At 34.7% G+C, this 72,089-nt stretch overlaps 2 protein-coding genes and 1 pseudogene across 6 annotated transcripts; 1 reads left to right on the top strand and 2 right to left on the bottom strand.

Moving 5' to 3' along the window:
- Positions 1-13,139: 13,139 nt before the first annotated feature.
- GLIP5 (GDSL-motif lipase 5) lies at positions 13,140-31,602 on the top strand. 4 transcript variants are annotated; one of them, XM_028208464.2, is made up of 5 exons: positions 13,140-13,501; positions 13,940-14,106; positions 22,692-22,913; positions 23,686-23,941; positions 31,188-31,602. In XM_028208464.2, exons 1-5 carry the CDS (start codon positions 13,201-13,203, stop codon positions 31,427-31,429), a joined length of 1,188 nt encoding a protein of 395 aa, XP_028064265.1. In that variant the 5' UTR covers positions 13,140-13,200; the 3' UTR covers positions 31,430-31,602. The 4 variants fall into 4 exon arrangements, with proteins under 4 accessions (XP_028064265.1, XP_082765458.1, XP_028064264.1 ...); XM_082909332.1 differs by having other exon boundaries at positions 13,148-13,501; positions 13,982-14,106; XM_028208463.2 differs by having other exon boundaries at positions 13,150-13,501; positions 22,692-22,922.
- An 890-nt stretch (positions 31,603-32,492) lies between these two features.
- On the bottom strand, positions 32,493-34,768 carry LOC114267435 (GDSL esterase/lipase 1-like; annotated as a pseudogene). The gene is made up of 5 exons (XR_014356313.1): positions 34,712-34,768; positions 34,306-34,405; positions 33,812-34,095; positions 33,018-33,243; positions 32,493-32,929 (listed from the first exon to the last, which is right to left on the bottom strand). The product of XR_014356313.1 is annotated as a GDSL esterase/lipase 1-like (transcript).
- Positions 34,769-37,899: 3,131 nt separating this feature from the next.
- LOC114267434 (GDSL esterase/lipase 1) lies at positions 37,900-41,079 on the bottom strand. Its single transcript, XM_028208466.2, has 5 exons — positions 40,719-41,079; positions 39,637-39,761; positions 38,844-39,068; positions 38,338-38,593; positions 37,900-38,239 (listed from the first exon to the last, which is right to left on the bottom strand). The coding sequence occupies exons 1-5, from the start codon at positions 40,969-40,971 to the stop codon at positions 38,004-38,006; spliced, it is 1,095 nt and encodes a 364-aa protein (XP_028064267.1). The 5' UTR covers positions 40,972-41,079; the 3' UTR covers positions 37,900-38,003.
- Positions 41,080-72,089: the final 31,010 nt, after the last annotated feature.

Raw genomic sequence — 72,089 nt, forward strand, 5'->3', positions numbered from 1 at the left:
GGGAGGGTGTAAAAGGATAAGCATTACCCTTAGGAGTATGAATCCTAGGAGGACTCTACATGGAGGAATAACAGTCCTACTAGGATTGTGCCACAGGAAACTTATAAAAGCTCACAAACATCACCTTGGAGGAGGTAACAGAACACAACACAATTTTGCTTTCTGAGAACATAGAGCTTTGTTTATTTGTCAAGCTTACTGACTTAGGCATCGGAGAGGTTTCTGGCACACACCCGCCGGCTAGCTCACGTTTGTGTTTTCAGGTGATAAAGCGACGTCGTACGGAGGAGCGTGGACTCGGTCAACAGGATTATACGAGGAGAATTATTTCTTCCCCGTACAATTGGCGCCGTCTGTGGGAAGAACAGACAAGAACAAAAAACCTCTTGACTAAGCTTCTCATTTTCTCAATCAATGGCACACATTGAAGAACTACCGCAGTCCGCCGTCGACGGGCTAACTCCAGATGGGGGCGCAAGGCGAGAAGGATTACCCTCTGTCCCTCCTATGGCAGATCTGGAGCCCTAACAACATAACTCCAGGAGGGGTAGCAGGGGAAGGCGGAATAACAGTCCTCGTCACTCTCAGAGTCCCGACCGGCAAAGACGGAGGATTGACCCTCAAACTCTGGAAGACCGCATAAAAGAGCAAGATGAATTAATAAGAAAGATGGCGGCGGACATGGAGACCTTGAAACGCCAGATGAAGAAAAAAGAAGTGGCGACAGGAGAGGGGCGCAAAAACAAGACGCCCTCTCGCCACTCAGAAAATCGTAGTAGGAACACTACACCCTCACAAGGAGAGAGCAGAAGCCTCAGGACAGGCGACACTCAATCCTTGTCTTCCAAAACTCGTCACTCTAGGTCTGAGAGGACGAGATCTGAGAGATCATACACTGAAGGAAGCACGTATTGGCCTTCACATTCACACCAAACCAGATCTAGACAGACAGAGCTGCCCAGGTCATCCGACTTACGAACCGTGCTTGAAGAAAAAGCACAATGCAAGGAGAATGCCAAGGCAAGGGATCCACACCGAGTTTCTGCCTTACAGCGGTTGGTTCCTCGGACGCATGGAAGCGTCAAGGTTGGAATGCCAATACCGCGCCCTGCCTACGAACCAACGGACAAAGCCTTAGCAAGACTACAGACTTCGCCGTTTGTTCCAGCAATCGAGAACGTACCCCTACCATCAGGCTTCCTTCAGCCGAAATTCACCACATATGAAGGGAAGACGGACCCGTACTCACACTTGAGCCACTTCCGCCAAGTCATGGCTGTATACAGACGAAACGAGGCCTTAATGTGCATACTCTTCCCATCAAGTCTTGGCGACCTAGGCTTGACTTGGTTTGAAAAGCTCCCAGAGGGCAGCATAGCCTCCTGGGCTCAACTGGCAGAAGCATTTGTAACAAGGTTTTGAACAAACACTAAAACGCCGGTGGAGATAGACCAGTTACTCTCCATCGACATGGGGGATAAAGAGACCCTGAGATCCTACAACAGTCGCTACTGGGAAACATTCAATCAGATTGGGGACTGCCCCACCAATCTTGCCATTGCGCAGTATAAAAGAGGCCTTCCAGTAGGGAACAGACTAAGGGATTCGATCACCATGACGCCACCCCTCACTATGGAGGCCCTGATGGAAAGAGTGCATCAGCACATCAGGGTAGAAGAGGATGGCGCACGTGCCAAAGCAAAATCTAGTGCAACCGCGGTACCAGAAAAGAAGACCCCAGCAAAGGTCAATGCAGTAGATCGGCAGAATAAAAACGGGCGTGGCAGACGAGATAACGGAGAAGACCCAGAGAAAAGATGGTTGAGAATCCGCACTGCCATAACAACGGTGTTCAAAAAACCAATATATCGGATTCTGAGCGAAATAAGAGATGAGCCTTTTGTCAAGTGGCCAGCCAAGCTAGGGGAAGCTCAGAAAGACTACGACGACAGATCACGGTGCACCTTCCACAAAGAAAAGGGGCACCGAACTGAGAATTGCACACCGTTAAGACAACACTTGGAAGAGTTGGTGGCAACAGGCCACTTGGACAAATATATTGAAAGAGGGATGCAACCGGCCCCCCAAGATCATAATAACCATCCCAACAGAATGCCAATCGACGCACCACCTCAAGGTATTATCAATGTCATACATGGAGTTTTTGAACCTGAGCGTGTATGCGAGCTCAGAGGATCAATTAAAAAGGCTGAGCACTTTAGAGAAGTGCTAGGTGCCCAACTAGCCACCAAGAAAGGGAAGACAGAGGCAACAAACGTCATGTCTTTTTCGGATAAAGACCTGGATCGAATTTATTGTCCGCACAATGATGCTCTGGTTGTCACTCTCCGAATCAAAGATTTTGACGTCAAGCGGATTCTGATTGACCAGAGTAGTTCATGTGAGATCATGTACTACGAAACATTCAAACAGTTGAAGCTACAAGACAAAGACTTGGCGCCTGCAGTTTCTTCCCTAATTGGATTTAACTCCATGCCAGAGTGGCCCGTCGGCAAAATAATTCTTCCGGTCAGAGCAGGAAGCGTAACAAAACAAGTGGAGTTCTGGGTATTGAAGGTCCCCTCCACTTACAACATCATCTTGGGCAGAACATGGCTGCATGCCATGCGTTCAGTAGCGTCATCATACCATCAGGTAATGCGGTTCCCCAACGACACCGGTATAATTGAAGAAGTCTATGGAGATCAGATCATGTCAAAACAATGTTTCGCCACGGTGAATGGCAGTCGCGCTGCCAAAGGATATGTTCATTCGGTGGAAGAACCAGAAAGTAATGAACTATTCGCGGACGTCGGTAAAGAGGCTGATCAGAAAGCAGTGGAGGACTTGGTGGAGGTAAAAATAGATGAGAAGAACCCGGATAAGTTCTTCTTGCTTGGCTCATCGTTGTCCAGCGCTGAGAGATTAGAGGTCTTGGAATTCTTGACCTCTAACATCGAAGTGTTTGCCTGGACGCCCTACGACATGCCAGGCATTGATCCAAACTTCATCAGTCACCAACTCAATGTCCACCCATCCGCCAGACCATTCATACAACGCACACGCAGATCGGCACTCCACTACGCCGAAATAGTGGCAGAAGAAGTAGGCAACCTACTAGAGGCAGGAGCAATTAGAGAAGTGCACTACCCAAGATGGATCTCCAACACAGTCGTAGTGCCAAAAAAGAATGGTAAATGGCGTGTCTGCGTCGACTACAAAACGGTCAACAAGGCCTGCCCAAAAGATAGCTTTCCTCTACCAAGGATAGATCAACTGGTGGACCTAACGGCAGGGCACAACCGACTTAGCTTTCTGGATGCATATAGAGGCTACCACCAGATCGCCATGCATGAACCAGACCAGGAGGTCACATCCTTCACAACACCAAGGGGATTATATTGCTACAAGGTCATGCCCTTTGGCCTAAAGAACGCAGGGGCGACATTCCAACGGATGGTCACCAAAATGTTCGAACCATTGCTAGGCAGAACAATGGAGGCTTACATCGACGACATGGTGGCCAAAAGCAAGGATGAGAATGACCATCTTAAAGACCTAGGCGAGATGTTCCAGATCTTGAAGAAACACAAGTTGCGCCTCAATGCATCCAAATGCGCATTCGGAGTTGGATCTGGCAAATTCTTGGGCTTCCTTGTGACCAACAGGGGTATAGAAGCAGACCCTTCTCAGATTAAAGCAATCCAGGAGTTGGAGAGACCAAACTCAGTCAAAGAAGTGCAGCATCTCACTGGTATGGCGGCTGCGCTCAACCGGTTCATAAGCAGGTCATCAGACAGACTACGACCATTCTTCCAAGCTTTAAAAGCCAAGTTTGAGTGGGATGAAGAATGCGACCAAGCTCTGGAAAGCTTGAAGGAGTATTTGTCTTCCCCACCACTACTTGTTACTCCAGTACCTGGTGAAGAACTCTTTTTGTACCTGGCCGTCTCTCAGCACGCAGTTAGCGCAGTGTTGGTTCGTGCAGAAGGAATACAACACTTGCCCATCTTTTATGTCAGCAAGACATTGTTGGGAGCCGAAACAAGGTACTTGCCCTTAGAGAAACTAGCATTAGCATTAATGATGGCATCCAGAAAATTGGCACACTACTTTCATGCCCACACCATAGTCGTCCTCACAGCTTTTCCACTAAAAGCTTTGTTTGAAAGGGCAAACTTTTCTGGGCGAATCTTAAAGTGGGCAGTAGAGTTGGGACAATTCGACATCAAGTTCTAACCCAAGACCGCAATAAAAGCCCAATCTTTGGCAGACTTCGTCGCAGAGTTTACTCCTGGAAGTCATCATATCTGCCCAGTCGACCTAACTGACACAACCGAACTAGGGACGGAAGTTGACGCCGGAATAGCGCAACCCCTAGTAAAGGGTAGTCAATCAAGCACCAAGGCAGACCATACTAAGGACAACAAGGAAGAGACAAACAAAGGCTCACCAACAGTTCAATCAGAGGACGAAGGGCAGACAGCAAACATGGACCTTGAAGAAAACACCATCCTTGACCCCACGACATCATCTGACCCCTCCACTTGCTGGAAGTTATTCGTTGGAGAGATGTGGAAGCTCTTTGTGGATGGAGCATCCAACCGGCATGGTGCAGGACTTGGCATAGTCCTCATCTCCCCAGACGGCCTGGTTATAGAGCAAGCAATCAACCTTGGCTTCCCAGCATCCAACAATGAAGCGGAGTATGAGGCGCTTCTCGCAGGACTCAAGTCAGCACACTATATGAAGGCCACCGAACTAATGGTTTACAGCGACTCACAACTGGTGGTAAACCAAATTTCTGGCGATTACGAAGCAAAGGATGGCAGAATGGCCAACTACCAAGAGCTGGTCAGAACAGAGATCAAAAAGTTCGATGTAGTAAGGATAAAACAAATTGGCAGGGAGGAAAACAGCAGAGCAGACGAACTAGCAGGCTTTGCCTCGATGGCAGATGCATCTACCCCTCATCCATTGCTCATCGACTACTTACCAAGACCAAGCATAGAAGACCCCGAAGCAGGAGAGGTATGTTGCGCAGAACTAGGCCCCTCTTAGATGGATCCCATCATCCTGTTCCTAAAAGACGGCATCCTACCAGAAGAGAAAAAAGAGGCCAACAGAATAAGGGCAAAGTCGCAGCGATTTTGGCTATCTCCATCTTTGGCATTATACAAGAAGTCATTCTCAGGGCCTTACCTAAAGTGCGTTCATCCCAGCAAAGTAGAAGCATTCTTGTTTGAAATACACGAAAGAGTATGCGGAAGCCATCAAGGGGGAAGGTCGCTAGCTTACAGGGCCATTTCGCAAGGTTATTGGTGGCCATACATGCAGGCAGATTCAGAGAAATATGTAAAAAAGTGTGAAAAATGCCAGAAATTCGCACATCAAATACATCAACCAGCCAGAGAACTCCTACCATTGACTAGCCCATGGCCTTTTGCAATGTGGGGTTTGGACATCGTAGGACCACTCCCAACAGCACCCGGCGGCAGGAAGTTCTTTCTCGCGGCAACAGACTACTTCACAAAGTGGGTTGAAGCAGAAGCATTGGCATCAATCAAGGAAAAAGATGTAAAGAAGTTCGTCTGGCAAAACATCATCACTTGATTTGGCATACCAAAGGCCCTAATCTCAGACAATGGCACTAAATTCGACGGCAGAATCTTCAGAAGCTTTTGTGAAGAGTACAAGATAGAGTTCTACAATTCTACACCAGCATATCCTCAAGCAAATGGCCAAGCAGAAGCATCAAATAAAGTCGTCTTGGATGGACTAAAGAAAAGACTAGAGAAGGCAAAAGGCAAGTGGGCAGGCGAACTTCCTCATGTTTTATGGGCATACCGCACCACACCTCGGCGATCGACAGGAGAAACACCATTCTCCTTAGCTTACGGAATGGAAGCAGTAATCCCACTAGAAGTTGGCCTCCCCACAATTCGAAGCGAAAATTTTGATCCAGACTTAAATGGAGAAGCCATAGCTTTAGAACTCGACCTCGCAGAAGAAAGAAGAGAAAGAGCACTGGTTCACATCGCCGCATACCAACGAGAGTTAATCAGAAAATACAACAAAAGGGTGCATCCAAGACAATTCAAGATCGGCGATTGGGTACTGCGCAAAGTAATGGGAAACACTTTGATCCCAGGAGATGGAAAGTTATGGCCAAACTGGGAAGGTCCTTACAAGGTGGTTGGGTTAACAGGCAAAGGGGCATACCACCTAGAAGACAAGGATGGCAAGGCAATCCCTAGGCCATGGAATACGGCCAATCTCAAGTTATTTTACTTTTAGCTTTTCTTTTTCAAACATATGTAATTTTTTCTTCTTCCTTTAATAAAACAAGCAATTCTTTTCAGCACAAGTTGTTCTTTGTAAAAGTTAGCCTTAGTAAAGATTAGGTATATTGCAAGCATTCTATTCTAAGTTAGCTGGAAAAACTAACTTAGAGGTTGGCTGAATTAAACCAACACCCTCCTAAACCCAGGATAAAGATCCAGGTTGCAGGACGTTTGGTCGGAATAACCAAACATTGTTCTAAGTTAGCTGGAAAAAACTAACTTAGAGGTTGGCTGGATTAAACCAACACCCTTCCTAAGCCCAGGATAAGGATCCAGGCTGCAGGACGTTTGGTCGGAATAACCAAACATTGTTCTAAGTTAGCTGGAAAAAACTAACTTAGAGGTTGGCTGGATTAAACCAACACCCTTCCTAAGCCCAGGATAAGGATCCAGGCTGCAGGACGTTTTGGTCGGAATAACCAAACATTGTTCTAAGTTAGCTGGAAAAGCTAACTTAGAGGTTGGCTGGAATAAACCAACTCTTGTTACTCTTCAGCCGAAGTAAGGGAATGGCTGAAGAGTGGTTGGCTGAATAAACCAACACTTGTTGCTCTTCAGCCGAAGTAAGGGCATGGCTGAAGAATGGTTGGCCGGAATAAACCAACACTTGTTACTCTTCAGCCGAAGTAAGGGTATGGCTGAAGAGTGGTTGGCTGGAATAAACCAACACTTGTTTCTTTTCAGCCGAAGTAAGGGTATGGCTGAAGAATGGTTGGCTGGAATAAACCAACTCCTGTTGCTCTTCAGCCGATGTAAGGGTATGGCTGAAGAGTGGTTGGCTGGAATAAACCAACTCTTGTTACTCTCCAACCAAAGTAAGGGTATGGCTGAAATTGGATCGGCTGGATTAAACAAACTGAAAACTCCTCAGCCGAAGTAAATATATCGGCTAAGGAGTGGTTGGCTACTGTAAGTATAGTTTAACCAGCTAAAACCGAAATAACAATTAGAGTAATAGAAGACATTACAAGTGCAAGCATATGAATCAGAAACCGGAATAAGAGTCCAACAAAATTTTCATTCATTGAAAAGCAAGTACAAGAGGAACATAGCCCGGTTACAAAGAAAAGGTAACAAAAAAGGAGAAAAAATCAGGAAAAAAGTTCTTCAATTTCGGCGTCAAAAGCCGCATCACCATCAACTTGAAGACCGGTTTCAAGAGGAAGTTCGCTCTCGGTTGCCAGGATGGTTTCGGTTGGAACCACGGTGTCACTTGGCTGTTCAATAGGTAGGTCCTCTACCATGGGCTCCAACCGAAGTGATGGGTCTGCACTAACAACCGGAATGTCTTCAGAAGCAGAGGAGTCATCAGAATCTGAGTCTTCCAGAAACTCTTGTTGCAAGGCATCCGCATACTCCGCAAGGGACTTCGGTATAAAGTAAGCTGGAGGGTTGAAGACCTCGGTCTGTTGATCATGACCGAGCTTCTCAACAGCCGCCCTCCAGCCGCACTTGAAGAACAGCTCCTTGGCAGCGTCGCACTGTTTGACATAGGCATCTTCTGCTTTCTTGTAACCCTGCTTGTAACCCTGCTTTTCGGCTCCCTCCGCGCTCTTTTTTAGTTGAGTTATTTCGGTGTCTTTTCTCTTCTCAAGCTTCACCAACTCCCGCAGATACTTGTCTTTCATAGCGATGGCGGCTTTCTGCTTCTCCGCTTCAGCCGAATTAACCAGATCGGCAAGTCGGCCGGTCTCTGCTTGCATCTCGGCCATTTTCTTTTCAGCTTCTTCTAGCTCGGCCACCTTTGCCTCGGCTTCCGCCATTGCCTGCCTTGTGGTTTTTCTAAGCTCTTGGACCTTCTTGTACGTAATGTTATTTTTTTGTAAGGCCTGACAGAACGAAGACTTTCCTTAAGCCGAAGTAAAAGTTTAAAAATTTAGACAGAAGAAACCGACAGAGCTACTTACCAAAATCATGGACTTCGATGTAAACCGGATTGACTTCATTTCGGTGTTTAATTGCTTTAGGTGGTGCTCCATGTCCTTGGGGAGGCACACACTTTTGGCCAGGTTAAAGGCCAATTGATGATCTTTTTCAGCCACAACCGAATTAGAATCTTTGATATCTCGGTCGTTGAAGGTTAGCTTCGGAGCCCAATTGGAAGATTCAGCTCGGTCGGTTTGCTCCGGTTGGAGGATAGGTTGAGGACTTTGGGGGATGGATTCAACCTCATCGACAAGTTGCTGTTCGGTCGATGTAGATCGGGCGCGTTTGGAAGGGCGAGATGAAGAAGGCCGTTGAGAAGGGAGGGCCACAACGGCGGGCTGCGTTTCAATAGTTGGTGGTACTTCGGCCCTGGTTGTGGCGGTTAGAAGGGCCCTAACTCTGCTTTTCTTTGCCATCTCTTCTTCAGCGGTTAATGGGACAAGTCGTATTTCAGGCAAGGTTGGGTCCGGTTCAGGTGCTTCTTCAAGAAGGAAATCGGTCACTCGGGCTTTTCGACGACCGCTATATCTGTAGGTCGGCTCAAAGTTTAGAAGTTTAGTCCAACTTCTTTCCTTAATCCGTAGTGCGGCTCGAAGTATGTTCAGATTTGGGTAGCTATAATGGGATGCAAGATGAGCTGAGTCTGTAAAAAAATATACAACTGTTAGATCGGTCATGACGCCTGAAACCGAAGTAAAAGAAAAACATGCATAAAACCGAAGTAACTTTACCAGGTTCTCCTTTCTTCCAGTTAATACTTCGGCCTGGGATTTGGGCTTGGTGATCCTCAAAATTGCCCGATACCCAGAAGAAGTCATCGTCATTAACATCCTTATCCGGTGTATCTTTTATTATCTTTTCTCTACGTCGGCGTATCCTAAGGTAATAAACCCAACCATCATCTTTGGAACCTATGGAGTACTGGTGGAAGATTTCGGCTAAACCGAGGTTCAGGCCTGCTTGGCGGTTTAGCTCGGCAATACCCATTATTATCCGGTATGTATTGGTAGATAGCTGGGTTGGGCATAGTCTGGTTTGCCTAAGAAATTCACAAATTAAAGGCTGGACCGGGAACCTTAGTCCGGTTTCTATAATGGATAAAACAGTAAAGGGAACAAAGCCTTGGTTATTCCACGGAATGGTTTCCTTCTTGGCTAGGGTAAGGTGTACATCGTCTGGAATGCCATAATCCCTTCGGAATTCGGCCATACCACCAGGGGTCTCTACCAAGTACCTATACTTACCCATTTGTATAATTTACAAATAAGTTATATCGGTGCAAAAATTGTGTCCAGTAGCTCGGTTGAGCGCACGTAGGAGTGCCTGGGTAACCTAAGTCTGCAAAGTAGAAAACAAAGGGGTTAAGCACAGATCATTGGACTGTGCTACAAATTAAAAGCAAGGTAAATGAGCCCTATTTCGGCTTTGTGGGCTGGTTCTGTTTCGGTTCTGCACAATACTCGATAGTTCGGTTTGAACCTATTGTGCGCAAGATCGGTTTTCCTTTAAGGATTTGTTATCTCGGTTTGAACAGTGGGTTTTTTGCTTCGGTTAAGCCACTAGGGGCAGCTTTCTGTGTTCGGTTTAGAAAATAAGAAAGCTGGCTTAGCCCCGGAGGCTTAGCTCGGTTGAAGACTAAGGTTCTTAGTTTAAAATATTCAGGCTTCGTTCGGTGATCTTATTTCGGCTAAAGTGAATCAGAAGGTTATTTTTTGAAACTATTGACATCTCTACAAGTTCTAGTTCGGCTATTGACTGAAGTGATCTGCCTATATAGACAAACAGTACCCTAGATCAGTCGCTACATTATTTTGGATCTAAGACTAGTTTTTTACAGAAATTCATACGTGCATGAGTTCTGCCAGTGTTTTTTCATGAAAATACAGAGGCAAAGCAGAAAGGGAAGAACATGTTTTGCAAAAATACAGTAAACCAAATGTATAGAAGCAGATACGAAAGCAAAAACAGGGAAGGAAAGTAGATTCGCTTACCAGATTAAAGAAGAAGGGACTGAAGAAGAAAACTGTTGCAGCAATGGAGGGCACGAACACAGCTAGCTCAAACTCAGGGCTCAGGAACAAGAGAAAGAAAAAGAAGGGAGTAAAGTAAATGATTGGAAAAGTGAAATGGTGGTTTTGTGAAAAAGGAGAGAGGGGAAAGAAGCGGGAACTGTTCAAAAATTGCGAAACACGAAGACGGCGTTGACAGCTGCCTTCTACGAATGGGAGCGTGCCACGTGTATACGGAAAGGGAAGCGTTACAGTCGTGATTGAAGAGACGTTTTAACAGGACAAAGTAAAGCCCGAAGTAAAATTAGCCCAGCTTAAGGGCCCAAGGGTTTTTGGCTCGGCTGGAGAGGTTAAAGGGTTTTTAGCTCGGCTGGAAAGGCTTAATAAACTCTAGCTCGGCCAGTAGACTGGTAATCCCAATCATGTTGCGCAGATGGAATAAAGGGGCAATTGAGAGGGTAATTTTTGGAAAAAATTGGGCCGAACTGCGAGTTGGGCTTTGTGGCCCAAAGTGCGAAGGACTAAGTAAAAAGGCCGTAATGATTACTCTGGCCCAATAAAAATGCAAAAGGTTATTCCGGCCCAGGAGAGGCAAGGTTACTCCGGCCTAGGAGAAACAAAGTTACTCCGGCCCAGGGAGGTAAAATTACTTCGGCTCAGGAATTATAAAGATACTTCGGTCTGGGAACGATTTAGAGTTATGCCGGTCTTGGAGTTATACCGCCCGAGAGTCATTAGTTCGGTCTAAGACCGTACCATTGGTTGAACATGGGAAAACCGAGATAAGGATAGAGTTAAAAGTGGAACCGAACTAAGAATAGTTCGGTTTACTCAGTGGCTCTACATAGCCAAGCTTATTTCGGTCATATAGTAGTTCGGCCAAAGTAAAAACCATCCCACTTGGTTTAAGCAGTGGGGGAGGGTGTAAAAGGATAAGCATTACCCTTAGGAGTATGAATCCTAGGAGGACTCTTCATGGAGGAATAACAGTCCTACTAGGATTGTGCCACAGGAAACTTATAAAAGCTCACAAACATCACCTTGGAGGAGGTAACAGAACACAACACAATTTTGCTTTCTGAGAACATAGAGCTTTGTCTATTTGTCAAGCTTACTGACTTAGGCATCGGAGAGGTTTCCGGTACACACCCGCCGGCTAGCTCACGTTTGTGTTTTCAGGTGATAAAGCGACGTCGTACGGAGGAGCGTGGACTCGGTCAACAGGATTATACGAGGAGAATTATTTCTTCCCCGTACAAATACCATTTGCAATTCGTCCGTATTATGAGATTTTAGGAAAGATTTGATGTATGCAATTTTACTTCGCATACAAAAAATTATTTTTTGTATTTTGGATTCATAATGCTTAACTTGTAATGAATCTAACTTGATCACGATGAATATTCTTGGTTTTCATTTTTCTATATTAATTAATGTAGCATTTATCATGTTATTAATTTAGCACGCCATGTTTGAAATTCTAAAATTTTATCACTATATATACATTTGTGCGGGAAAAAAATATAGAACATATTAATTTATAAAATATTTTTTTAATTGATAAAGATGGGGACAAAAAATGTAGTAACGTGGCGTCTATGTTTCAAATTCTAAAATTTTATCACTATATATACATTTGTGAGGAAAAAAAATATAGAACTTATTAATTTATATAATATTTTTTTTAATCGATAAAGATGGGGACGAAGAATGCAGTAACGTGGCATCTATATTAAATTGACGGGCAATAAGATAAAAACAGATTAATGCCATGAATTCTGTGGCATTCACACGTTCAAACTTTAAAGAAACTAGCATGAGATTAGCCAAACATGTAGTATTAAAAAGTTTATATATGAACAAGGTTAGCATCCCCCTATGCAAGGATTCGCTTCTTCTTCTTCTTTTTTTTTTTTTCCCCCTGAAAAATACAAAGTTCCAATTCTATTCTCTCAATTCTTTATACATAACTACCAAAGGAAGCATAATGTAAAATAAGAGATATGTGAGCTTATAAAAGAGTCAATTTGATGGTGTAAAGCCCCACTTCATTATGGGTAAGTGGCAAAAAATACAGTAAAAAATTATGCGTCTTTAATCTTATTTATGTCATTATTGATTTTTTTCTTTTAAAAAATCTGTAAATCAATTTAAATCTCGTTTGGGATCAATTTAAAAACCTACTTTTATGTTCATACTTTTTTCAAAATTTCAAATTTCAATTTTTAAAATTTTTTGAGGACTTCTAGAGGGAGGGAGTGCACCGTGATGAGAGAGAGAATAAGATGATGGTGGTAGAGATCTAGTCAATAGTTATGGAGAGAGAGAGAGAGAGAGAGAGAGAGAGAGAGAGAGAGAGAGAGAGAGAGAGGGAGAGATATGTTGCAAGGAAGTAGATCTTCCAATGCCAAAGTCAAATAGTGTATACAATTACTTGAAGCATCAAATGGTTGTACGAGAATTCTTCACAATATTAGCAACAAACATCAAGTTAGGGATTTTACATTTAAAAAAAAATTGCAGTTTCTATTAGTCTTTTTTGCAATTGTGTACTTCTTTCTCAAATAAAATATATATTTAGTTAAAAATAAACCCAACATTTTTTATTAATAGCATCCAACTTGGAAGTTTGGTGTACCCAATTCTTGTAATTTATTCCCATAAAAAATAAAAATAAAACACAAACAATCAAAACAAAACAAAACAAAACAAAATAAAAAATATCTTGTAATTCATGCTTTATGCTAATAAAAATAATAATTAAACAATTTCCCAATCTCAGATGAAAGTAAAATTTTATCACTATCTCCAAACCTTCAAAAAAATCTAAAATACACCAAATTTAAAAATTGTCCCACGTGTGAGGATGATTTGGTCCTTTCACAAGAGACTTCATTAGCTCATATATTACACTATTGAAAATGCATAAAACTATGGTGAGAAACTTAGCCATGGCAAGGCTAAGCTCCTCCTCCTCCTTCTCCTTCCTCTTCTTCACTTTCTGCATACTTTTCATCCCATCTTGCAGCCTTGGCGAATGCCAGCGGGTCGGAAAACACGTTGCGTTGTACGTTTTCGGGGACTCTTTCTTAGATTCCGGCAACAACAACTACATCAACACCACCACTCTTGACCAAGCTAATTTCCGGCCATATGGAGAGACCTTTTTCAAGTTTCCGACCGGCCGGTTCTCCGATGGCCGTTTGGTGTCCGACTTCATTGGTAACCCTTGCTCAACTTCAATTGCTTTCATGCTCCTGTTGGTTGCAATTTTTATTTTATTTATTTATTTATTTTATATCAACGGGATAGTAAGTTAGATTAGTATTAATGAATGTTTCATACTTTTCGATAACTCCAACCTCCTCTTTGAAAATGAAGGGTACAATAGTTTGGTGCAAATTTTATTTATAATTTATGATGTAAAAAAAAAAAAAAACAAATAATAAATTAATAATGTGAAATCTGAGGGAGGGGTGATTGAGTAATGATATAAAAAATAAAATTTATGTGCAGAATAATATGACTGCAATGTGATTTATCATTTTAAAATAGATTATTCATTAAAATAACATTTAATTATAAAAATGTTATTATTATTATTTTTTTTAAAATTAATATTTTAAAATGTTTTTAAATTCTGCTTTCTAATATATATAGGCGTTGACTTTGTGACTCTTGTGTTGTTGGGGGGTGGGGTAGCTGAATATGCGAAACTGCCGTTGATAAGTCCATTTCTAGAGCCAGGCGTGAAGAAGAAATATGATGATGGTGTTAACTTTGCTTCTGCCGGAGCTGGGTCTCTCTCTCAGACTTTTCAAGGCCAGGTTCGTCATTTCACTCTCTCTCTTTTTTTTTTTTTTCTTTTTTTAAGGAGAAGTATGTGTATAAAAACAAAAATTACACTATCCCAGATTTTTGAACCGAAAATTTTTTGATGAGCCGAAAATTTTTTGAGTAACGGATATGTGTGGTAGAAATTGAATTAATGCAATGTGAGTTTAATTGTGAAATAAATCTAACACTATATTTTGTAATGTAGCAAAGTAAAGAAATGAAATGGAATGATTATGTAAGTTATGAGAAAAAATCAAAATATATTATGATTTATTTTCCTTCTATTTTGCATACATAAAAGAGAAAAGAAAGAAATGATATTAATTTTTCTCTTATCTTATTTGGTTAAGCTATATAAAAGAAATGAAATGAAAAGAAATTATATAACATTATATTACCAAATTACTTTTTTATAAATGTAAGTCCTTTTATTTGTTCTATATCTAAAATGGTAATTTTGATATTATAACAAAATGATATTTAGTTAGTTTCATTTCTCTCATAATCACTTCATTTTTTGAGATATCATTTATCTCATATTTAGTAATCTAAACATTTCTAAGTAAAATTCAGAATAACTGTTTTTCTTATAGTAATACTGGTATAAAAAAGATTATTGAAAACTTTTCTTTCTTGAAAGCCAAAAACATTGATTATTTAGCAAAAAGTCGATTTTATGTTGACTGATTGATGGTTTTGATTACAATTAAAATGGTCTGGGTTATGTCTCAAATTATTATTGATTACAATTTATATGACTATGATCAAAATTTATAATTTATTTTTGTAAATTTAATAATAAAAAATAAAAATACATATGATATGAACAATCCTTTTAGGTGTATAATGTGGTAGCCCCTATATATAATAGTGTAAAAATGGTCCGCGTCCTGGGGTGAGCCCGACCTGATTAGGTCTGGGCCCGAACCTAGCTGGGGATCCTAGGCTTAGGCTATCATTTTGAAGCTCAGCTCAGCCCACCTGAGTTCCAGTGTCATTTTTAGTGGAAAAAAAAAATTTAATAGAAAAAATTTTAAAAAATGTTCAGGCTCGCCTAGATCCGGTCCAAGCCCGAGCCTAGACTCAGGCTCGCCAGCCTGCTCAAGGCTCGAATACTTCTTGGGCTTGGGCTTGGGCTTATGCCTAATTTTCTGGCCTATGGGCGGCCCAATCCGAATTTTGGAAGAAGCTCACACAACCTAACATGGGTCCCCCGAGCCCTGGCCAGGGTGGGATTGGCAGGGTTGGACCAAATTTACACCCTTGCCCCTATAATAGAAAAGTTCCAAGTTAACGTAGTTGTCCTAAAAGAGTTATCTAAAAATTTGTTTTTAACTAGTTTTTATTTTTGTTTTATTATTATTTTCAACACTACTACATCAACATAATTTGTTTAGCCTGAAATTACCCAAATAAATTTCTTTTCGGGTAGAGTCTCCCATGCACGAGTCTCGTCCCGAAAAGAAACTCATTTAGACGAATTTGAGTTAAACAAATTCGATGGATGAATCATTAATCTATTATTTTTTAATTATTATTATTATTTTGTGGAGTTTTTGCTATAAGCCTTTTTTAATTTATTACAAAAGATAGTATGAAAAGTTATCGATAAATCCTATATGTTGGAGTATGGAAAGTTATCGATAAATCCTATATGTTTCAGTTACTCCCATAATTTTTTTTGTAATCCATTTAGCCATTTTAGATATATAATGACTCATTTGTCATTATAATCTCCTTAATTGTTACTGTTTGTCGGAGTATTACGTTTGTGAAAAATACATTAAAAAATTTTTTTGTGTTATATTGGAGTGTCACATTTTTTGAGTGTTACGTATGGAAAAAGTACACTAAGGAGTTTTTGTATGTTACATTGTTAAATCATGTTTCCGTCACTCCAATGTAATACTCAATTGTAACACTCCAAAAAAATTATTTACTGTACTTTTTCCAAATAGTGTCTCCCAATGAGGAAGGCTAGAAACGTTCACCAAATCATACTAAAATTCGAAATAGGATTTGATAGTAAGGTTATCAAAACAAACAAGACTTATCAGTATATTATAAAATTTATGAGACTAATTGGAGTAACTAATTCCTATATGGTACTTTCTGTAATTTTTCCAAGATATTATATCATCTTATGTGATACAATCACAATAACTAAATATTAATCAGTGTTTGGTTTCAATTTTTTAAAAATTGAGTTTTTTTATTTTTTATGATTTTTTTTTTAAATTTTTAGTGAATATTTTTTAAATTTTAAGTAATTTTTTTTTTTTACTTTTTTATAAGTACCTTACTTCGATGTATCTAAAAAGTAAATTATTTGTAAAAAAATATTTTTAAAAAATTATAAATACACAAAAATACAAAAATATACTAAATTTTCATTTTTTTTGTTGTTGTTATTTTGGTATTTAGTGAATTTATTAAAGATTCTTTTCACAAATATTATACTTTTTAAGTGTATTTATGCTAGGTGTATCTAAAAATTAAAAAAATTACTTAAAATTTTAAAAATAGTTACTAAAAATAAATAAAAAACAAGTTCAGTAAAACTCAATTTTCAGAAATTGAATTCAAAAAATTGAAACCAAACAAGCTGAATGCAACTTGTGTAAGATTATTTGGCATAAACTAAATAAGTGCAATTATTTGGATCACATCGATTCTGTACTTTCTTACATATCTTTTCGTAAAAAGTCAAAAAATATACTTATTTAAATCATTTCAAATGATTATATCACATAAAATAATATATTAACTGTGATATTAAAAAATAATAAGTGTAATATCACATTTTTCTCAATAATTTATGTTGGTTTGAAAAATTATTCACAAATCAATAATAATAGGCAAATTAAGAGTGTCATTAGAAATGTGATGAAAAGTATTTTAGTCTAGTGTAAGAAGATTCAAATGTTCTTTAAAATTTATAAAAAGTGTTTTTCATTTATTAGGTCATCTCTAATGTTGTATCAAATGATTCATCAAATTTGAATTTGATAAAAAAAAAAAAAGTCCTCTTTCAACTCCAACGATTTCACCAAACTAATATCAAAACGAGAATATCAAAACTGTTTAACAAAATAGAGGATTTTTGGGAATCTTCACCATTTCACTGTTTGGTGCCATTGGTTTGGCAGCACCAGACGACCGGTCAGATGTCTGGTCGGTTGTACCCCTCGATCATCAGCTTAGTGCTAGAAAAACCATTGTCAAGCATACTTAAAGTGGGGAAAGATTACTCTTGCCGGTCGATCGGCCAGACTTTCTCTCGGTCGTCTTTCCGGTCGACCAGTGTATTGATGATAGTAAAAAATATTCCGTCAGATGGCTAAATATCATATAAAATTTTTACTCAAATTTTATGAAATAAATGATACATTATTAGAGATGTTTTTTACTGATATCTCAAAAAAAAAAAAATTTGTGTGTGTGTGTGTCATTTCTTTGTGTCTTGAGACGTTTGTTAACAAAATTCATAATAAAATGTCACAATATTGTCTTTTCAATCACCAGCAGAAACTGTCATCTCCTATAAACTCACTAATCACAATATTTTGGTGGCACCAAAGGATAAAGTATAAGGGTCTGGCTTTGGTCCGGTATATACCTTTTACACTTCTAATTTTACTGGAAAATGAATTTTTATAGTAATTACTACATAACATCAAAAAAAAAAAATTATTTTGTTATTCTATATTTTGTAAAAATTAGTGCGGAGAATATTCTAAAAATTTGAAATATACTTATGAAATTTTAAAATATTTCAGTAGGTAGAATATTTCTTATTAAATTAGATACTTTATAGTGATATATTTTTTAACCTAGAATCTTGAAAATGGAATTGGAATTAAATAGTTTGATTCAATTCTATATCACATATTCACCATTTGATTTGATTCTTAAATTTAAGAAACTGTATGGACTTATTAATTTTTAATTTTCTCTAAAGCTGTATTTATATCATGAATTTAGATAGAGATTTGAAAAAAATATATATATAAATAAAATATGATTATATTTTATTCATATTTTACTTATATATATATATATATTGATAATTTCAACTTAAATTCATATTCCCAACATAATATAAAGTGAATCAAACTTCTTGATGAGATCAACCAAATAAACAAGACAAGAAATCAATTAGTGTGTTGGGTTTCACTTTTCTAAATTCAGTTTTTTAGAAATTGATTTTTTTGTTTTTCGTATTTTTTTATTTTTTGTGAATATTTTTAAAATTTTAAGCAATTTTTTACTTTTTTAGATACATTTTACTTAGATATATTTAAATAGTAAAATATTTATGAAAAAATATTTTTAAAAATTAATAAATACACAAAATGTGAAAAATATATTGAATTTTCATATATATATATATATATATATTATGTTTTTGGTATTTAATAAATTTTTAAAAAAATTACAAATATTATACTTTTTAAGTGAATGTATGTGAGGTGTGTTTAAAAAAAAATTTTAAAAAAAAATTGTTTAAAATATTAAAAAAAATTAAGTAAAAATAAAAATATATAAAAAACAAAAAAGTAAAATTTTTTAAAAAGTAAATTTTAAAAACTTAGACCAAAGAGTGAATTTGATTTGACAGTAATGGAAAGTTAGGCTCAATTCCAATACACAATTTTTTTTTATATGGGTTGGATCAAACCAAGTATCGTTTTGGGCCCCACTTACAGAACATAATTTACGGACCTGATGCCCCGAAAAGAGAGTAAGGATTCTCTCTATTTGGTATTTTTACTAGTTTCCCTATCAAAATTCATTTTAAGGGAATTTAATAATCTAAATTATTTTGTTAAAAAGAATTAAAAATTATTTTTTACTTTTTAATTATTTTTAATAAAGTAATCTAAGTTATTAAATTTTCTTAAAATGAATTTTAACTGTTGTAAGGATAGGATCAAACAAAAAAAAGTGAAATGGGATCATTGCTGTGCCTAGCACAGAAGTGATTGTTGTGTCTCGATTTGAGATGTATTATGGACTTATTTTTATGATCTGAACCGTACATTTTGTAGAGATTGTTGAGTATTTCATGTCTAACAAAAATCATATTAATCGGATATCAATAACTATATGATTGATAACCAAAAAAAATAATAAGGCCAAGTTTGGCTAAACAAAATAAGTGCACTTATTTCATCTTTTTATCTTTTTGGGTCACATCAATCAACATCTCCTCTCTACTTTTTCTACACATAATATAATAAAAGTTAAAAAGTACACTTATTTAGTCTTTCCAAACTTGACCTAAATAAGTTTTTCTTTTGAGAAATAACATAAAAAATATGCAATTCGATCATAGAGTTATTTATGCCCAATTAATATGATTTTTTGCTAGGTATGAATACTCAACAAATCCTACAAAATAAACGATTCGGATCATAAAAATAAATTCATAATATATCTTAAATTGAGGCACATTAGTACCTTATTCCCCAAAAAAAACCAAGGAGAAATCCTTGCTCCCGAAAAGCACCAAGGATCCTCTAGAGTTTTTTTTTTCTAAAGTTTCCTAAAGTGGTGTGTTGTATGGGTGAGATTTAATGCTAAAAAATTGATATGACTTGTCATTAAATCACAACCATACAACACACCACTCTAGGAAACTTTAAGAAAAAAAAACTCTAGAGGATCCTTACTCCCCGAAAAGAACGCCTTCCCATCCTTTGGACGAGTTCGCATTGCATTTTGTGTACGTACGTGGGCCCATTAAAGTTTAAAAAAAAAAAAAAAAAAAATCACTTCCCTCTCTCATAAAAAAAATTATAAAAAATTAAAAAATAATTTTTAATTATCTTCCTAAAACACCTCATAATTAGGTCTATGCAATACAATTTGATCATTTGAGCTTAATAGAGAAATTGTGTGACGGATGTCGTATTAACAAATAATCAAATTACAGTTTAAACGGTTTGGGACTGTTTTAATTTAGTAGTTGATTGAAAAATATTTTTCAATAATTATTAAGTATTTATATAATATATAATACAAACTAATTTTACATAATATTTTTTATGTATATAATTATTAATTTATAACAAATTTTATATCTTAAATCTTTTTCACACTTATTTTTACTTTGATATTTAATTAAAGGTAGAAAAAAAATATATCTATTAACTATAGTGAAACGAAATGGTTTCGAAAGTGGATTATAAAATTTTAAATTTAATTTGCATTCAGCGGATAAAGTGGTACGAATTGGTGTGGCTTGGTATGATTTTAACAGATTAGATGGTACTTTGTACAACTCTACATACAATGGTCAGTGATGCACGAGATTGTTTGAGCTGTCCTAAATAAGTGCACTTTTTGTCTTTTTTAACTAAAAAGTTGAGAGAAAAAAAAATTGATGTTTGAATTAACTTTTTGTCTTTTTACAAAAAAATATGTAATAAAAAATTGTATAAATAAAATGTAGTTGAGTGGTTGTACGGCTGCCCTGCTGCCCCAGCATGTCTTACACAGAAAATAATTGCCTCCTTCGAGGCAAAGTGTTTGGACAGTGATGGTCGATCCGTGGGGGCTACCATGGGTCCCATTTTAATAATCTGAACCGTTCAATATGTACAACTCGTCGAGTATTATATATTTATAAAAAATTACGTTGATCGGATATCGATAGCTATATGATCGGATTAGTTTTTTTAAACAGTTAACTATTACACCATCCGTTTTGTTTATACAAAACTGATTTGATCATATAGTTAACGACATCCGATCAACGTGATTTTTTATAAACAAATATTACTCGACGAGTTCTACATATTGAACGGTTCGGATTATCAAAAATGAATCCTTAGTGGGCCCTAAAGGGCCCAACATTACCATCAAACTTTATGTCTTTACATATGTATTTTTTTTTTTGCCTCAAAAAGTTTATAATGGTCTGGTCTCTATCACAAGTACGACTGTCGCGTTGCTCAGTCAATTTGTATTATAAAAATATATAAAATATTTTTTTAATATTTTTTATTTGTGAATAGCAATGCCTCTTTTACTTTTTGTGTAACTTTTTGACTTTTTGGATTATTTTAGACTTGCCAAACCAGCCCTAAATTTTGAAAAAAAATATTTCATCCACTTGAGGGTTTTAATTTGGCAAATTACACTTTATCTCCTCAACTATCAGTATTTTTAGTGGTTGTTTGGCATTGACTAATATAGCCAACTTTTTTAGCCTCGTTTGGTTTTTTTTTTTGGGACTTTTTTGAATTTTGTAAGAGAAAAAGTGTAATGATTATGGGTAAAAAGTGATATTTTATCTTATTAACTTATATAGCTTATTTTATCTTTATGTGCTTTTTTAGTCCCAAAATCTTAGCCAAACGAGCATTTAATTTTATCCTCTCAAACTAAAAATTGATACAATGTATCCCTTTCATCTTTTGATACAAATGTCTTCATTTTGTTAATAAATATGACATTACACATTATATGCACATTTTTCGTCCGTTTCGTTAACAAAATTGAGACATACGGGTTTGATTGAAAATTTTCAAAAGATGAAAGGGATATATTGTGGGGTTTGGGAAGTTATTATTTTAGTAGCTTAAAATTTTTGTATTTGAGAAGATCGTTAGATTTTTTTATAGTTAGATGTGATATTTGTGAAAGAAAAAAAATGATTATGAATTTAATATGACATTTTATTTTATTGACTATTTTAACCTATTTTATTTTTTTGTGAATTTTAGCCAAAAAAAAAACCAAAAAATATCATTTGCCAAAAAATAGCCTTTATGAATTTTTAGTTTGAAAGAATAAAATAAAAATAGTGATAATTGAGTGTGATAAAGTGTAATTTGTCCGTTTTAATTTGTTTAATTTGTTTAGAATTTCTCTATTTCATTTGAGAATATTTTTCATATTAATTTTAGGTTGTCATTAATTTTTGTTATGATTAATTAAAAAAAATTGAAAGAGTTGGAGTATTGAGAATTGATTGCTTGTAATTTTTATACACAAATTGAGAGTTACACTTAAATATTCAGTTATACAACAAAATTCAACAAAACAAAAAAAAAAAGGTTATACAACAAAATTCAACAAAAAAAGAGAAAAGAAAAAAAAGGTTATACAACAAAATTCAATAAGAATTGTGATGGGGAGGGATACAACAAATCACATAATTACGATAACCACGTCATTCATCACTAGAGAAGTCGAAATCAAAACTTTCGCTGACAACTTTTCGACACAAAAGTTGTAGTTAGAAAATTGAAAGTTTGGCAATCAAATTTAAAATAAATAAATAAAAAAAGATATGTTTGAATGGCTAACTAAAAAGTAAACTTTCAAATTTTTTTTGGTCTAACTTTTAAGTCGATACCAGACAAATTAAATTTTTTTTTCTTATTATGTACTATAAAAGTCAAAAAAGTAAGATCTTTATCAAAAAGGTAGGAATAAATCTTCATTTCATCAATAAATCCTTTTTTAAAATTTTAAGGATGTGAAGTTGTTTAAACCTCACTATTAACACGACTAGAATATCTAATCACTTCTATGATTTATTTTTATTTTTTTTATTTTGCAGGTAATCAATCTGTGCACACAATTAAGGTACTACAATAAGGTAGTTGGATTGTTAAGACAAAAATTAGGGAATGAGGAGGCCAAGAAGACATTGTCAAGTGCTGTCTACTTGTTTGGGGTTGGAACCAATGATTACATCAGCCTTTTCTTAACCAATTCCACCTTTCTCAACTCCTTTTCTAATTCCCAATATGTTGGAATGGTCATTGGCAACTTAACTATGGTAATCAAAGTAAGTTTTTATTTATTTTTTATTTTTTTACCCCTATGCTTCACCACTGTTATTTCGTTTGGATTTACGTGGGTAATGTATTTCATTTTGATAGAGATGATTACATGTTACTTGGGTGGTATAATTTTTTATTTGATTAGTCCGAATTAAATTTAAACAAGAATTAGTGATGCAAAAAATAACATAAATTTACATAATCAATATACAGAAAAATGCACATAATAGAGATAAGGGATAGATAGATCCACCTAAATCTACAATTTAAGCGAGTTTAGGCAGTTTGAGGATCTGTTTAGACTCAATTTAGGATGAAAAAGGATTTGTCCAAGTCCTAGCACCACCAGTCTGAATTTTGCTGAAACTTGCTTGCCCAAATTCTAAATCTTTTATTGTCCTGATGTAATATGTTTTCCTTTTCAAAAATAAATAAATATATATATATATATATATAATCTAAAAAATATAAACATAAAATATAATAAGAAAATTAGTTTGAGTTGTGTACCAAGTCGTAGAAATATTACATAACAATATTATCTAATCCAAATTATAAATATATATATGTTTAATTTGAGTTACCAAACTTAGCCCAAATCCTTGATCAAATTTAAAATTCTACCGCCAAAAGTTTTGGGGCACATTCGAACAACTTGGGTTGGGCCCTCCCAAGTTAGGCTCCCAGTGCCACCCATTGTCTATATTCTGTGCACATAGAAAGACTATTGATGTGTAATTATGCTTCAAATATCGTTTAATTTGGCAGGAGGTCTATAAAAAAGGAGGGAGAAAATTCGGATTTTTGAATTTGGGTCCATTGGGTTGTCTTCCAGGCATAAGGATAATCAAACCAGAAGACAATGGTGGCTGCTTAGAAGAAGCTTCACAACTTGCTAATTTACATAATGAAGCACTCTCAAAACTTCTCTCACAACTAGTGAACCAATTAAAGGGTTTCAAATATGCTCTTTATGACTTCAACAGCAATCTCAGGCTCAAAATGAATCATCCTTCCAAATATGGTACATACTTTTCCTTCAAATCTCTTTTCATCCGTATTGTTTTAGACTTAGCAAACGGGCATGTTGTTAGAGCATCTCCAACGGTAGTAGGCATTTTACCTATCTGAATATTACTATAAAGTATATATTTTATTTTGCCTATCAACTGTTTTATGTTTTTACTCCAACCATGCTCTTTATTTTAGCTATTTATCCAAATACTATTAATTTTATATAATGCCACGTCAACAACAAAGATGGAGAGAAATGATCCTAATGAATGAATACATTTTGCCTAGCGTTGAAGGCTAGCTACATGTAGCTAGTGAATATGAGTTGAGGCAAAATGCCTAATCATATGCCTAGTGCATTGGAATTGAAAAAAGTGAATTACACTAGGCATTTTAACTAACAAGTATTATATGCCTAGTGCATTGGAGAAACACACCCAGGAAAATATCTCACACACACAGAGAACACAATATTTACGTGGTTCGGCCCAATGCCTACATCCACGGACAGAAATGAGAATTATCACTAAAATGGAGCAAAAATACAAATACAGAGGAGGAGATGAAACTCACTCAACTCACAGCTCTTACTCTCTAATTTCTGATGATACAAACCCCTCCTCACTCATCTCAATTTATAACCAAGAGAGGAGGAGTAGGTGAAGTGCTAGCCATAATTGGCCAAGGTGGTGCCACCCCCACTATCTTCCATTAGTGAGTTAGTGTTGCCCTCCACCACCTTCTTTTACCACCTAGTGCCACCCACACTATGTGGATGGTGGGCTCTTTACCATGTGGGTAGTGGATGGAGCCAACAATTCTCCCCCTCCACGCCCACATGGACAACTGACTTCTCACTTGAAGTCCATCCCGATCAGATGCTTGCAAACTTCCAGTTTGTCTCTGGTGACACCCTTGGTCATCATGTCAGAAGGATTCTTATCTGTGTGGATCTTGATCAGTTCCAATAACTGTTTGTCCATCACTTCGCGTATCCAATGATACCGAACATCAATGTGCTTTGTGCGAGAATGGTACATCGAATTCTTGCTCAGGTCTATGGCACTCTGACTATCACAATGTACCGTGAACTTTTCTTACTTTAATCCCAACTCTTGGAGAAACCGCTTCAACCACAACATCTCTTTCCCAGCTTCCGCTGCGGCAATATACTCTGCCTCTGTTGTGGATAAAGCAACACATTTCTGCAGCTTGGACTGCCAAGACACAGCTCCCCCTGCGAAAGTGAACAGAAATCCTGATGTAGATTTCCTACCATCAAGATCGCCTGCCATATCTGAATCAGTATAGCCTTCCAAGACTGGTTTAGCATCTCTAAAGCACAAACACATTTTTGTTGTACCCTTGAGGTACCTCAGAATCCACTTGACTGCTTCCCAATGCTCTTTTCCTAGATTGGAAAGGAATCTGCTTACAACTCCAACCGCATGAGCAATATCTGGTCGGGTGGACACCATTGCATACATCAAACTCCCTACAGCGGATGAGTAGGGAATCGCCTCCATCTCTTGTCTTTCCTTCGTAGAGGAGGGACAAGAAATCTTGCTCAACTTGAAATGATTAGCCAGCGGAGTACTGACTGGCTTGGCATCTTTCATGTTGAACTTCTCAATCACTCGTTCAACGTACTTCTCCTGTGACAGCCATAACTTCTTGGCTTTCCTGTCACGCACAATATTCATGCCCAAAATTTGCTGTGCAGGGCCTAGGTCCTTCATGTCAAAGGACTGTAATAACTCCTTCTTCAGTGATCTGATTGTTGTGGCATCTTGTCCAACGATCAACATGTCATCAACATAGAGCAGAAGTATGATAAAGTTTCCACCGGGAAATGTCCTGACATAAACACACTGGTCTGCAGCAGTTCTCTTGTACTCATGACCTACCATGAATGAGTCAAACTTCTTGTACCACTGTCTCGGCGCTTGTTTGAGGCCGTAGAGACTCTTCTTCAATCTGCAGACTAAGTTTTCTTTCCCTTTGACTTCAAAACCTTCTGGCTGCTCCATGTAAATTTCTTCCTTCAGATCACCATGGAGAAATGCTGTCTTCACATCCATTTGTTCAAGTTCCAAATTCAAACTAGCTGCTAGTCCCAAAACTACTCGAATGGATGTCATTTTCACAACTGGCGAGAAGATTTCATCAAAATCAATACCTTTCTTTTGCCCAAAACCTTTGACAACCAATCGAGCCTTATACTTAACTAACTTTCCGCTGCCATCTTTCTTCAACTTGAACACCCATTTGTTCTGCAATGCTTTTCGACCCTGGGGAAGTTTCACCAAATCATAAGTTTGATTCTTTTGCAAGGATTGCATCTCTTCTTGCATGGCTTGCTGCCAGCTACTCTTCTCCTTATGATTTTGAGCTTCTTGAAAACTTTCTGGCTCCCCCTCATCGGTAAGCAAAATATACTCAGAAGGAGGGTATTTGGTTGACGGCTTAAATTCTCTTGTTGATCTTCGTAACTGTGGACCAACAGTCTCTGGTAGAGGGGGTTGTGGCTCCCCCTGCTCAACACCCTCTGCTTCTGGATCTTCTTCTTCTAGAAATCCATCCTGCAACTCTACATCATTGACTGCATGCTGCGGTAACTCTTCTTCATCAGTGGCATGCTGTGATGGTGCAGGGTTTGGAATAATTTCTGAAACATCATCAACTTTGGGTTTGGCTGGTTGCCCAAAGTCTTCAAAGGTCTGGCCTTCTTGAAACACCACATCTCGGCTTCGAATGACCTTTTTGTGTTTCGGATCCCACAATCTGTATCCAAATTCTTCATCTCCATAGCCAATAAAGATGCATGGAGTGGCTTTGTCATCCAGCTTCTGTCTGTGCTCCTTGGATACATGTGCAAATGCTTTGCACCCAAACACTCTCAAGTGAGAGTAAGAGATCTCCCTTCCAGACCATACTTCTTCTGGAATCTGAAAATTTAGTGGAACTGATGGCGATCTGTTGATCAAATAGCAAGCAACACGAACAGCTTCTCCCCAAAATGGCTTTGGTGGCTTTGCCATTTTGAGCATACATCTGACCTTCTCCATAATGGTTCGGTTCATTCTCTCGGCTATACCATTGTGTTGTGGGGTTCCAGGAACAGTCTTTTCATGCCGGATGCCGTGAGTAGCACAGTAGGCTTTAAATTCCTTTGACGTGTACCCGCCTCCATTGTCTGTTCGGAGACATTTCAGCTTCTTTCCAGTCTCCCTTTCCACCATAGCATGGAATGTCTGAAAATGCTGGAACACCTCAGCTTTGGTCTTTAAGACATAAACCCATACCTTCCGTGATGCATCATCAATGAACGTCAGAAAGTATTTTCTACCACCCAAAGATTCCACTTCAATGGGACCGCAAACATCAGAGTATACTCTGCTCAACAACTCTGATTGTCTTCTGGATGATGAATGGAAAGCGACTCTATGATGCTTCCCAAACAAGCAGTTGTCACAAGGATTCAATTTTGCATCTTTGGCAAAGGGAATAAGTGACTTCTTTGCCAAAATCTGTAACCCTTTCTCACTCATGTGACCCAGCCTTTTGTGCCACAAATTTGGTGACGTCTCATCTTCTGCTGCGTTGAAGCTATTTGAATTCACCTCCACATGAGTCTTGTATAGTGTGCCAATTGCCTGTCCTTTGGCTACCACGAGAGATCCCTTTTTCAACTTCCATATGCCTTTGCCAAAATAGTTCTCATAGCCTTGTCGATCTAAGGCTATCCCTGAAATAAGATTCAGGCGTAAATCGGGAACATGCCTGACATCTTTCAACACCATCGTGCACCCAACTTTGGTTTGGATATGAACATCACCAATTCCCACAATTTTTGAAAAACTGGAGTTACCCATTTTCATTGTACCAAAATCTCCAGCTTGGTACGTACTGAAGAACTCCTTCTGGGATGTAGCGTGGTAGGAAGCTGCTGTATCTACCACCCACTCGGTGTCGTTTTCTGACATATGGAGGCATTCTTCTTTTTCAACAGAGAATAATGCAATATCCTCTGAGACAGAAACTGCAGTGGTCCCATCTTCGGTCTTTAACTGTCTATTGCCTTGTTGTTGTTCTCCCTTCAAGGCATAGCAATACTTCTTTATGTGACCCTCCTGACCACAATGGTAACATTTGAACTTTGGCCGGCTCGTACCTTCTCTGGATTTCCCTCTGTCTTGAGATCTTCCTCGGCTGTGTCCTCTACTTTTGCTTCTTCCCCTGCCCCTGCCTCTACCTCTGCTTTTATTTTCTGTGACGAGGGCATGGGATTGATCTCCACCCATTTCTTTCTTTCTTGCCTCTTCACTAAATAAAGCACCTATAACCATGCTCATGGTCAGTTTCCCTTCTGGGGCAGAATTGCTGAGAGACACCACCAATGTCTCCCAACTGTCTGGCAAAGAACTGAGCAGCAATAGGGCCTGCATCTCATCATCTAACTCCATTTTGACAGTAGTTAGTTGGTTCACCAAATTTTGAAACTCACTGGTGTGTTCAGCAACAGAGATACCGCCTTTCAACTTCAAATTCACAAGTCTTCTCATCAGGAGGGCTTTGTTCCGAGCAGTCTTCGACTGGTACATGCCTTCTAACTTTGTCCAGAGAGCATAGGCATCAGTCTCCTAGGCGACATGGTGGAAGACACTGTGATCAATCCATTGTCTGATCTGGCCAATGGTCTTTCGGTTCTTCCGCTTCCAGTCTTCGTCTTTTTCCGTTGGTGGTTTAACTCCATTAAGCTCAATGGGGTCAAACAAATCTCGGCAATACAAGACATCTTCCATTCTAGGCTTCCAAATGGCATAATTGGAAGCATTTAACTTTATCATGGAACCTGAAGTCGACGTTGGATCCTCCATCATACAAAAAACAAGATCTCTGTTTGAAAAACAGGCTTTGCTGTGAAGTCCGGCCTGCTCAAATTAGCCGGAAAAGCAATTCGGATTGCCAAAATAAAAACTGCAAATTTTTGAAAGCTTATTTGCAAAATCTGACCGTACGGATGTGTCCGAAATATTCCAAATAGTTTGAAAACACTATTGGCTTACCCAAATCGGACCTCAAATGGCTTAGATCAAGCCAAAACAATTTTAACGGTTCAGATCGGCAGAATCTGGTGCGCTTGAGAAGCACCAGATTATTTCTCCGGATCGGCTGGCGTCGGGCTGACGTCAGCGGCTCGGTTAGCGGCTGAAGACTCGGCTCGGCTGAAGACTCGGCTGGCGCGCGCGTGTTGATGGCGCGTGTATGGCGCGCGTGTTGATGGCGCGTGTATGGCACGCGCTATTCCCTCAGTCGTCGTCCTCCCTGCGCCGCGCGTGGGGCGCGTGGATGAGATTGGGACCACGCGCCGGTGGCCTGAACGGCGCGTGTGGGCGCGTGTCGAGACTGGGACTCACGCGCCAACTTCCAAGGGCGCGTGAGGGAGCGTCCGGCCTCCGTTGGGTGTCTTCTTTATGTTTCTGGACTCCTCTCGTCGAGCCCTTACTCCTGGTATGCTCAAAATCTGATTTCAAGCAATACGATTTCTGGGCAATTTCGAAACAATACTCTGTTTTTCCGAAAAACGTACAACTTAGCTCTGATACCACTTTGTTAGGATCAAACACACCTAGAAAAATATCTCACACACACAGAGAACACAATATTTACGTGGTTCGGCCCAATGTCTACATCCACGGACAGAAATGAGAATTATCACTAAAATGGAGCAAAAATACAAATACAGAGGAGGAGATGAAACTCACTCAACTCACAGCTCTCACTCTCTAATTTCTGATGATACAAACCCCTCCTCACTCATCTCAATTTATAACCAAGAGAGGAGGAGTAGGTGAAGTGCTAGCCATAATTGGCCAAGGTGGTGCCACCCCCACTATCTTCCATTAGTGAGTTAGTGTTGCCCTCCACCACCTTCTTTTACCACCTAGTGCCACCCACACTATGTGGATGGTGGGCTCTTTACCATGTGGGTAGTGGATGGAGCCAACACATGTTTGGGCCAGATTGTATCGGGTTGCAAGTCTAAACCCACCTAATTGGTCAAGTCTAAACCCACCCAATTTATCAATAAGTTGTGTTTGGGGCAGATTTATATGGACGAGGGTCAAACCCATTTTACCTATAAACTTGTATATCCAACTCTCCCTCTAGTCCGATCCTTTATTGCCGATTTGATCCATTTTGGCTCAATTCATGTTTGTCTCTCTCTCTCTCTCTCTCTCTCTCTCTCTCTCTCTCTCTCTCTCTCCATTGCCATTTTCTTTTGGGGTTTGAGAACCCTCACTGGATTTGTATCGTGGGCCTGATTCGATTTTCCATCTCTCCCCTATCAATTTCTTTTTAGATTTATAATTTTGTTTTTTTTGCCCTTTTAGACATCATCAACCCAGTTGGTCTCGTTTGGGGACTAAGGCTCTGTTTGGCAAGGAGATTTGGGTTTATTTTAGCCACCAAAGATAAAATAGGTTATTTTAGCCAAAACAAACAAAACATCACATTCAACTCATAATCATTACACTCTTCTCTCACAAAAAAAGCTAAAAAAGTCAAAAAGTCATTCTCAAACCAAACTTTTTAGCCCAGATTAAAATAATCAAAAAAGCCAAAAAGCAACCCACTTCTCAAACGGAGAATTAGTATTTTAGTCAAAAAATTATTATAAATTATCACATCACTCTCTATTTTTTTACACATCTTTTTTTAAAAAATTAAAAAATTATTAAAATAATTTGTTCGTAAATTTATTTTTTTACTTGCCTTTGTTGACAAAAAGTTGCAATGTTTTAAATGATTTTTTTTTTTTTTTTTTTGAACGAACAATGTTTTAAATGATGAAAATATGTTTATTCCTTGAAAATTTGAAGCATTTGACAACTAAATAAAAATGTTATTTTTTTTATGACTATTAAAACTTGATAAAAAGCATGCCTTTATTTGCCCAGCTTTTAAGCCCAGGAAAACATGCCAAGTATTTTTTGTTCATAAAATTTGAAAAACATTGACGTGACAAAAAAAGTTGAAGTGTTATATATAATTAAAATTGACACATAAAATAGCACACCATTATGGGTCAAATTAAGTCGACTTTTTAAGAGGAAAAAGTAGATAGAATATAAGCTAAATTTTTGTCCTTTTCTTTCTCTCTATAATTCTCGTGCTCAAAACTTTGATCCAAACATAAGATAAAAGTTGCAATCTTTTGAAATGATGAAAATGTTTTGATTTCTGAAAAGGTTTCAAGGAAGGCAAAATAGCATGCTGTGGAACAGGGAGGTTCAGGGGAACATTCAGCTGTGGAGGGAAAAGGCCAGTGAAGGACTATGAGCTGTGTGATAACCCAAATGAGTATGTGTTTTGGGACTCTTTCCATCTCACTGAAAAGGTTCACAAACAAATGGCTGATCAAATATGGAATGGAAACCCTAATGTTGTCAAGCCTTACAATCTAAAGAATCTATTTCAATGCCTCCAGTAACATCTTTGCCTACTAAGATTGTGTTTGGATCGTGAGATGTGATCAATCAAACACGTAGCACCTACATAAATAGGATGGATTGGATTTTCGATTCGGATACTTGGATAGACTAGATTCATATACAAGTTATCTCTTATTGAATTTTTCATGATTGAATCAGGTTTAGATTTAAATTATCAACTCCAATTTGAATACGATTCATTGACAAGCTTATAATACTACACAAAATAACTATAATAATAATAAGTAATTTGATTCTATTTGATTTACTCATGAAATAAATGTATCCCAAGGAATTTGACTAATATTACTTATGTAGTGAAACATATGATTACCAATTTAAGATAATCAATTTCTCCATTTTCTCAATTTGAAGTCTTTCTTTTTTAGATGGTCAATTTGAAGTAATTCGATTGGTTTTATATTCGAATTCTTTTTGTATATCTTGAATAATTCTTAACTGTGGATCCACTAGTTTCAACCAATTAAACTTGATGAAATTTCTCTATATCATGTAAAATAAAAATTTAAAAATTCATGTTTTTTTTGTATACAGTAAAATAGAACAGTAACATGCACATAATCCTCGGATGATATTCAAGTCTTTTCAAAATTTGACACAGCTAAATTTAAAATAAAATTAAAAAAAAAATGATAAGATTCAAACAGTTGAAATGATGTAATATATTATTGCCCATTCAAATGATTGTATCATTGAATCGAAGCTGAAGGCCTATTGGCTTGATGATTACAGAAAAAATAATAATAATTTTAAGGTCAAATTACATTTGTAGCCCCAGTTTTTGACAAAAAGTAGATTTATTTTTTGTAATTTTTTAACCTTAAAATTTTCAGTGTTACCAATTGATGACACTTCTTTAAAAGTTGGATTTAAATCAAAAGCAAAATAATTCATCCACTCTCTTCAAAATTGTTAAAGGATTAGTGTCTAATTTAAAATGATTCATTCCATTTTGAAGAAATAAATTTTCAAATGTAGAGATTGATCACAAAATTCGACATAAAAATGTATACGGATGAATAAAATTTTTCAAAAATAAACTTTTACTAACGAACTTTGCAAAATGTCCATTGATAAGTAATTTTTTGTCAGATTCTATGACAAGTTTATGTATTAGTAGCAAAAGAAAGCTTGAGATGACAATCATAAATGCTCATAATCATACACAACTCTTTACAAGATTGTGTCTGATTCTGTGATCGAATTTTGTACACGTAGAATAACTGACTACAAAATTGACAATCATAGAAGATCAAATAGTTGTTTCATATTGTATGGCCCTGTGACCATAGGACTCCCACTCCACAATAGTTTTGCCAATTGCAAGTTTGTTCCTTCAGTGATGTGAGCTGAATCAAACCACCCATACTCAAAAGGGTTACTACATAGCTCATATTGGGTTGTCCCATTGTTGCCTCCACACCCATTTGACCTATATGTTCCAGTCCCACAGCATAAAGCCTTCCCTTCAGTGAAACCTTGACAACCACAATTAACAAAAAAATTTGATTTCAAAAAACAAATTCTGAAAACGAAACCAAATATAAAGTTAGGTTGGTTCGCAACCTTATTTTGATGGGTTGATAACTCTGTCGCAAAGCACGTTGTAGTAATCAAATAACAAATATTTGAATCCTGGCAACTGGCACTATTTCCTTGAGGGCAATCGACAACATTCTGTTGTGTCGTCGTCCTAGTGCCAAGGGAAATTCTGCAGTCTTGCTCCCGGTGTGCAGCCCAAAGGCCCTGCTTTCTGAAATGCAATTTTCCTTCCTCCCATCTCATAAATTTCCTGTTGGAATTAATTTAGAATTTATTAATTAGATTAAATTGAAAGATTGAGTTCATGTATTCGAGTCCTGAAAGTTTAAGAATCATATGATTATTCAAAGACCTCTAGATAAAGTGTAATACTATGATCATTTGAGGATGTAGACAAGAGGAGAAGAAATTTAGAAATAAAGAGTAATGAGTTAAAGTTACAAAAGGTATTTGTGTTTCTCAGGAGCTCTGTACAGTCTTCAAGGTGTACGTATCTTGAGTTTTATCAATGGTTTTTAGTGTCGAAAATGTTTATATTGCATCTAAATATCTATTATGGATTCTGAGACAAAAGAAATATATATATATATATTATTTTCAATATGGTAACAAAGCTTGGCCTGCTATTTTCCATGGAAGATGCCAGTCCAGTTCAGGCCTATTCTCCCACCACAAGCCCCATATTAATGATCTGATCAACAATTTTTTATGTCTCAGTGTGCATAGATCATCCATAAAAAATAAAACCAATGCTCCAGAAAGAACAATATGTAGCAAACATATATACAATAGTGATAATGAGAGGTTGTTGATCATACTTTGAGAACTTGTTTCAAGTTGCCAATCACCATTTGGAAGTAGTGTCTCTGGTAGAATAGAGTGGCAATGGGGTTGGATGAGGAGAGCTGGAAGTAATCATTGCCACCCATGCTGAACAAGTAGACAGCTATCTTCATCAAATTCTTTGCCTCTGCATCTCCTAGCTTTTGCTTCAACCATTTCTCTACCTTCTTCAAATAATTTAGCCGCCCATTTAGATTATCTGAATTTTTTTTTTTTTTGAAGGAAATGGAAGCACAAATCAGCAGCCATGTAGATTTATCTGCAATGCGGCCCTTCTATCATGCGTCATTAACATTTTTGAACAGAAAAAAACCACATGGAAAACTAGAGAAACCAAAATGAAATCCAAAAGAAACTATAAAGATCACTGGTGTAATTTATTTGGTGACATTTACCCAAACATTTCCTAATTCCAGGAGGAGGAGTTGCTATGGCGAATGAAGATGGAGAAAAGGGGTTTTGCACATACCGCCATTCAAGGCTGAGTCACAACCAAGAACAGTTGAACCTGCTGATGCAAAGTTGATCCCGTCACTGAAATTGTGCTCTCCTGGCTCCAGATATGGTTCCTACTTGGTAGCTTTGAAAACAACACTGCAAAAAAATTAAAAAAAAATTAAAATAATATACCAAATTCCTTTAATCAAGATACTAAAGTGTTATCAAATGACCCCAAGTTAACAATTTTTTTCCAAAAACTTAAATAGATTCAACAATGTTTATCGAGTTGACGCTCTCTTTCATACGAGATCTCTTCACCTAATGCCAATTGATTTTGAGTTCATACCTCCAAAACTCCAACAATGTCAAAGGAAAAGGCAACATGGACTAAATTGATATATAGCTGAGAAAAAACTACCAATAAAATCAGGAACAACACGTCTGTCCATCAGAAACTCAGCCAGTGCGATGTTTGAAGAAAGCTTCACCATATGGGTAGTGTAAAATAACTGATGTATTATTATTGATTTGTATTGATTACAAGATTGTTGTATATATGATCTGTATATTACAAGTCCTATATATATAGAGAGGTTTTGGGAGTAGTAGGTGTAGAGTGGGTGGTGGTAGTGGATGGTAGTGGAGGTGGTGGGTGGTAGTGGAGATGGTAGGTGGAGTTGGTGGTGGGGTAATGGAGGTGTGTAGTGGTAGTGGTAGGTTTTAGTGGGTTTAACAGCCCCCCTCAAACTCAAGGAGGTTAGACACAAACCAACTTGAGTTTGGAGAGAGTTACAAAACAGAAAAATAAACTGATAAATAAAATAAAACAGGATAGGAGACACGGTATGGTCGTGTCAGACCGATGTAGCAGACAGTTTATGGGGTCATGTCGGACCGTTGTAGCAGACACTGTGTGGTCGTGTCAGACCGATGTAGAAGACAGTTTATGGGGTCATGTCGGACCGATGTAGCAGGACAGTTTACGGGGTCATGTCGGACCGGTGTAGAAGACAGTTTACGGGGTCATGTCGGACCGTTGTAGCAGACAGTTTACGGGGTCATGTCGGACCGATGTAGCAGGACAGTTTACGGGGTCATGTCGGACCGTTGTAGAAGCTGACCGGAATCAATGTCGGGACAGTTTATGGGGTCATGTCGGACCGTTGTAGAATGTTGTGGTGGTGTACCAAGGGGGCGACTTAGGGAGTACGCCATGAGGTGACTTGAACATGATACTGTGTATAACCCCCCCTCAAACTCAAATAGGTGTGAAGATAGAAACCTATTTGAGGTTGAAACAAAGGGATTGATAAAGCTGACCGGGGTAGAAGACACTGTATGAGTGGGTAGATAGGCGGCCCAAAAAAAAATATACATGTAGATATATATCGAGCCCTCAAAAGTCGTGCCCTCAAAAGGTGTGCCCGCACCCTCAAAAGGCGTGCCATCAAAAGGCGTGCCCGAATGCATCAAAAGGCGTGCCATGAAAAGGCGTGTCAGTTTGTCGGCGAGAAGAGGCGCGCGATGCGCGTGGCTGCCTCTGTGTCATGGTCTTTATAAACCGAAGCGGAGGAGGCAGAAACGGAGATAGAAAAATAGAGAGAAACCTCTGAAAATTCTTCGTTTTGCTGAGAAAGAGTGCTGAGAGAGAGAGTCTGGAACACTCTGTTGCGAGAGATAGTCTGTAATACTCTGTTGCCCAGAAAATGGCTTCGTCTTCCCGCGGGCTGCTTACCCTCTTTCCCGACCTCAACGAGTCCACAGGAGAGAGAACTGGTGCGGTGGCCAGTGAACCTCAACCAAACACCGCTGGGTTTGCTCCGCTGAACTTTCCGATGCGGTCTGTGGAGCAAAAAATGGCGGTGCAGACGGATGTGGAGGCCAATCAGTACACTTTGAAGGCATGTGTGGAGTCCATGACGGCGGTCACAAATCTGTCGCACCGGCTGCAGAGTAGGACAAATGAGGTGCAGCAGTTAAACTCCCAGCTGGCTCTGCTCCAACGCATGTATAAGGATGCGCGAGCAGAGATAAGCGTGCTAAGGGCAGAAAACAAGGAGCTGAAGCGGAAGGCCACCGTGATGTTCCGATTTGGAGGGCCGCCATATGCTGCAGTGGAGGAGCAAGGAATAGTGGTCATGCCCAGTGGAGTGGGAAACACGGAGGCAACACCGTCAAGGACCGCCCAGGACGGAGGCAAAAAGAAGAGACCGGCGGCAGAGTAGAGAAGAAAATCCTGCCTGTGGATGCGGTTGTTCTGTTTTTTTTTTTTTTTTTTTTTTTTTTTTTTTTTTTTTTGGTGTAAAATGGTGATCGGGGTTGATCCCCTGATATGAATAAAATGTGGGTGTTGTGCAAATGTGTAAATTGTTTTTGTTTTTGTTGTTGTTGTTGTTGTTGTTGTTGTTGTTTTTTTTTTTTTTTTTTTTTTTTTTTTTTTTTGTGAAAAAAGAAAATAAATTGAAAGAGAAGTATGTGAATAAAATTGAAGAGAAATGGGTGAATGTGAATGGAATAAAAAAATAAAAAGGAAATGTGAGATGCAAATTTATTTGGTCAAGTCCGACCACTAATGGAAAAGTGAGATGATGGGTGTGCAAACCAGTTGGTGGTTCGGTTGCTTTGCAAAAGATAGAGTAAAATAAATAAAAAAAAAGAAAAGAAAGTGGAGTGAGGAACAAAAGTGTAAGGAAAAAGAAAAAATATAGATGGGAGAATCTGAGCATCGTGGGAACAGAAGTGTGGGAAAGAATAAAAAAGAAAAATATTGGGTGGATCTTGAGAGAGAGAGAAACCGTGTCTCCCTCCTCCGCAAATGGGTGTGTGTGTAGGAATCTGCTGGGTGTAAAGGTCCGTGCGTGTGATGAGTGGGTTGTGGGAAAAAAAAAAAAAATAAAGAAAAGAAAAGAAAGTAAAGTGAGAGACAGAGAGTGAGGGGATATAGTGGAGATGGTAGTGGTAGGTTAGGTGAGGAGGTGAGTGTGTGTGGTAGGTAGTAGTGGGTTAGGTATTATTATTGATTTGTATTGATTACAAGATTGTTGTATATATGATCTGTATATTACAAGTCCTATATATATAGAGAGGTTTTGGGAGTAGTAGGTGTAGAGTGGGTGGTGGTAGTGGATGGTAGTGGAGGTGGTGGGTGGTAGTGGAGATGGTAGGTGGAGTTGGTGGTGGGGTAATGGAGGTGTGTAGTGGTAGTGGTAGGTTTTAGTGGGTTTAACAGGTAGTAATTCGGCCCCATTGGTTTGCTGCCATTAATGTACTGATCGTTGCCTGGGTCGAAGAGCGAGTTGCTAAAGACAAACAATGCCCGTCTTCTCAGACTTGGGACTCAATTGGGATAATGAGAAAACTTGCAAATAAGATTGAGATACAGAAATGAAAGCTCAAGGTTGCCATAGCTAGCAATTTTTTGTTTTGGCCTGGTTTGTGTACAGAGTTGGTAGTGAATTTTACAAAGGGGTTTTGGGTGGAAGAGCGAAAATTATTCCTTTGTGGCATTTCTACAAACACATTACATACAGCCCTTAAATTGAGTGGATCCACAAACACAAGAGTCTCATGCCAAAAAAAAAAAATTTAGATCAACACAAGGGTCTCATGACAATTATAAATATGAACACATACGAAATGGAATTACATTAGAACTGAAGATTACAACATATTTAACTACCTAATCATAGATCTCTAGAGAATACATGAGTGCTACAAAATTTACAATCATAGAAATTCAAATAGTTGTTTCACATTGTATGGCCCTGTGACTTTAGGACTCCCACCCCACAATAGTTTTGCCAATTGCCAGTTAGCTCCTTCGGTGGTATGAGCTGAATCAAACCACACATACTCAAAAGGGTTACTACATAGCTCATATTCGGTTGTCCCATTGTTTCCTCCACACCCACTTGACCTATATGTTCCAATTCCACAGCATGCTGCCTCTCCTTCCTTAAAACCTTGACAACCACAATTAACAAAAAAAAATTGAATTTTTCAAAAAACAGATTCTGATAACGAAACCAAACAAAAGGGTAAGTATGGTTTGCAGCCTTACCGTATTTTGATGGGTTGATGATTCTGTCATGAAGCGCATTGTAGTAATCAAATATCGAATATTTGAATCCTGGCAACTGGCTCTCTAATTTCTTGAGGACAACCAACAGCATTCTGTTGTGTCGTCGTGCTAGTGCCATGGGAAATTCAGCACAGCTGCCACCAAGATTCGCATTCTGCGGTTTTGCTCCCGGTGTGCAGCCCAAAGGCCCTACATTCTGAAATGCAATTTTCCTTCCTCCCATGGCATATATTTCCTGTCAAAATTAATTTAGAATTTATTAGTTAGTTTTGTGTACGGTAACTGGTTACTTTTGTTAAGCCACTATTCGCTAACAAATTAAATTTTTATTCTTAAATCATTCACACTTTCATTTTCACTCTCATAAAACATTAATTGATATTAATTGATTATTTGTTTTTTAAAAAAATATAGTAACAATAAATAGCATTGTTGGAGTAACTTGAAGATGGTAAAATAGTGATGAGAGTTGTTATTTTTCATACTTCGAGGACTTGTGTCAAGTTGCCAATCACCATTTGTGAGTAGTGTCTCTGATAGGATAGAGTGGCATTGGGGTTCATGGAGTAGAGCCTGAAGTAATCATTGCCACCCATGCTGAACAAATATACAGCTCTCATGAGAAATTTCTTGGCCTCTACATCTCCTAGCTTTTGCTTCAACCACTTCTCTACATTCTTGAAATAATTTAGCTGCTCATGTAGATTTATCTGAATATATATACGAAGGAGATGGAGCAAAAATCAGCTCGTATTATGAGACAAAACTACTGCTTACAGATTATATGGAAGAAATAGTTTAAATAAGTTTTTAAAAATTGATTATTGAGAGGCAAGAGGACAGGCATTTTAAACTTTTGTTTTTCGATTATCAATGACTTGTTTAAAGGTGCACGAGACGAACCCATACAATGGAATTCTAGGCACAACTAGAAGGTCACACTGACAAGTAAATATTAAGTATAACAACAATACCATCTCTCAATTCACAAACTAATGAAGAATTTCATATGAGAATAGTAAGAACTATGTAGTTGGATTAGTGAGAGACCACACTGACATTATAACTGATAACAAGACCAACTGAAAACATGATCTACATATGTAGACGCAAACGCAAACAACGTGAGGCATGTGTGGCTGTTTTCCGTGTAATTTCTTAAAGCCTATTATTGATTAAATCAAATTGAGAAAAAACCAAAAATTCAAGATAAAAATAAATATAAAAAAAACAAATTTGTTAATTGAAATTTTCCATGGAGAAGAGAGTTGCACATACCGGCATTGCAGGCTGTAAGTCACCAAGAACAGTTGAACCGGCTGATGCAAAGTTGATCCCATCAGTGAAATTGTGCTCTCCAGGCTCCAGATATGGTCCCAACATAGGTAGCTTTGCAAACAATGCTATAAATAAATAAATAAATAACTCAATGTGATTCATATTCATAATATCTGTTATGTCATCAATGATCACTTAAGCAAATCAGTGCACAAGAAGAGAGAATAAATTGAAAGTAGACAAAATTTAAACCCAAGACTTTATTGAAATCAAAATTCTTAGCTATGTTTGGGCCATGGATTTATAAGTAGGGGAAATGTGAATGAAGTATGGCTATATTTTACACACAATTTCTCTTTTTCTTTACAAATCACTATCCAAATCTTTAATCTAAACACAACCTTTTAAGTTACCAGATTCCTTAAAAACTTCAACAGTTAAGAAATAGATCTATATCAAGCTAACACTCCTCTTCATGTGACCCCTACACCTAATGTTAATTGATTTTGGGTTCAATATCTCAAAATATTCAGAATGAAATCCCCTGTACTCATGTCTACCTATTTCTTTGTCTCAAAACACTTAGGCCATGTTTGTTTGGGCGGACTGGATTAGCATTCCATGACTAATAGTTCTAGGATTACAAATCCATTGGATTATGTATCCTATCTTAACTAATAGTCAAGTTTAAAATAATTAGTCCGTACTTCAATTGTTTAACCAAATATCGTATTAATAATTTTATTAGACTATTAGTCCAACCCCAAGCTTATGTCCATCCAAACAAGCGTGGCCTCAGAACTCATATCATGTATTGGTTTGTGGATTAGTCGGTCAAGTGGGCCAGAGACCCACTTATCAAAAAAATTAACAACACAACTCAAGATTTTCAATGATTAGTGGTTATGGGCATTTTACAATGAAAAAGTTTAGGAACACAAAAAATCAATCACAGTACCGGACAAAGTAGGTACCACCTTTTTTTTTCTTTTTTTTCTAACAATCAAACAATGTAAAAGATTCCAACAATGTGAAAGGAAAAGCTAACATGGACTAAATTGATGTAAATGAGAATAGATTACCAATAAAATCAGGGACAACTCGGCCATCGGAGACTCGGCCGGTGGGATGTTTGAAGAAAGTTTCACCATATGGGTAGTAATCGGGCGCCGTTGGTTTGATGCCATTGATGTACTGATTGTTGCCTGAGTCAAAGAGCGAGTCACCGAAGACAAACAAGGCCGGTCTATTCTGGGGCCTCAGGGACTCAGTTGGGACTATGACAATGCTTGCTAATAAGATTGACACACAGACATGGAAGCTCAAGTTTTCCATAGCTAGCTTTTTTTGTTCTGTTTTGATTGGTTTGGTTTCTGTACAGAGTTGTTTGTGAATTTATAGGGGGTTTGAAAGACTGAAAATTGTTTCCTTGAGGCTTTTCCGCACGCGAAAAATGCTTCGTACCACCAATTTAAGACGTGGAGATGGATCACGTGTTAATTTTGTTACAATGAATGGGAGTACCAAACTAGGAATATTTTTTGTGGGCAAATTACATATACACCCCTTCAGGTTTAACAAAATTACAGATACCCCTGAGGTTTGAGAAATTACGAATTCCCCCCTGAATGCTATATTTGCATAAGAAATTAGGGGGTAATTTGTTATGAAATATAAACCTCAGGGGGTAAATTGTTATGAAAATACAAACCTCAGGGGGCGGGATGTAATTTCCGAAACCTCAGGGGGGTATCTGTAATTTAACCAAACCTGAAGGGGTGTATATGTAATTTGCCCTATTTTTGTTTAGTTTAAATTTATTTTATTTTTTTGGGACTAAAAATAAGTTAAAAAATTTAAATATATATATTTTTTTATCAAAAAAAAATCACTCAACTTTCAAATATACCAATTTTTTAAAATTTTATACCAAAAAAAATTAAAAAATTATTTAAATAGGCAACTTTAAACGGCATACTTCTTTTACTACTCACAAATGATTTAAAATAAATTCACAAATTATTATTTTAAAAGGGCATTTATTTATAGATCTCTTTTCACTTTCATATATTCTATTTAATTTAAATTATTTTTTATATTTCAATAAATTCTATGGGTGACATAATTACTAAAACACTCTTAATAATAATATGGCGAAATACGCATTAATGTTCACACTGTCAAATTTATTTATTTATTTTTATTTTATAAAATTACATATTCAAGTAAGATCTTATTTTACAGATCTGATTAACTCCGTTTCAAATATATAAATTTCATAATATATATATGTGTGTGTGTGTACCACAAAAAATATGAATTTTTAAAGTTTAATATATAAAAATTACAAAATAGTACAAACCAATATGCTAAGAGCAACAACAATGGACTAGCTAAATGTTATGTTTAGGGTTGTACGCGGTGTGATTCGGACGGTTTAAGAGTAAAATTACAAATCGAATGTCGATTTGGCAGATTAGCGGATTGACAAATTACGGTTTGGACGGTTTTTGACAGATTGACAGATTGAAGAATATTCTAACTAATTATCATACATTTGCATAATATATAACACTAATTTGCATAATATTTTTTAGATATATAACACAAAATAATTTTACATAATATGTTTCATATATATAATTACTAATTTATAATAAATTTCATATCTTAAATCTCTCTCACATTCATTTTTACATTGATATTTCATTGGAGGTTACAAAATATATATGTATTAACTATAGCAGAGTGGAGCAGTTCGGTTGGCGGATTATAAATTTTAAAGTTTAAATCGTTGTTAGCGGTTAGAAGAGTGCGAATTGATGCAGTTCGATGTGATTTTAGCGAATTGGGCCGTATTTTGCACAGCCCTAGCTCAAAACATTGTTTTGTCCTGCAATGGAGCTGTTAACTTGTGTGTTAGTGTCAGTTGTTAGTGTCGTGGGGTCGTCCGACTGGTCGTCCCACCCGAACGTCCGGACTCTTCAAGTAAAAAAAAAATTTGCAGTAGATCGGCTGACTGTTTTTTTTTGTCGACCGACTCTTTTTAGTGTCAGATGTTGGACAATCTTCAATATATTTAAAAATTAATTCTGTTTGTATACTTAACAACAAACGGAATACACAAGAAATAAAAGAAATGAGAGAGATAGTTTGATTACAAAAATCAAACTAGAAAATAAAATAAATAAATAAAACATATTTTTATTTTGTTACAAAAACAAAATCAAAATCTGAAACAAGAAAAATAATAAAATAGAAAAGTAAATTAATTACTTACCAAATTAATTTGTTGAACGAATTTTCTGATCAAGTCTAGTGTTTAACACTGTGTCCTCAAGACAGATTCGTCCTCTCCATGGTGCTTTCAGATTGTGGGCGTCTATCTCCCAGGATAAAATGATCAACAGTGAATAGTAGCAGCACTACATACTATTCACACAACAAACACACTAAGTGTTTACACTCTTTCTCACAAGGAAAATAATGCAGCAAAATATAAAGAGAGCAGACAGATTTTTGGACGAAATTGAAGTAAAAAATCTAAATAAAGGACTGCTTATTTATAAATAGAGTGGTGGTTGTTCGGTTTAAATTTAACAGGTACAAAACCTGTTTGAATAGGTATTGAATCTGTTCGGGACAGATTGATCGGTTAAGGCACTGTTTGGTTTGAATTTTAAACAGATATTGAATCTGTCCGGTTTTAATTCAAACAAATTGGAACCTGTTGGGTTTAAATTTAAACAAATATTGAATTTGTTCAGTTGGAAAAAACTGGACAGATTTTATTTCAAAAAATAAAATTAATTTCAAATATTTTTTGCCCAAAAAATAATTAGTATTAGACTGGACAAGCCCAACCCAACATCACACCACACACCCGCGCCCAGCCCGTCCGCCTAATCGGACGGACATAAGCGGCGGCGACGCGCGTGTGTGTTTACTTTTGGGTCCAACGGGTCTAGCCCAATTTGCCTATAATCTCTCCTTTCTACAAACTTGGGATGCTCCTTGGAGCCCTCCCCAAGTTACAAACCCATGCCTTATAAACCCACAAAATTCTTTCCACCAAACTAATGTAGGACAAACCTTAAACCACACCTCTAAGAAATTTCCACCAAAATTCCATTTCTATCTAGCTTACTTTGGCTTCAATTTCCCATTCACACAATAATGGTTTTGAGCAACCAAATATACTATGCGAATCACAACGCAACGTAGAACGTGTTACCACTTAGACCCGCCAATCTTGGCGTATGGGTCTCACCTAAAAAATAGACCAAAGTTAAGGAAAAATCATATTTTCCAAAACCATTTCTAACAATCCCCCACATGAATGAAATTTAATGATAACGGAAATTCAACAATATGCAGAATTTGTTAAAAGAGTACAAATCGAAAATATCTTACATCAGGATAGGTAGCTTTCGGCATTGAACCTTCCCTAGTGATAACCTATCGGACTTACTAGCTAACCACTGGATGCGATGCCTTGAATTGTTCAGCCGTTTGTGTAAGCCAAGACAATAAATTTCACACAAAATATCTTCTGACATATCTTGGTTCTCACGGTTGTGTTCATTTTGGCTTGAACATTCTTGGTTGTTCATGAGTGCTTCTAGAGAATTTAGCCTCTTCATTCTCATAGAACCGGGCCCAGTTCAACACTCATATAAATAATTCTTATTGTGAGTATCTCTTATACTCGTCTTGATTTTATGCCTAAATCAAGGTACAAGTAATCATTAAAAGCTAAGCTTATCCTTAAACTCTTGTAGACAACATATGTTGCAGCTATCACTCTCACCATAGGAATGAGTAGAGAATTTTAAATCCCTTGACGATTTCTTGTGAGCCACATATAACTTAGTTGTCCCTTTGAACTTAGTTATTGGGATCTCCAGTCATATAACTAGGGTTACCATTATGATGACTTTTATGTAATAGGCTTTAATCTCATCCCCTTCGATAAACTATACACTTGCTCTTTTGTCAAACATTTTGTTACCGGATCCGCAATATTCTTTTTAGATTTTATATAATCTATTGAGATTATTCCATTTGAAAGCAATTGCCTTACGATACTATGTCAACGACGAATATGTCGTTACTTACCATTATACATATGATTATGTGCCCTGCCTATTGCAGATTAACTATCACAATGAATGTAGATAGCTGGCACTGGTTTTCGCCACATTGGAATGTCTTCTAAAAAGTGACAAGGCTATTCTATTTCTTCTCCTGCTTTGTTTAAAGCAATGAACTCAGATTCCATTATGGACTGTGCGATGCATGTTTGTTTCATGGATTTTCAAGAAACAGCAACGCCTCCCAGAGTAAAGATATATCCACTAGTGGATTTTGAATCTTTAGTATCCGATATTCAATTGGCATCACAATAACCTTCGAATACTGCTGGATATCGAGTAAAGTTCAAATCATGATCACGGGTAAATCTCAGATATCTAAGAACCCGAATGATCGCTTTCCAATGGTCTTCTTTGGGATTATTAGTGTACCTACTCAATTTATTGACAGCATAAGCTATATCAGGACAAGTACAATTCATTAGGTACATTAGGCTTCCAATTATTTGGGAGTATTTTAACTAAGACACCATATCATCTTTATTTTTGATAAATAACGACTGATGTCTACAGGTGTTCTGGCTATATTCATATCATTCTTCATAAATTTATCAAAAAAGATTTCAATATAATGTGATTGAAATAATGCATATCTGTCAGATGTTTTAATAATTTTCATTCCTAATATTACATCTGCGACCCCCATATCTTTCATATCAAATCTTTTATTCGGCATTTGCTTAGTTGATTTGATCATGTTTTGACTACTTCCAATGATAAGCATGTCATCAACATAAAAACAAACTATGACATATCTTTGGTTAGTGTTTTTAACATAGATGCAATTGTCACATTCGTTTATCTTAAACTCATTAGTAAGCATAGCATGATCAAATTTTTCATACCATTGCTTAGGTGCTTGTTTTAATCCATGAAGAGATTTTACAAGCCGACAAACTTTCTTTTCCTGCCCTGGCACTACAACCCCTTCAGGTTGCTCCATATAGATCACTTCATTTAGATCGCCATTTAAGAAAGCTGTCTTAACATCTATTTGATGTATTTCTAAATTATACAATGCTGCAATAGCAATAAGCATGCGAATGGATGTTATTCTTGTCACAGGAAAATATGTGTCAAAATAGTCCAGACCTTCCTTTTATCTGTAACCTTTTACCACAAGTCTTGCTTTATACTTGTCTATTGAACCATCTGCTTTCAATTTTCTCTTGAATATCTATTTATATCCAAGAGGTTTAGAACCAGGTAGAAGATCCACCAATTCCCAAGTATGATTTTGTATAATGGATTCAATTTCATTATTAACAACCACTTTCCAAAAAGGTGCTTCAGGACCCGTCATTGCTTTCTTAAAGCTTTGAGGTTCATTTTCTAACAGGTATGTTAGAAAATCTGGACCGAAGAATTTTGAAGTTCTTGCTCTCTTACTTCACCTTGATTCATCATTAGTTAAATCCTGGTGGTCGAGACCATTACTAGTCTCTTGTGTTTAATTGTCATTAGTCTTTTGACTTTGTGTACAATAATAAGTTCTTTTCTGTGAACTTAATTCCTGTCATTTCTTGTAAAGAAAGACATGTTCAAAAAACACAGCATTCCTTGACTCTATAATAGTTTTCACATTTATATCAAGTATTTCTGATTTATAAGTCAGAAACCGATATGCACTACTATTCTAAGCATAACCAATAAATACACAATCCACTGTTTTTTGTCCTATCTTTGTCTTTTTCGGAACAAGAACTTCAACTTTTGCCAAACACCCCCACACTTTTAAATATTTATAGGAAGGTTGTCAACTTTTCCATAATTCATAAGGAGTAATGTTGGTTTTCTTGTGGAGTATTATGTTAAGAACATAATTAGCAAACAATATTGTTTTCCCCCACAAGTTCTGCGATAAGCTTGAACTTAGTAACATGGCATTCATCATTTCTTTAAGGGTTCTATTCTTCCTTTCAGCAATTCCATTTTGCTGTGGAGAATAGGGTGCGGTAGTTTGATGAATAATGCCATGTTGTGCGCAAAATTCATTTAAAGGTGCATCATATTCATTACCCCTATCACTTCAAACCATTTTAATGGTTTTACCAAGTTGATTTTCAACTTCAGTTTTGTAGAGTTTAAACATTTCTAAAGTTTCATCTTTACTTCTAAGTAAGTATACATAACAATATCTTGTGCAATCATCGATAAATGTTATGAAATACTTTTTGCCTCCTCTAGTTTGAACAAATTTAAGATCACTTACATCAGTATGAAGTAATTCTAGAGGTTCGATTTTTCTTTCAACTGATTTAAATGGAGTCTTAATTAGTTTCGCTTCTACACAAATCTCACATTGGTGATTAGGATCAATTTCAAACTTTGGTATATAGTCCAAACTAATTAATCTACGCAAAGCATTAAAATTCACATGTCCTAATCTACCATGCAATGAATTCGACTCAAGAATATAAGCAAAAGATGTGTTATTCTTATTAATATCAAGTTTTGGTACAACCGTCATTACATTCAACTTGAAGAGACTTTCACTCATGTATCCCTTACCAACATACATACCATTCTTTGTTAATACAAATTTATCTGACTAAAAAACAAGCCTAAAACTATTTTTACTTAACAAAGAACCAGAAACTAAATTCCTTCGGATGTCTGGTACATGCAGTACGTTGTTGAGGGACAATTCCTTCTCTAATGTCATCTTCAAGATCATCTTTCCTTGTCCAGCCACAGTAGAAATAGAAGAATTTCTCATGAAAAGTTGTTCACCATTTGCAGCCTCATTATAAGTTGTGAACATCTTCTTGTCCATACAAAGGTGACGAGTTGCCCTAGTGTCAACCCATCATTCCTTGAAATTTCCAACCAAATTAGCCTTAGACACCACAGCAGAGAGGTTGGTATCATTTTCCCCGTCAAAAATGTTATCTAATTTTGTTATATTGGCTTGATTGGTGGTCTTTTTGCTTGCACTTTCGTGATCCTTCTTAAGGCGGCGGTAATCAGAAGCTCAATGTCCGATCTTGCCACAATTATAGTATTTACCTTTGAACTTTTTATTGCCATTGTTGTTGCCTTATTTAGGACCATCTTCAATAAACTTTCTCTTTTTGTTATGTAGTTTGTGCACTTGTTCAACCACATTAGCCTTAGACTCAATAGAGTTTTTACCATTCCTCTTTTCAGCCTTATGGTTATCTTCCTCAATTCTTAGTCTTACAATCAATTCATCCATGGTCATCTCCTTGCGTTTATATTTTAAATAATTTTTGAAATCTCTCCAAACCGGTGGTAACGTTTCTACTATAGCAGCGACTTGGAAAGGCTTGCTAAGAGACATACCTTCAAAATGAATATCATGAAAAATTAATTGAAAATTTTGAAATTAAGAAATTACCGTTTGGGAGTCTACCATAACGAAGTCTAGAAATTTACCGACAACAAATTTCTTTGTGCCAGCATTTTGTCTTGTATTTTTTCTCCAAAGAATTTCACAATTCTTTTTTTATTTTCAGAGGGCTGTAAACATTATACAGCAAGTTGTCAAGACTATTGAGGATGTAGTTTCTGCACAGAAAATCAAAATGTTTCTATGCGTCTACAGCGGCAACAACTTGCCGATCACTTTCATCCTCTCTAAGTACTGGAGTCTTTTTACGGAGAAACCGGGCCAAATTTAGAGTTGTAGGATAGAACAGCATTTTCTGCTGCCATCTCTTAAACTCAGTGCCATTAAATTTTTTTGATTTTTCTTCATGATTTATTGGAACTTGAACATGGTTCTGGATAGGGACCAGAGTTGTTGTAACGATCAGATTTGGAGTACTACTTTCAGCAGCCATAATATCTGATTACAAAAATAAATAAAAAAAAGCACACACACACACACACACACAAATTAATTTTCTAGTTACTAAAACTAGAAAATAAATTATAATACAAAATAATTTTATTTTCTTTGTTACTAAAACTAGAAAAATAAAATACCACAATAATTTTTTATAACACAAATTAACATTCTGCAATTGTTAATGACACCAGTATATTACTACTAGTTATCAAAGAAAATAAATAATATGTTACTACTATTTGTATTTTCTAACCAGAATATCACTTTGTGAAAGTACAGAAAATTAAATATAATAAAGACACCAAATATATTTTGTTTTAAAATTGTTGGACAATCTTCATTATATTTAAAAATTAATTCTGTTTGTGTACTTAACAACAAACGGAATACACAAGAAATACAAGAAATGAGAAAGATAGTTTGATTACGAAAATCAAACCAGAAAATAAAATAAATAAATGAAACCGATTTTTATTTTGTTACAAAAACAAAATCAAAATCTAAAACAGAAAAAATAATAAAACAGAAAAGTAAATTAATTTGTTGAACGAATTTTCTGATCAAGTCCAGTGTTCAACACTGTGTCCTTAAGACAGATTCGTTCTCTTTATGGTGCTTTCAGATTGTGGGAGTTTATCTCACAGGATAAAATGATCAACTATGAATAGTAGCAGTACTACACACTATTCACACAACGAACACAGTACGTGTTTACACTCTTTCTCACAAGGAAAATAATGCAGCAAAATATAGAGAGAACAGACAGATTTTTGGACGAGATTGAAGTGAATGACTGCCTATTTATAGATAAAGTGGTGGCTGTTTGGTTTAAATTTAACAGGTACAAATCCTGTTTGAACAGGTATTGAATCTGTTCGGGATAGATTGATTAGTTAAAGCACTGTTTGGTTTGAATTTTAAACAGATATTGAATCTGTCCAATTTTAATTCAAACAAATTGGAACTTGTTGGGTTTAAATTTAAATAGATATTGAATCTGTTCGGTTGGGAAAAACTGGACAGATTTTAATTCAAAAATAAAATTAATTTCAAATATTTTTGGCCCAAAAAATAATTAGTATTGGGTCGGACAAGCCCAACACAACCTCACACCACACATCCGCGCCCAGCCCGCCCGCCTAATCGGACGGAGGCGACGCGCGCGTATGTGTTTATTTTTTAGTCCAATGGGTCTAGCCTAATTTATCCATAACCTCTCATTTCTACAAACTTGAGGTGTCCCTTGGGGCCTTCCTCAAGTTACAAACTCATGCCTTATAAATTCACAAAATTCATCCCATCAAACCAATGTGGGACAAGCCTTAAATCATACCTTTAAGAAATTTTCACCAAACCTCCATTTCCATAGAGCTCACTTTGGCTTCAATTTTCCATTCACTCGATAATGGTTTTGAGCAATCAAATATACTATGTGAATCAAAACGCGACATATAATGCGTTACTACTTAGACCCGCCAACTTTAGCATATGGGTCACACCTAAAAAAATAGACCAAAGTTAAGGAAAAATCATATTTTTCAAAACCATTTCTAAGATGGTAAGTTAACAAGTAAAAGAGGGAGAGAGAGAGAGAGAGAGAGAGAGAAAAGAAAGAGAGAGGGCACTGACAGTGCAGTGGGGTGGGAGCCACTACACTTTTCAATTATTATTTATTTTATTTATTGTTTATATATATATATATATATATATATATATATATTCTTAACACATACTTTAATGCATCTATTGCACTATCACTCATTCTCTAAAATTAACAAACTCTTAACACACATTTTTTGGCATCACTTTTATCACTTTTTGTCATATAATACATACTTTAATACACTTTTTTAGCTATCCTATTGTGGATGCTCTAAGGGTTCAAAAAAAATTGTAAGAGTCAAATTATTTATAAAATATATTAAATATGAGAATTTGAATTTGGTGGATTAAATGTCAAGACTTATAAGACTAATTTATATACAAATACTTGAAAGAGAATTTCCTAATAATTTTCTTATTAAATTAGTTCCTTTCATATATATTTTTTATTTTTTTGGAGTATTTTAATGAATTTTTAAAAAATTGATTTAAGTTCGATTTTTTTTACGACAAAACCATCTAAAATTTTTTTAAAACGGACTTACAAACCGACTTAGGCACCGTTTGGGAAGTGAGTTTATGGGCTTTTTTGGCTATTTTAGCCACAAAAGACAAAATAGACTATTTTAACCACAACAAACAAAATATCACATTCAACCCATAATCATTACACTCTTCTCTCACAAAAAAAGTCAAAAAAGTCAAAAAGCCAAAAAGCCCTTCCCAAACCAAGCTTTTTAGCCCAGGCTAAAATAGCCAAAAAAGCCAAAAAGCCAACCCACTTTCCAAACGGAGGCTTATAAGCCTTCCCATATGAAGTAAGATGTTCCAAGATTTTTCAAACTCTTTTTTTTTTTGGTTTTTGAACAGAGATTTCTCAACCTAAATACATCAAGATTTAAGGACCCTCGTCTCGTCTCTTTAACTGACAAATATGAAATCCACCTATGTGATTATGAAGTCCTTTGACAAGATTACAAATATGAAATCCAACATTAAACCTTTATAGTCATTCTTGAGATACATAAGCCTAAATCATAGGTGCTGCTAAATAAATTTACTAATTTTTTTTCTACACTCACCTAAGCTCACTTTGAAACTGGTTCTATATTTATAAAAAATATAATTGTAGTGATCCGAATTTTTTTTAAGTCATTATTTATTATTATTATGGTTATTATTATCTTATTTTATTTTTAACTTTGTTAATTGTGTGGTCATATGAGAATTTATTATGATATTGAATGAATTTAATATGATAATTAATTAATTTAATGTGTTATTTAATTATATAAAATTAATCTAAATATTTAAATATTTATATTCGTTATATAAAAAAAAAGAGGTGTTATATATAGATATATATATATTTAATCTTATATTTATATTTATATATATTATAATTATATTATATTATATATTATAATAGTTGATTAAGTTCCAATCAATGTGTTTGGTTGAAATTTTTTGGATTGAGTTTTTGAAAACTTAGTTTTTTGGTTTTCGTATTTTTTTTATTTTTAGTGAATATTTTTAAAATTTTAAACATTTTTTTTACTTTTTTAGATGCACTTTACTTAGATGTATTTAAAAAGTAAAAAAATTGTGAAAAATATTTTAAAATTTTAATAAATATATAAAAATATAAAAAATGTACTGAATTCTCGTATTTTTTTTGTATTTTTAGTATTTAGTGAATTTTTAAAAGATTTTTTTCATAAATTTTTTACTTTTTAAGTATATTTATGTTAAGTATGTCTAAAAAGTAAAAAAAATTACTTAAAATATTAAAAAAAATTCAATAAAATTAAAAAAAATATGAAAAATAAGAAAGTAGAATTTTTTGAAAAATATTTTTAAAAAAATATAACCAAGCAAGTTGAATAGGATTAGGAACCAATCAAAGAAAGAAATGAAAGAAAAGAGGAACGGGGCAGGAACGGCGCCGAGAGAGAGAGAGAGAGAGAGAGAGAGAGAGTGCTGTGTGTGGCTGTGTGGCGTGAAAGAGGAACGGAGAAAGAAGGTGGAGAAAAAGAATAAAAAGTGTTAGGGTTTTGTTTCGATGGCTCTATTAGTTCTTTAAATAATTTTTTAATCTTTAAAATAATATTGTGAGTATAAATTTCATTTTTTTTATTTATGTTTAATTTGTTGTTTTTATTTATTTATTTGTTTTTATTTATTTGATGTTAGTTTGATTATGTTTTTATATAAAGATGATAGATTGATTTTAATTATTTTGATTAGTTGTGTATGTAAGGTTTAGGCTTTTTAGATGAATTTATTTTATGGTTGTAATCACCCTTATATGAAATTAAAATAAATTAGAAATCTATAGATAAATTACTTACACTCCACCATGACTTCATGAATTGTTATTTTATTTGAGTGTTGCGAGAAAGACTGTATAAAAAAAAGTGAGGATTATGAGATTTATTTGAATACCTTAGGCTTAACATTGTTATATTTATTCTCATGAGAGATGTTATGTAAATATATATTGTTGTCTCGTACTCATGAGTAGACAAGTACTTTGATTTATGCGTGTACGTATATGCTAACATTACAGGGAGTGTAAGTCAAACTCGGGACGATATCCTCGTGCAAGTTTGGCTTCGGAGTGGTGTTAGGTATACGGGAGGCACATGGGATATATGTGTAGGCTAAAAGGGGAGGGCCGAAGTGGTGGAGTTAAGGTACAAAGAATTTAATTATACGTTGCTTAGTGTAGTGTGAATTGTGTTGATTTGTACATCTTGAAAAAATAGTAAACGATTTCGATAAATTATGAAATTTCAGCAGAGGCATGTATACATGATTCTAGACAACTTTTGTGTTTTAAATCTTTATTGAAAATATCGATTAGAATTTATAATCGAATAATTTCGGTTATTATAGTTTTTGATTTATTTTAGCAATGCAGATTTTAGAGACTATTTTAACCCACTAAACGAGCTCATTTTTATTGATTTCACGTACACTGAAGTAAAACATTATTCTGCACACTTTTCGTGTTTTGAACTTTTCCGAAAAAAATCATCTTAGGATAATTTCTGTTCGTTTTCAGTTTCAGATTTTTCGGTTGAAATCTGTCTAGATTTTTATATCAAGTTTTTCTCTCAATCCGTTCAGTTTTTGTTAAATTCGTTCGCAATATGTTTAAGAAAATTTGATTCTGTATAACTTTCGTTCTTTGAGCTTTGATCAATTCAAATTATTTAAGCATGAAACGGTGCATTTTTATATTTCTTCAGCAAGTTACTTATGATTAATTTATACTAACTTCATTTTTTTTGTAGGATGGTAGGTCTTACTAACTTTTCATGTAGGGCTGACCCACCATATTTTTATTTATATTTTGTTTATTTTATAATCAATTTATATTTCGTTGTGTACGGACAAGAAACTAAATGCCATCATATCTCAAGAAACTACCCATTCGTTTTGATGCGGTTGGAACTACTTGTCTTGTCCCGTAATAAGAATTTAATATAGTTTTGTTTGTGTCTGGTGGACACATTGGTGTTAAATCTTATACTCATACCAGTGTACATGTATACTAACTCGTTTTGTTTCTTAACAACTCGGGTGCGTTCTGTTTGAGCGCAGCCGGCCTTCCTTTGCAGGATTAGTTAAGGCCATGGTGGTGACAAGAAATAACTATGATCGTAGGAGATGTCGTTTGGACTTCTTTAAGTTTTTCTTGAGTTTAGGGTTGTTAGTATTTATATATTTTTATTTTCTCTTTTGACTTTGGTATTGGAATAATTTGGCATGGTTTGTAACCATACTTTATTTAAGTTTTTTAACTAGTTGTTTCTACCTTAATATTGAGACATTAGTTAGTTATGAATTATGGTAAATGGTTTGGTTGGAGTTTAGTTTTTTGTTTCAAGATTTAGATGATGGAAAATTAATTGAGGTTTAGTTATAATTTAATATTTAATTGTCCAAATTTTAAGGCGTAATAATAATGATATATAAATATAAATTTTATGCATAATTTTTATATAAAATGTTGTGACCCTTATAGTTCATTCATCTCCAATCTAATTATCTTTCATTATGATTTATAATGAAAGATTGTCACTATTAATTGAGTTTCGTTTTTTTAAGGGGTTTGGTTATGGTGTGCAACTTATACCTTACACCTTATACCTTACCTTACACCTTACACTTACACCTTTTGTAAAAAATTAAACCTTACACTTACACCTTTTTTGAGGTTGCACACCATATGCAACCCACTTACACCTTACACCTTACACTTACACCTTACGCTTACACCTTATACTTATACTTACACCTTACACTTACACTTTTTGTGTAAGTGGCACATGGTGTGCACTTGCACACTTAAGAAAACTCCTTTTTTAAGAAAAATTTATCTATAAATCAATTTCCTTATAAGAATCTTGGCAGGTGGGATGTGGGAACAGTGATGGCCGTTGTCGGCTGGGAGGACCACATTTTTCCTTCACATTATTACTTCTCGCCCCTTGTGAAAGGAGTTCAGATCCACTCCTCAAACTTCCCACCAAGGATCCTCTAGAGTGAAATTTCTCTAAAGTTTCCTAGAGTGCTACATTGTGTGGTTGAGATTTACTGGCAAGTCACATCAGAAAAATTGATGTGACTTGCCAGTAAATCTCAACTACACACTGTAGCACTTTAGGAAACTTTAGGAAAAAATCACTCTAGAGGATCCTTGCTCCAAACTTCCTCCTTCTTTCCCTACGGCCAACGGTCTAGATGCATTCAAACAGATCTAACAGTCCAAATTAACTCAGAGTTGCAAGCCACATAAATAGTTTGTCGGTAAGGCTGCCACATAGACAAAGTACCACACAGAGCTTGAAACTCCCTAACCCACGTTAACGTTCAACTCAAACAAATTTAAAATACTTTTTTTATTATTTCGGTTTGCCGCTTCAAATGCTAGTTTAAAAATTTTAAAATTTTGATTTCAAATCTGAGGTTAAGTTTTTTTGAACTAAGATTAAGTTTGGCAATTAAAAAAAAAATTAAAAAATCAAAAAATTATCAAGTAAATTAAAAAGTTATTTACCATTCACAAAATAAAAAATAAAAAATTAATAAACATAATATTAAATGCCAATCACGTCTACAGCAGCCTATGTACAGACCTTGTCGCATAATAGTGAAAGGAAAACATAACAATTATTACATGTGTATATTGGATGGTAAAGTTGGTTCGTGGGGCTCATCACATGTCCCTATTTTCTAATTGGAATATTATATGCGTATAAAAAATTATATACATCGGATATTTTTAACTACATGATCAAATTAGTTTTGTATAAAAAATAGACGGTGATATAATTAGCATGTGACAAAAAAAATTAACACGATCAAATAACTATCGATATCCAATGAACATGTAAAAACAACATGAGTTTTTACAAGAATATAGTACTCGACGAGTTCTACACATTAAATGGTTCCGATTAGAAAAAAGGGACGCGTGGTGAGCCCCCACGAGCCAAACAACATCGTCCAATCAATGGCCAAAAAGTAAGCAATCTTTTCTCATATCCTTTTCAGCTAATGCATTGCCCAACCGTACCAATTCATTAATTATCTTCTCCAACACACTTATTTATACAATATTTTAATACATATTTTTTCATAAAAGGCAAAAAATTAATCCAAACATTCATATTTTTTTCTGAATTTTTTAGTCGAAAAAGATAAAAAGTGTACTTATTTAGGACACCCCAAACAACCCGTTAGGAAGTCAAGTTTAAGACATTTTTAATTATTTTAATCACAAAAAAAAATTGGTATAATAAAATAAAATATCACATCCATTGAATAATCATTGCATTATTCCTTTTGAAAAAAATATAAAAAGTCAAAAGTGTTTCCCAAACTTTAATCTCAGGCTAATAATGAAAAAAATTAAAAAATCAAAAAGTCAATCTACTTTCTAAACGAATCTAATATATACATACACATTTCTCTCTCTTCCTCATTCAATCTCCTCTCTCCCTCTATTTCTTCACACTTGCATAACAAAGAATGAATTTATTATTTATTAAAAATATTACATAAATAAAGTCATATGATATTTTAAAATTATCTAATAATTTTTTTAATGAGACATGTAAGGGTTAGAAATCCAACCCACTGTGTTTGCTCTTATTTTAAAAGGTTATTTTGGGTGTCCTAAATAAATATATTTTCTTTGTCTTTTTGGATTAAAAAGTTGAAGAAAAAGATATGGATGTTTGGGTTAATTTTTTGACTTTTTACGGAAAAATATGTACTAAAAAATTGTACAAATAAGTGTGTAGGAGAAGTTAGTGGGGGTAAAGGTACAAGTTGGGCAAGGTAGTGGGTTGGTTAGGAGATGGGAAATGATTGCCTCATTTTTGGACTTGAATTAGACGGTGTTGTTTGGTCTGTGGGGCCCACCACAAGTCCCATTTTGCTAATCAGAACCGTTCATTGTGTAGAAATCGTCGAGTTCTGTATGATTGTAAAAAATCACTTTGATTGGATATCGAGAGCTATCTGATCGTGTTAATTTTTTTTTGTCAACTGTTAACTATAACACGATCCATTTTTTATACAAAACTGATTTGATTATGCAGTTAGCGATATTTGATCAACGTGATTTTTTACAAAAATATAGTTATGGACGAGTTCTACACATTGAAGGGTTCAGATTATGAAAACGGGACTCGTGGTGGACTCCCACGGGCCCAACATTACCGTCCAACTTAGTGATTTTATATATGCAATTTTTTTTCCCTACCAGGCACTAAATGGGTCAAGTTAGTCCCGAAAACTGTGTAAAGTTGGTTTGATTAAAATATTATGGATATTAATTTTTTTTATTTTGTAAATAGTGATAATTTTTTTACTTTTTTTGTAACTTTTTGACTTTTTAAATTTTTTAAAACACCCCAAACCAGACCTAAATGTGTCTTCCACGATGAGAAATAAAACTTGTTTTCTTTTGACATGTCGCATGGTTAATTTCTGTGCAAATCAACTTCAATAATGTGGACACAGAAATACTAGTCCTATGTTGTGGACTTCGTAATTCCTCAACCTCAACTTAATTTTAGAGCATCTCCAATTATTGTTGCTATAATATTATTACTATTGCTATAATTTGGCAATAACAATGAATATTACTATTTTGCCAAATTATAGCAATGGTGCTCCAATGATCATTTGCTATTTTGACAAATCTCAACCAATTTTATCTTCAAGTTTGTAGGTATTGTTCGGATATAGACCAAAGTTAACGAAAAATCATATTTTCCAAAACTATTTCTAAGATGCTAAGGGTGTGTTTGATTGGACGGACTGGATAATGGGGGATTAGAATCCATCGGACTTGAGTCCTGGGACTATGAATCCCCCGAACTATTTGGTTGGAATGGATATGTATCCTGTGTTTATTTTTTCAGGGGATTAGATGTCTGGAAATGACTATTTTTAGCGAATCCAACGTTTGATTGGACGGATTGAATAGGATAAATGAACAAAAGACTATTTTACCATTTTTCAATTGTTTACTAAGTAATAGAATATTAAACACATCTTTAATATTTTAATTATTTTTAGCTAGATTAAATAAAAATTTATTTTATTTTATTTTTTACACAATTAAATAAATTTATTTTTTTTAAATAAATAAATAAATAAATAAAATATCAATAAAAATTTATATTATTTTTTAATTAAAATTTTAAATAAATTTGTTTTTAAAAATAATAATAATTAAACAATGAAATTAAATAAAACGTCTATTAACATTTAAATAATGAAATTAAATAAAATATAAACAAAATTTTAAAATAAAACATCAATAAAATATCTATAACAAATTATTTAAAAATAAATAAATAAAACATCAATAAAAATTTAAATTAAATTATTTTATTTTTAAATTGAGACATTTAAATTTTGTTTAATTTTATTAAATATAATACATAATTAAATGGTAGAGGGTGAAAATGGTTATTTCACCACCTAATCCCAACAGTAAATAATCCTCCCAAAATTATCCCACACCCCTCCTAGGATAATATAATCCCCCATATGGGGGATAAGGAGTCTGGCCGGACTCCATGTCCGACGGACTAATAAAAAAACAAATATCGGATTAGATTTACTGTGCGGATTACAATCCGCACAGTAAATAATCCCCCTTATCCCCCAATCAAACACACACTAAGTTAACAAGTAAAAGAGGGAGAGAGAGAGAGAAAGAAAGAGAGGAGAAAGAGAGAGGGCACTGACAGGGCAGTGGGGTGGGAGCCACCACACTTTTCAATTATTATTTATTTTATTTATTGTTTATATATATATATATATTCTTAACACACACTGTAATACATCTATTGCACTACCACTCATTCTCTAAAATTAACAAACTCTTAACACACATTAACACACATTTTTTGGCCTCATTTTTATCACTTTTTGTCATATAATATATACTTTAACACACTTTTTAGCTATCCTATTGTGGATGCTCTAAGGTTCAAAAAAAATTGTAAGAGTCAAATTGTTTATAAAATATATTAAATATGAGAGTTTGAATTTGGTGGATTAAATATCAAGACTTATTGGACTAATTTATATACAAGTACTTGGAGAAGAATTTCCTAATAATTTTCTTATTAAATTAGTTCTTTTCATATATATTTTTTATTTTTTTGAGTATTTTAATGAATTTTAAAAAAAATTGATTTAAGTTAGATTTTTTTACGACAAAACCATCTAAAACTTCTTTAAAACAGACTTACAAATCGACTTATCAACCTTCCCATAAGAAGTAAGATGTTCCAAGATTTCTCAAATTAAATTATTTTATTTTTAAATTGAGACATTTAAATTTTGTTTAATTTTATTAAATATAATACATAATTAAATGGTAGAGGGTGAAAATGGTTATTTCACCACCTAATCCCAACAGTAAATAATCCTCCCAAAATTATCTCACACCCCTCATAGGATAATATAATCCCCCATATGGGGGATAAGGAGTCTGGCCGGACTCCATATCCGACGGACTAAAAAAAAAACAAATATCGGATTAGATTTACTGTGCGGATTACAATCCGCACAGTAAATAATCCCCCCTTATCCCCCAATCAAACACACACTAAGTTAACAAGTAAAAGAGGGAGAGAGAGAGAGAGACAGAGAGGAGAAAGAGAGAGGGCACTGACAGGGCAGTGGGGTGGGAGCCACCACACTTTTCAATTATTATTTATTTTATTTATTGTTTATATATATATATATATATATTCTTAACACACACTGTAATACATCTATTGCACTACCACTCATTCTCTAAAATTAACAAACTCTTAACACACATTAACACACATTTTTTGGCCTCATTTTTATCACTTTTTGTCATATAATATATACTTTAACACACTTTTTTAGCTATCCTTTTGTGGATGCTCTAAGGTTCAAAAAAAATTGTAAGAGTCAAATTGTTTATAAAATATATTAAATATGAGAGTTTGAATTTGGTGGATTAAATATCAAGACTTATTGGACTAATTTATATACAAGTACTTGAAGAAGAATTTCCTAATAATTTTCTTATTAAATTAGTTCTTTTCATATATATTTTTTATTTTTTTGAGTATTTTAATGAATTTTAAAAAAATTGATTTAAGTTAGATTTTTTTACGACAAAACCATCTAAAACTTCTTTAAAACAGACTTACAAATCGACTTATCAGCCTTCCCATAAGAAGTAAGATGTTCCAAGATTTCTCAAATTAAATTATTTTATTTTTAAATTGAGACATTTAAATTTTGTTTAATTTTATTAAATATAATACATAATTAAATAGTAGAGGGTGAAAATGGTTATTTCACCACCTAATCCCAACAGTAAATAATCCTCCCAAAATTATCTTACACCCCTCATAGGATAATATAATCCCCCATATGGGGGATAAGGAGTCTGGCTGGACTCCATATCCGACGGACTAAAAAAAAAAACAAATATCGGATTAGATTTACTGTGCGGATTACAATCCGCACAGTAAATAATCCCCCCTTATCCCCCAATCAAACACACACTAAGTTAACAAGTAAAAGAGGGAGAGAGAGAGAGAGAGACAGAGAGGAGAAAGAGAGAGGGCACTGACAGGGCAGTGGGGTGGGAGCCACCACACTTTTCAATTATTATTTATTTTATTTATTGTTTATATATATATATATATATATATATATATATTCTTAACACACACTGTAATACATCTATTGCACTACCACTCATTCTCTAAAATTAACAAACTCTTAACACACATTAACACACATTTTTTGGCCTCATTTTTATCACTTTTTGTCATATAATATATACTTTAACACACTTTTTTAGCTATCCTATTGTGGATGCTCTAAGGTTCAAAAAAAAATTGTAAGAGTCAAATTGTTTATAAAATATATTAAATATGAGAGTTTGAATTTGGTGGATTAAATATCAAGACTTATTGGACTAATTTATATACAAGTACTTGAAGAAGAATTTCCTAATAATTTTCTTATTAAATTAGTTCTTTTCATATATATTTTTTATTTTTTTGAGTATTTTAATGAATTTTAAAAAAATTGATTTAAGTTAGATTTTTTTACGACAAAACCATCTAAAACTTCTTTAAAACGGACTTACAAATCGACTTATCAGCCTTCCCATAAGAAGTAAGATGTTCCAAGATTTCTCAACCCCCCCCCTCCCTTTTTCTTTTTTTGAACAGAGATTTCTCAACCTAAATACATCAAGATTTAGGCCTATTTTGGGAACAATGGTAAAAAGTCAACTTTTTGGCTTTTTAACTTTTTTAACAAAAAAAGCCACTTTTTTACCCAAAACAACCCAGCTTTTTGTCAAAAAAGTCACTAAAAAAGCCAAAAAGTCAAAAAGTCAACTTTTTACCAACTTCCCAAAACACCCCTTAAGGACCCTCTTCTCTTTAACTGACAAATATGAAATCCACCTATGTGGTTATGAAGTTCTTTGACAAGATTACAATTATTATTAACAATCTAACATTAAACCTTTATAGTCATTCTTGAGATACATAAGCCTAAATCATAGGTGCTACCCCCCCCCCCTTTCTTTTTTTGAACAGAGATTTCTCAACCTAAATACATACATAAGCCTAAATCATAGGTGCTCCCCCCCCCCCTCCCCCCCCCCCTCCCTTCCTTTTTTTGAACAGAGATTTCTCAACTTAAATACATCAACATTTAAGGACCCTCTTCTCTTTAACTGACAAATATGAAATCCACCTATGTGATTGAAGTTCTTTGACAAGATTACAATTATTATTAACAATCTAACATTAAACCTTTATAGTACAATTATTATTAACAATCTAACATTAAACCTTTATAGTCATTCTTGAGATACATAAGCCTAAATCATAGGTGTTGCTAAATACTAATTTTTTTTCTACACTCACCGAAGCTCACCTTGAAGCTGGTTCCATATTTATAAGAAATATAATGATATATAAATATAAATTTTATACAGAATTTTTATATAAAATGTTGTGACCCTTTATAGTTCATTCATCTCCAATCTAATTATCTTTCATTATGATATATAATGAAAGATTGTCACTATTAATTGAGTTTTGTTTTTTTAAGAAAAATTTATCCGTTTGGGAAGTGAGTTGGCTTTTTGACTTTTTGGCTATTTTAGTCAGGGCTATTTTAGCCTGGTTTGGGAAGGATTTTTTGACTTTTTGACTTTTTTGACTTTTTTTGTGAGAGAGGATTGTAATGATTATGGGTTGGATTTGATGTTTTGTTTTTTGTGGCTATTTTAGTCAAAAAAGCCTGGCTTTTTTCTTCCTAAACGGAGCCTAAGCCTCCGTTTGGGAAGTGGGTTGGCTTTTTGGCTTTTTGACTTTTTTGGCTATTTTAGCCTGGGCTAAAAAACTTGGTTTGGGAAGGGCTTTTTAGATTTTGGGCTTTTTTGACTTTTTTTGTGAGAGAATAGTGTAATGATTATGGGTTTGATGTGATGTTTTGTTTGTTATGGCTAAAATAGCCTATTTTATTTTTTGTGGCTAAAATAACCAAAAAAGTCCAACCAACTTCTTCCAAACGGTGCCTAAATCAATTTCCTTATAAGAATCGTGGCAGGTTGGAAGTGTGAACAGTAATGGCCATTGTAGGCTGGGAGGACCACATTTTTCATTCACATTATTCACTTTACTTGTTTTCATTTTTCAAAAAATACTTTTCAGAAAATTATACTTTCTTATTTTCTGTATTTTTTTTATTTTTACTGAATTTTTTTAATATTTTAAGCAATTTTTTACTTTTTAGACACACCTAACATAAATACACCTAAAAAGTAAAAAAAAATCTTTTAAAAATTTACTAAATACCAAAAATACAAAAAAAATACAAGAATTCAGTAAATTTTTTATATTTTTATGTATTTATTAATTTTTTAAAATATTTTTTTACAATTTTTTTATTTTTTAAATACGTCTAAATAAGGTGCATTTAAAAAAGTAAAAAAAATATTTAAAATTTAAAAAATATTTACTGAAAATAAAAAAATACAAATAAAAAACACTGATTAATTCTCGCCCCTTGGTGTGAAAGGAGTTAAGATCCTTTCCTCAAACTTCCTCCTTCCTTCCCTACGGCCAACGGTCTAGATGCATTCAAACAGATCTAACGGTCCAGATTAACTCAGAGTTGTAAACCACATAAATAGTTTGTCAGAAAGGCTGAGACATAGACAAAGTACCACACAGAGCTTGAAACTCCCTAACCCACGTTAACGTTCAACTCAAACAAATTTAAAATAATCTTTTTATTATTTCGGTTTGCCGCTTCAAATGCTATTTTAAAATTTAAAATTTTTGATTTCAAATCTAAAGTTAAATTTGACAACTCAAAAAAAAAAATTAAAAAATCAAAAAATTATCAAATAAATTAAAAAATTATTACCATTCATCAAAAAAAAAATAAAAATAATAATAAACATAATATTAAATACCAATCACGTCTACAACAGCCTATGTAGAGACCTTGTCGCATAATAGCGAAAGGAAAACATAACAATTATTACAAGTATATATTGGATGGTAAAGTTGGCTCGTGGAGGCCCATCACATGTCCCTTTTTTTTAATCGGAACCGTTAATATGTAGAACTCGTCGAATGTTATATGTTTGTAAAAAATCATGTCTATCGAATATCCCTAACTATATGAACAAATCAGTTTTGCATATAAAATAGATGGTATTATAGTTAACATGTGACAAAAAAATTAACACGATCAGATAACTATCGATATCCAATGAATATGAGTTTTTACATGAACATAGTACTCGACGAGTTTTCATATTAAACAGTTCCGATTAGAAAAACGGGACCCGTAATGAGCCCCACGAGCCAAACAACACCGTCCAATTAAAGGCCAAAAAGTAAGCAATCTTTTCTCATATCCTTTTCAGCCAATGCACTGTCCAAACGTACCAATTCACTAATTATCTTCTCTAATACACTAATTCACTAATTATCTTCTCCAATACACTTATTTATAAAATATTTTAGGCAGTGGCTTTGGTCCAGTCTAAGATCGAACTGGACCGTGCTGTTGAGCCCGTAAGGGTCCACCACGGGTCCCGTTTTGAAAATCCGAACCATTTAATGTGTAGAACTTGTTGAGTACCACATGCCTGAAAAAAATCACGTTGATCGGATATCGATAACTATGTGAACAAAATTTTTTTTTTATCAACCGTTAATTTTTTTAACGTTCATTTTTTTTATACAAAACTAATTTGCTCACATAGCTATTGATATCCGATCAACGTGATTTTTTGTAGGCATATAGTACTCGACGAGTTTTACACAGTCAACGGTTTAGATTATCAAAACGGGCCAAAAAATGGGCCCCATGGGCCGGACTGGACGGGTCCAGTCTTGATCTCAGCTTGGACAAGCTGGACCCAATATTTTAATACATATTTTTTCATAAAAAGTCACAAAATTAACCCAAACATCCATATTTTCTTCCTCAATTTTTTAGTCCAAAAAGATAAAAGTGCACTTATTAGGACACCCAAACAACACCTAACTGTTTATTTGGAAAGTCAAGTTTAGGACTTTTTTGATTATTTTAATCACAAAAAAAAAATAGTATAATAAAATAAAATATCGCATCCATTGAATAATCATTAGATTATTCTTTTTACAAAATAATATAAAAAGCCAAAAAAGTCAAAAGTGTTTCCCAAATTATTACTAAAATAACAAAAAAAATTAAAAAATTAAAAAGTCAATCCACTTCTCAAACGAACCCAATATATACATACACATTTCTCTCTCATCCTCATTCAGGCTTGGTTTGCCATGTCCTAAAAAATACAAAAAGTCAAAAGTCACTATCCTATTTAAGTCACATCATCTTATTTAAATCACATCACATCTCTAACACATCACATCAAATCCAACCCAAACTCAAACCATATAAGTCAATAAGCCAAAAAATATAATTTTTTAGAACATCCCAAATCAACTGTCGTCTCTCTCTCTTTATTTCTTCACACTTGCATAACAAAGAATGAACTTATTATTTATTAAAGATAATAATCAAGAAACAAAGAATGAACTTATTATTTATTAAAAATATTCCATAAATAAAGTCATGATATTTTAAAATTATCTAATAATTTTTTGAATGAGACATGAAAGGGTCAGAAATCCAACCCACTGTGTTTGCTTTAATTTTAAGGGGTTATTTTTGGTGTCTTAAATAAATATATATTTTTTGTCTTTTTAGACTAAAAAGTTAAAGAAAAAGATATGGATGTTTAGGTTAATTTTTTGACTTTTTACGAAAAAATATGTATTAAAAAATTGTATAAATAAATGTGTAGAAGAAATTAGTGGCGTAGACGTACAAGTTGGGCAGGGTAGTGGGTTGGTTAGGAGATGGGAACTGATTGCTTCCTTTTCGGACTTGAATTGGACGGTGTTGTTTGGCCCGTGGAGGCCCACCACAGGTCCCGTTTTGCTAATCGGAACCGTTCATTGTGTAGAACTCGTCGAGTTCTGTATGCTTGTAAAAAATCGCCTTGATTGGATATCGAGAGTTATCTGATCGTGTTAATTTTTTTTGTCAACTGTTAACTATAACACGATCCATTTTTTATACATAACTGATTTGATTATGCAGTTAGCGGTATTTGATCAACGTGATTTTTTACAAAAATATAGTTATGGACGAGTTCTACATATTGAACGGTTCGAATTATGAAAACGGAACCCGTGGTGGACCCCCATGGGCCCAACATTACTGTTCAACTTAGTGATTTTATATATGCAATTTTTTTTTTTCCCTATCAGGCACTAAATGGGCCATGTCAGTCCCGAAAACTGTGTAAAATTGGTTTGATTAAAATATTATGGAAATTAATTTTTTTATATTTTTAATTTGTGATTAGTGATAATTTTTTTACTTTTTTTTTTTGTAAATTTTTGACTTTTTGGATTTTTTGAAACACCCCAAACTTGACCTAAATGTGTCTTCCACGATGGGAAATAAAATTTGTTTTCTTTTGACATGTCGCATGGTTAATTTCAACGCAAATCAACTTCAACAATGTGGACACAGAAATACTAGTCCTATGTTGTGGATTTCGTAATTCCTCAACCTCAACTTAATCTTAGAGCATCTCCAATGATTGTTGCTATAATATTATTACTATTGCTATAATTTGGCTATGACAATAAATATTATTATTTTGCCAAATTATAGCAATGTTACTCCAATGGTCATTTGCTATTTTGATAAATTTCAACCAATTTTATCTTTAAGTTTGTAGGTATTGTTCGGATATAGACCAAAGTTAACGAAAAATCATATTTTCCAAAATCATTTCGAAGATGCTAAGTTAACAAGTAAAAGAGGGAGAGGGAGAGGGAGAGGGGGAGAGAGAGAGAGAGAGAGAGAGTGTGGGGCACTGACGGTGCAGTGGAGTGGGAGCCACTACACTTTTCAATTATTATTTATTTTATTTATTGTTTATATATATATATATATATTTTTTTTCTTAACACACACTTTAATACATCTATTGCACTACCGCTCATTTTTTAAAATTAACAAACTATTAACACACATTTTTTGGCCTCACTTTTATCACTTTTTGTCATATAATATATACTTTAACACACTTTTTTAGCTATCTTATTGTGGATGCTCTAAGGTTAAAAAAAAATTGTATGAGTCAAATTGTTTATAAAATATATTAAATATGAGAGTTTGAATTTGGTGGATTAAATATCAAGACTTAGGTTTCGTTTAGGAACAGACTAATTTAATAACTTTTTAGCTATTTGGCTAAAATATGAGTTAAAAAAAACTAATATGTTTGGGATGAATTTTTGACTTTTTACGAAAAGATGTGCAAAAAGTAGAGAGAAAAGATAATCTTTGACTTTTTGGTATGTGTTGTTGGCTTTTTGGCTAATTTAGTAATTTTTTGACTTTTTGACTAAAAGGAAGGGTTCCCAAACGAGGTCTTATTAGACTAATTTATATACGAGTACTTGACGGAGAATTTCCTAATAATTTTCTTATTAAATTAGTTCCTTTCATATATATTTTTTATTTTTTTGCGTATTTTAATGAATATAAAAAAAATTGATATAAGTTAGATTTTTTTATGACAACCATCTAAAACTTCTTTAAAACGGACTTACAAATCGACTTATCAGCCTTCCCATATGAAGTAAGATGTTCCAAGATTTCTCAAACCCCCCCTCCCCACCCCCACCCCCACCCCCACCCCCACCCCCACCCCCATTTCTCAACCTAAATACATCAAGATTTAAGGGCCCTCGTCTCTTTAATTGACAAATATGAAATCCACCTATGTGATTATGAAGTTCTTTGACAAGATTACAATTATTAACAATCTAACATTAAACCTTTATAGTCATTCTTGAGATACATAAGCCTAAATCATAGGTGCTGCTAAATAAATCTACTAATTTTTTTTCTACACTCACCTAAGCTCACCTTGAAACTGGTTCCATATTTATAAGAAATATAATGATATATAAATATAAATTTTATACAGAATTTTTATATAAAATGTTGTGACCCTTTATAGTTCATTCATCTCCAATCTAATTATCTTTCATTATGATTTACAATGAAAGATTGTCACTAGTAATTGAGTTTTGTTTTTTTAAGAAATTTTTTTCTATAAGTCAGTTTCCTTATAAGATTCTTGGCAGGTGGGAAGTGGGAACAGTAATGGCCATTGTAGGCTGGGAGGACCACATTTTTCCTACACATTATTACTCCTGGCCCGTTGCGAAAAGAGTAAAGATCCTCTTCTCAAACTTCCTCCTTCCTTCCCTACAGCCAACGGTCTAGATGCATTCAAACAGATCTAACGTTCCAGATTAACTTAGAGTTGCAAGCCACATAAATAGTTTGTCAGTAAGGCTGACACATAGACAAAATACCACACAGAGCTTGGAACTCCCTAACCCACGTTAACGCTCAACTCAAACAAATTTAAAATAATTTTTTTTATTATTTCGGTTTGCCGCTTCAAATGCTATTTTAAAATTTAAAAATTTTGATTTCAGATGTAAGCCGAAGTTTGACCACTCAAAAAAAAAAAAAACTAAAAAGTCAAAAAAATTATCATAAAAAGTTAAAAAGATATTATTATTTACCAAAAAAATATAAAAAATTAATAAACATAATATTAAATACCAATCACGTATACAGCACCCTATGTGCAGACCTTGTCGCATATGAGTGCAAGGAAGAGATCAAAACTAGTATTACATGTGGATATTGGATGGTAAAGTTGCAGCCTATGTACAGGCCTTGTCGCATATGAGTGCAAGGATAAGATAAAAATTATTACATGTGTATATTGGATGGTAAAGTTAGGCCGTGGGGCCCATTACGGGTCTTTTTTTTTTTAATTGGAACCGTCAATATGTAGAACTCGTCGAATACTATATGTCTGTAAAAAATCACGTCGATTGGACATCCTTAACTATATGATCAAATAAAAAATGTATAAAAAATAGATAGTATTATAATTAACATGTGACAAAAAAAATTAACACGATCAGATAGCTATCAATATCTAATGAACATAAGTTTTTACAAGAATATAATACTCGACGAATTCTACATATTAAACGGTTCCGATTAAAAAAACAGGACCTGTGGTGAGCCCCACAAGCCAAATAATGACGTCTAATCAAAAGCCGAAAAGTAAACAATCTTTTCTCATTTCCTTTTCAGCCAATGCACTGCCCAACCATACCAATTCATTAATTATTTGTCAAACACAATTATTTATACAATATTTTAATACATATTTTTTTATGAAAGGTTAAAAAATTAACAAAAATATTCATATTTTCTTCTTCAATTTTTTAGTCCAAAAAGATAAAAAAAACATTTATTTAGGACATCACAAACAACCTATAACTCTTTATTTGGAAAGTCAAGTTTAGGAATTTTTTGATTATTTTAATAAAAAAAAAAGTATAATAAAATAATATATCACATCCAATGAATAAACATTACATTAGTCCGTTTATAAAAAAGTCAAAAAAGTTAAAAGTGTTTTCCAAGCTTTAATTTCAGATTAAAATAATCAAAAAAATTAAAAAATTAACAAGCCAGTTTACATCCCAAACGAACCCAATATATACATCAACCGCGCTGCATACCCCCAGTGGGGGTCGCGCCCCCAGTGACGTGACGCGCCCCCAGTGACGTGACGCGCCCCCACTGGCTGAAAACTTAAAAAAAAAATAATAATAATAATAATTTTTTTTTTGGACCAATCTAGGGCCGACACCTTACTGGGGGTCGACCCCCAGTGGGGGTAGGAAGCATTAATCTATATACATACACGTTTCTCCCTCTTCCTCATCCAATCTCCTCTCTCTCTCTCTCTCTATTTCTTCACACTTACACAACAAAGAATGAACTTATTATTTATTAAAAATAATAATCAAGAAACAAACAATGAACTTATTATTTATTAAAAATATTGCATAAATAAAGTCATATGATATTTTAAAATTATCTAATAATTTTTTTAATGAGACATGTAAGGGTTAGAAATCCAACCCACCGTGTTTGCTCTAATTTTATGGGGTTGGGGTGTCCTGAATTAAGTGTATTTTTTTATCTTTTTGGACTAAAAAGTTGAGAAAAAAAAAATGGATGTTTGAGTTAATTTTTTGACTTTTTACGAAAAAATATGTATTAAAAAATTGTATAAATAAGTGTGTAGGAGAAGTTAGTGGAGTAGACGTACAAGTTGGGCAGGGTAGTGGGTTGGTTAGGAGATAGGAGATGGGAGATGATTGCCTCCTTTTTGGGCTTGAATTGGACAGTATTGTTCGGCCTTTGGGGGCCCACCACAGGTCCCGTTTTGCTAATCGGAACCATTCAATGTGTAGAACTCGTCGAGTTCTATATGCTTGCAAAAAATCACTTTGATTGGATATCGATCGTTGTCTGATCGTGTTAGTTTTTTTTGTCAACTGTTAACTGTAACACCATCCATTTTTTATACAAAACTGATTTGATTATACAGTTAGCGATATCCGATTAACGTGATTTTTTACAAACATATAGTTCTGGATGAGTTTTACATATTGAACGGTTTGGATTATGAAAACGGGACCCATGGTGGGCCCCTACGGGCCCAACATTACCGTCCAACTTAGTGATTTTATATGTGTAATTTTTTTTTCCCTGCCAGGCACTAAATGGGTCAAGTCAGTCCCGAAAACTGTGTAAAATTGGTTTGATTAAAATATTATGGATATTAACTTTTTTATATTTTTAATTTGTGAATAGTGATAATTTTTTTACTTTTTTTTGTAATTTTTTTACTTTTTTGAAACATTCCAAACCTGACCTAAATGTGTCTTCCACGATGGGAAATAAAACTTGTTTTCTTTTGACATGTCGCATGGTTAATTTCAACGCAAATCAGCTTCAATAATGTGGACACAGAAATACTAGTCCTATGTTGGGGACTTCGTAATTCCTCAACCTCAACTTAATCTTAGAGTATCTCCAATGATTGTTGTTATAATATTATTACTATTGCTATAATTTGACAATGACAATGAATAGTACCATTTTGTCAAATTATATCAATGGTGCTCTAATAGTCATTTGCTATTTTGACAAATTTCAACCAATTTTATCTTTAAATTTGTAGGCATTGTTCGGATATAGATATTGTTCGGATATAAACCAAAGTTAATGAAAAATCATATTTTCCAAAATCATTTCTAAGATGCTAAGTTAACAAGTAAGAGAGAGAGAGAGAGAGAGAGAGAGAGAGAGAGAGAGAGAGAGAGAGAGAGAGAGAGAGAGAGAGAGAGAGAGAGAGAGAGAGAGGGAGGGAGGGGGGGACACTGGTGGAAGCCACTATACTTTTCAATTATTATTTATTTTATTTATTGTTTATATATATATATATATTTTTTTTCTTAACACACAGTTTAATACATCTATTGCACCGCCACTCATTCTTTAAAATTAACAAACTCTTAATACACATTAACACACATATTTTTGCCTCACTTTTATCATTTTTTGTCATATAATACATACTTTAACACACTTTTTTAGTTATTCTATTATGGATGCTCTAAGGGTTCAAAAAAAATTGTAAGAGTCAAATTGTTTATAAAATATATTAAATATGAGAATTTGAATTTGGTGGATTAAATGTCAAGACTTATTGGACTAATTTATATACAAGTACTTGAAAGAGAATTTCCTAATAATTTTTTTATTAAATTAGTTCCTTTCATTTATATTTTTTATTTTTTTGAGTATTTTAATGAATTTTTTAAAATTTTATTTAGGAATTATTTGGGGTGTCCTAAATAAGTGTATTTTTTATTTTTTAGACTAAAAAGTTGAAGAATAAAATATGGATGTTTGGGTTAATTTTTTGACTTTTTACATAAAAAAATATGTTTTAAAATATTATATAAATAAATATGTCGGAGAAGATAATTAATTATTTCGTACGGTTGGACAGTGCGTGGTGTCAAAAAGATATGGGAAAAGATTACCTACATTTTGGCCTTTGATTGGACGTGTTGTTTGGCCCGTGGGAGCCCACCACACATCTCTTTTTTCTAATCGGAAACATTCAATGTGTAGAAATCGTCGAATACTATATTATTTAAAAAAATCATGTTCATTGAATATCGATAGTTATCTGATCGTGTTATTTTTTTTTGTCACATGTTAACTGTAACATCATCTATTTTTATACAAAATTGATTTGATCATATAGTTAGTGAAATATGATAGACATGATTTTTTATAAACATATAATACTCAACAAATTATACACATTAAACGATTTCGATTTAAAAAAAAAAACTCGTGATGAACCCCACAGGTTTAACTTTACGACAATGCTACGTAGCTCAAATTTTGTGGCTCAAAAGTGGCTCAAATGGCCAAAACGACGTCGTTTTGAGTACAGAACAACATAAAAATGGCCAAAATGACGTCGTTTTGACCATTTGAGCCACTTTTAAGCCACAAAATTTGAGTTACGAGACATTTTCCTTAACCTTACCATCCAATATACACATGTAATATTTTTTATTTTCTCCTTTCACTCCTATGCGACAGGGTCGGTACATAGGCTTCGGTAGACGTGATTGGTATTTAATATTATATTTATTAATTTTTTTATATTTTTTATAAAATAATAATATTTTTTTAATTTTTAAATAACTTTTTTACTTTTTTTCGAGTCCCCAAACTTGGCTTTAAGTTAGATTTTTTTACGACATTTAGGG

The sequence above is a fragment of the Camellia sinensis genome, chromosome 15, assembly GCF_055761805.1.
Source record: "Camellia sinensis isolate YWXY chromosome 15, ASM5576180v1, whole genome shotgun sequence".
NCBI classification, from domain to species: domain Eukaryota; kingdom Viridiplantae; phylum Streptophyta; class Magnoliopsida; order Ericales; family Theaceae; genus Camellia; species Camellia sinensis.

Excerpts from the sequence above, each read along its gene's own strand:
- GLIP5 (XM_028208463.2), top strand. The coding sequence starts at position 13,201 with ATGCATAAAACTATGGTGAGAAACTTAGCCATGGCAAGGCTAAGCTCC. Across the intron at positions 13,502-13,939 it reads TTTGGTGTCCGACTTCATTG|GCGTTGACTTTGTGACTCTT; the intron begins GTAACCCTTGCT and ends TAATATATATAG. Across the intron at positions 14,107-22,691 it reads CTCAGACTTTTCAAGGCCAG|GTAATCAATCTGTGCACACA; the intron begins GTTCGTCATTTC and ends TTTATTTTGCAG.
- LOC114267434 (XM_028208466.2), bottom strand. The coding sequence starts at position 40,971 with ATGGAAAACTTGAGCTTCCATGTCTGTGTGTCAATCTTATTAGCAAGC. Across the intron at positions 39,762-40,718 it reads AGTTGTCCCTGATTTTATTG|CATTGTTTGCAAAGCTACCT; the intron begins GTAATCTATTCT and ends ATTTATTTATAG. Across the intron at positions 39,069-39,636 it reads ACTTACAGCCTGCAATGCCG|ATAAATCTACATGAGCAGCT; the intron begins GTATGTGCAACT and ends ATATATATTCAG.